The sequence below is a fragment of the Lepidochelys kempii genome, chromosome 9, assembly GCF_965140285.1.
Source record: "Lepidochelys kempii isolate rLepKem1 chromosome 9, rLepKem1.hap1, whole genome shotgun sequence".
Classification (NCBI taxonomy): domain Eukaryota; kingdom Metazoa; phylum Chordata; order Testudines; family Cheloniidae; genus Lepidochelys; species Lepidochelys kempii.
Genome location: NC_136388.1, coordinates 93,919,890 through 93,991,978, shown reverse-complemented (window position 1 = coordinate 93,991,978; position 72,089 = coordinate 93,919,890). Strand labels below are relative to the sequence as shown.

The 72,089-nt window shown below is 42.6% G+C and overlaps 1 protein-coding gene and 1 long non-coding RNA gene across 12 annotated transcripts; one reads left to right on the top strand and one right to left on the bottom strand.

Moving 5' to 3' along the window:
* Positions 1-20,891: 20,891 nt before the first annotated feature.
* Positions 20,892-49,236, bottom strand: LOC140916727 (uncharacterized). Of its 9 annotated transcripts, none has more exons than XR_012160628.2 (5): positions 47,767-48,773; positions 40,300-41,461; positions 34,756-35,036; positions 24,402-24,511; positions 20,892-21,057 (listed from the first exon to the last, which is right to left on the bottom strand). It is a non-coding gene; the product is annotated as an uncharacterized LOC140916727 (long non-coding RNA). The 9 variants fall into 9 exon arrangements; XR_012160622.2 differs by lacking the exon at positions 20,892-21,057 and adding an exon at positions 48,797-49,236 and having other exon boundaries at positions 22,941-24,511; positions 47,767-47,788; XR_012160627.2 differs by lacking the exon at positions 20,892-21,057 and adding an exon at positions 22,941-23,572.
* Positions 46,670-55,752, top strand: SLITRK2 (SLIT and NTRK like family member 2). 3 transcript variants are annotated; one of them, XM_073358399.2, is made up of 2 exons: positions 46,670-46,963; positions 50,291-55,752. In XM_073358399.2, exons 1-2 carry the CDS (start codon positions 46,913-46,915, stop codon positions 52,910-52,912), a joined length of 2,673 nt encoding a protein of 890 aa, XP_073214500.2. In that variant the 5' UTR covers positions 46,670-46,912; the 3' UTR covers positions 52,913-55,752. The 3 variants fall into 3 exon arrangements, with proteins under 3 accessions (XP_073214500.2, XP_073214503.2, XP_073214501.2); XM_073358402.2 differs by lacking the exon at positions 46,670-46,963 and adding an exon at positions 49,006-49,148; XM_073358400.2 differs by lacking the exon at positions 46,670-46,963 and adding an exon at positions 49,590-49,877.
* Positions 55,753-72,089: the final 16,337 nt, after the last annotated feature.

Sequence of the window (72,089 nt, the reverse complement as noted above, 5' to 3'; positions counted from 1 at the left end):
TTTACAGACTTTCTACTGAAATATTGTGAGTTTTGTAAAATGTAAAATATAAAGAATTTGACAGACAGAAATCTTTTCCAATAAATACAGTTTTTGACTGCTGGTCTATGCTGCTGTAGATAGTTAATAATATCAAATCCAACCATACCGTCAAGGATTTTAGGGACATTGGGAACATGACTTTAAAGCTGATGCATGTGTACTTAGTAATATTCACTTTTATAAAAAAAGGAAAATGTTATGAAATGACTGAGGCACATAATGATTTCTTTAGAAATATTTGAAACCTTTTGAACCTGGTTAACTATGCCATGGACCATTAAGGCCTTGATTCAGCAAACTACTTAAGCATCTGCCTCACTTTACTCACCTGAGCAATCCCACTGAAGTTAATAGGACTTCTGGGTTCAAACCAGGCATGGGCTTGAATATCTTGCTGAATAATCTAAAGCACACGGAAATCAATGGAAAGACTGCCTTTGACGTCAAGGTGTGCTCATGGGTGGTGCCTTTGCTTTAATTCTTTTATAATCTGAGCATTATAGATTGCAGACTCGTGATCCTTAACACACACACAAGTTGTTGGGCTGTTCAGAGTTGCAGGTGTGCAACTGCATAAAGTGAAGTATTGTCACAGAAAAAATAGAACTAGTGGGATCATGGAAATACCGTTTGTTATGGCAACAAGATTTGGTCATTGAAAATCTGCAGCTTAAAGACCAAACTACAAATCTTCAACTGAAATGTGATTTCTATCTTAACATATGGATGTGAAAGCTGAAAATCCACAGAAGATACAAATGTCTAAATGCCTTTGAAAGCAAATGCCTGAGAAAAATACCAGGTATTAAATGCAATGAAATTATAACAAATGCTCAGACCTGACCAAGAGTTCAACAACCCCTTATCTCTATAGTTATCCAGAAAAGAAGATGGAATATCTGGGCCATATATTGAGGGGGAGAAGTGAAATAGTGAAGGAAAACCTGCTTATTGGGCATTCACACCAATGGTTGAGAAACCAAGTAAACTGACTACTGCCAAAGTTACCATGGGGGAATATTTTACTTATCATTCTTCTGGATATATTGTTGATGCTGTGCTCACTTTTCCCCCAATAGTTTTCCCTGTTTCATCCATTGACTCAGTGCTCATGAGTGGGGAAGTATTTTCTATTCATGGCACCCAGAGACGGTATTTCGTTATCCCAGAAAATATGGGTGTGAGCCAGTGGTATTTGTTAGTTTGAAGAGACACCACTTGGAATTTGAACCCAGCCATTGCTGTTGCTGACAATATCCATTAGAAGGGTTCTATCCACAATTAGGGGAATGGTTCCAGCACTTTGACTTGGGATTGAGTCATGCAGCTTCTGTTAATATGAATTGGAGTTGAACGGTAACAACTGTGTCCCTCACTAAAAACTGACCTCTTGGATTTTCAATGTTCAAAGTAACTTTTTACTTGCAATTATGTAATGTTGAGGATTGTGATTAAACTGATTCCTGTCTAGGATGACCAGAAAGCAAGTGTGAAAAATTGGGATGGGGTGAGGGGTAACAGGATCCTATGTAAGAAAAAAACCCAAATATCAGGACTGTCCCTATAAAATCAGGACATCTGGTCACCCTATTCCTGTCTGAACATTGTCCTTTTGGAGTTTTAGTATGAGCCCTAATGCAGGATACTTATTGCTGAACAGAACATTATTCTGCAATTCTCAGGTGCTTAAGGGGTGTCTCCTGGTGCAACTTGGAGCATCCTCAAGGCTGCCTTAGAGCAGCCTTCGCATGTACCATTCCTGTCCTTGGCACATCCCATGTTCTGGTGGAGGGTGGCTGGGAATGTACAATGTAGTGTAGAGCCAGACGCTCTAGCTCAAGGCCAGTGAGGATTTCCTGATACTAAGGGAAGTTTTAGCTGTCTCTTTAGTGTTAAGTCCCCTTTCCACCATCAGAGTATACAAAGAGCACACAGGGTGGTCTAAGGTCAGGGTCATTGAGTTTAAGTGGAGTAAAGGTACTACTCAGCATATTGGTGACTGAATCAGTTAAAAACTAGAATATAGAACCTGCATTTCTTCCCTCAAACAGGGAACTAGCCCCTGCCCAGTGGGTGTTCGAGGAACGGGGTGCCTGGTAATTCCAGGTAGTCCTCTCAGGAAAGGTGTTTGAAGTTTCATTTACATAGGAGATGGAATTAAAGCCATCACCTGAACCTGATTCTACCTGCGCCTAATGAGAAAAGGCAGAAGAGATGAGTGGCAGAAGATGAGTTATTACCTTCCCTCTTGGTGTGGGTCTCCGAGGAGAAGAGAAATTTTATTTAGATGTCTTTTAGGATAATAAGATCTGCTATGGGGAGACAAATGGTATATACTTATTCTTCCCCTGCCCCCCGCCCCGCAAAAAAACCCAACAACCCACCCCCAAACAAAAACCACCTTTCCACCAGAACACGGAGACAACATTCTGGGGCATTTGGAAGAAGGCACTGTCTTAACGGATTTGCTGTAAAATAGTTATTTGGTTCATAAATCTTGAATGGGGGGTTGTAGCAGTTCAGTATCTAATAAAGCCACGCAATGCCTGCATTCCTCCCTGTGCACAAAAAAACCCTTCATGCTGGCTCAAATACAAATAAAAACAAAATGGGGGGGGGGCATATTACTATACTAGGTGAAATTATGAACAATCTTTTTAAATACATGAGACCAGAGACACTATGGTAATAACACTAGATAAGCCACATGCATCATACTAATAAAAAGACTATTGCCTTTAAAATTATGTAGATGATCCAGAGGAACCTGAAGTAGTAACTTACTTTCATTAATGTAACACAGTCAGATCAAAATGTCTGGTAGCTTTATTACATTTTCATTTAAAAAATATCTTGTCTCTGCTTATCAAAAAGATATGGGTTGCTCAATGCCTAGGAATACAAATCAGCTGGGGTTTTTTGTACATAAAGTTGTTTCCAATTTTGTAATAATAAAACACTGCTAAATGATTAGACATTTGGAAAGAAAAGCTACTCTTAAGAAGAAATGAAATGTGCTCCAGGAAAGCAAGTTTAATGTATGTAAAGGCCCGACATACAAAATTTGGGTGCCGAGGGGGATCTGGAGTTTGAAAGTGCCCCTCCTCCAAAATTTAGGACCATCTGGGGGCCAGATCCTCAGTTTTTGTAAATCACCATAGCCCTCATGGAGCTATACCAGTTTTCAACAGCTGATGATAGCATGGCCCATGATAGCAAAAGGGACCAGCCACAAAATTCAGACCCCAGCTCTGGGTTTCATTTTGAATCACAAGTTCAGGGACATTCAGGCCCAGATCCTGAAAGGTTTTTGGGCACTGAACTCCCATGGATTTTTCAGTGGAAATTAGGAGCCCAGAAACCTTTTGAGGATGTAGGCCTCAGACCCTTTTTATATTTTATGACTGTAGTTTACAGATTAGCCTGTCATGTAAGTTATGTTACTGAATCAGAGAGCTTTAAAATTTGGAGAATCATGTAGGATGCTGACAGCAAGGGTCAACCGTTGGGGTATTTGGAATGAGCATGTGCATCAGTCATGAAAATGGAAAGTCCATTCACAAGTATACTCATGGTCCATTTTTCTGATTTTAAAAAGTCCCTCCTGACCTCTGTGTTTAAAAGGACCACTGCCTGCTGAGGGCAAAGTTCTGTGCTCTTTGCTTGCACATTGGCATTGTTAATAATGCCCTTCCTTTCCAACATGAAAGGATGTGCTAACATTGGAATGCTTCTGCATCAAGTGAAATGAAATCCTAAAAGCATTCGATTTGTGAGTGAAAATCACTGATTAGAAACTCCCCATTTCTGCACCTTTCCCTTTCCACCTGGCACATTTTTCTTCTCAGATGGGACACTAAAAAATAACCACCTCTAAACCCTTTCTTGGCTAAGTTGGCATTTCACAACGATGATATATAGAGAAGCATATGAAATATTTATACTCCAGCATGGCCCTTACATGTTTGCATATGGAATTGCTTTGCCAGAACTGAAGTGCCTTGAAATAATATACCATATACTAGAACTGAGAAGGGAAAGGAGAGAGAGAGGATAAAGGGCAGGATTCTTTTAATAGTTACTACAAGTGATGGCACATGAGACTCCTGGTACTGAATCCTAGTCCTCCTCTATTCAGGTGGTGGCTGTGTGCTAAGCCCAAAGAGGTGGAAGCGCCTGTCTCAAGATTTACCTCTCCTTTGTACATGAGAACCGTGTGCTCTTTTGCAGCTGGCAGGTTGTGACTGTGTCAGAAGGCCTTCAAGGCAGAGGGCAGAGAAAACTCGGGTTCTGTGGGGAACACAGATAACTTATGAGGACCAAAAATATGAATAACAAAGACCTTTATCTGGGGGTGGATTGTTATTCTACGGTCTGTTGTTTGCTGCCCCAGGAGCTGGGCAGGAACTACATTGTGACTGTACGTCTACATTGGCGCTGGGCTTGTAATTTCCAGCTTGGGTAGACATATATGCGCTAGCTTTTATCAAGCTAGTGCTCTTAAAGATAGCAATGTAACTGCAGCAGCACCAGCAGTGTGATGGGCTAGCTGCCCAAGTACTACCCAAGTTCCCAGACAGGATCCTACTCAGGCAGCTGGCCTATGTCCCTGTCTGCACCACTGCAGCGATGCTGCTAATTTTAGAGCACAAACTCAATCAAAGCTTGTGCATGTATGTCCGCCCAAACGAGAAATTACACCTCCAGCTGCAGTGGAAGAGTCACAATTTGGTGCTTTCTGTTTGCTCCCAGTGGTGAGTAAATTGGACCAACCATTTTAGTGGTGTGGATTACTTCCCTGCTCTGTAATGGCTTCATGTCTTGGGCTGATCCATTGGGGGTGCAAAATCGAGGCGCCATCCAATTCCTGCCCACTTCTGCCAGAGTGGATGGAGCTAGGCAGCAGTGGCTGCTTTTCCCTCGACCCATGTAGGTTCTGGCCTATGCAGGAGTATAAGGGGGCTTCTAATTGCCCTGTGCGCATACACAACTGAGCCCTCAGCTTGCACTTCAAATGTCTTATTTAAATCTATTGGTTAAGAAACTGTGATGATTCACATCAAATTAAATAATAATCATTTGTACTAACATAGAGCCTAGGAGCCCCTATTATGGACCCATTACCCCATTGTCTGAGGCACTCTACAAACAGAACAAAAAGACAGTTGCTATTCCAAAGAGCTGACACTCTCTTCATTAGTGGTTTGAAATAGGCTTTAGGATCTGAGACACCTTTTTTGGAGTGGTTGGGGGTTTTGCAAAGCTTATAAGAGTGGCTAGAAATAACAGCTCAGACTTTCCTGCTACTAGGATCAGTTCTGTCAAAACTGAAGTTAACTTAAAACTAATTATTGCTACTTCAAACACAACGGAGTGTTCATTGGAATGTTCCCTATAATCCTATCAGAAGTGTTGTAGGAGCTGAGACACAAATGAGCTTCCCATTAATTAAATGCACCTCCCCATATGGCAAGATACTCTTAAAACCGTTCACTGTTCTTTTTTCCCCCTCTTAAGATCAGTTGTTAAAAATCAATAAGAAGCTACTCATTGGAGTTTAATACAAAACATAATGATTGCTGAATATTTCACCTAGGGTGAAATTTACCCTTAATGAATTAATAGTGAAGACTAACTAATGATGTGATTAATTACAATTTAGCACTAGAACTAAATTGAAGACTACAAATTTTTGCACATGAATTCTTCATATTTTTATTTAAACATTGTAAAATTCTTACTGTAAAATAAAACTTCTAACATTTTTATGGGATTTTTAATAGCTCGGTTCTCCAACGTTAGTGCTTGGCCAGGAAATGTGAAATGCGACAACATCCATTAGTTTTTTTTGTTTCTTTGCTAATATTAGAAAAGTTCTGTTTTCAAAAGTGACGTAGGAACTTCAGGACAGATTTAGATTACTAGAGATAAAATCAACAGGAAGTAGCCACCTAACTTGCTCAGGCACTTTTGACATTTCCTCTGGGGGCCCTTAGGGCCTAACTACCTATATTCTCTACTGTGTATCTAGCCTTCGAAACTAGGCTGCAGCACAATCCTGTGACAATGAGCTCCAGCAATCCGAGGCTTTCCTATAATTCCCATCATTGTAATATCAAAGCACTACACATGTAGATCAGAACTGTAGAGTGAAATCTAAAGTGGACTTTATGGAGTCTTGTGCTATTCAACCATCTCAGCTTCTAGAAAGATTTGTTTGGCATATATAAAAACAATCATAGTGGGAAAACCTTTACAGAAAAGACAAGCTTGCATCAGAAAAGGATTAATAGAGCATGCTGGGCTGAACTAGCCTAAGAAGTGCCTCTGACAACTTGTCAAGGTTCCTTCCCCACTCTGAACTCTAGGGTACAGATGTGGGGACCTGCATGAAAAACCCCCTAAGCTTATTTTTACCAGCTTAGGTTAAAACTTCCCCAAGGTACAAACTATTTTACCTTTTGCATTTGGACTTTATTGTTGCCACCACCAAGTGTCTAACAGATATATAACCGGGAAGCAGCCCACTTGGAAACGTCTTTTCCCCCAAAAATCCTCCCCAAACCCTACACCCCCTTTCCTGGGGAAGGCTTGATAAAAATCCTCACCAATTTGCATAGGTGAACACAGACCCAAACCCTTGGATCTTAAGAACAATGAAAAAGCAATCAGGTTCTTAAAAGAAGAATTTTAATAGAAGAAAAGGTAAAAGAATCACCTCTGTAAAATCAGGATGGTAAATACCTTACAGGGTAATTCAAAACATAGAGAATCCCTTAGGCAAAACCTTAAGTTACAAAAAGACACAGAAACAGGAATATCCATTCCATTCAGCACAGCTTATTTTCTCAGCCATTTAAACAAATAGAATCTAATGCATATCTAGCTAGATTACTTCCTAAGTTCTAAGACTCCATTCCTTTTTGTTTCTGGGAAAAGCATCACACAGACAGAGAGAGCCTTTGTTTCTCCCCCTCCTCCAGCTTTTGAAAGTATCTTGTCTCCTCATTGGTCATTTTGGTCAGGTGCCAGCGAGGTTATCCTAGCTTCTTAACCCTTTACAGGTGAAAGGGTTTTTCCTTTGGCCAGGAGGGATTTTAAAGGTGTTTACCCTTCCCTTTATATTTATGACACAACTGAACAGCACTTAAGAATCCTGGGAGGAATGGGGGAATCTATTCCTTTGCTGACGTAGAATCCTATTTTCGATGTCTCCAACTCAAGGAATATTTCCAACACACCTCTGAACAGCATACTAACCCACAGAGACCTTCCTACCGACACTACAAAAAGAAGGATTCTGGATGGACTCCTCCTGAAGGTCCAAACAACAGACTGGACTTCTACATAGAGTGCTTCTGCCGACGTGCACAGGCTGAAATTGTGGAAAAGCAGCATCACTTGCCCCATAACCTCAGCCGTGCAGAACACAATGCCATCCACAGCCTCAGAAACAACTCTGACATCATAATCAAAAAGGCTGACAAAGGAGGTGCTTTCGTCACCATGAATATGTCGGAATATGAACAAGAGGCTGCTAGGCAGCTCTCCAACACCTCATTCTATAAGCCATTACCCTCTGATCCCATTGAGGGTTACCAAAAGAAACTACACCATCTGCTCAATAAACTCCCTGAAAAAGCACAAGAACAAATTCACACAGACACATCCCTGGAACCCCGACCAGGGGCATTCTATCTGCTACCCAAGATCCATAAACCTGGAAATCTTGGATGCCCCATCATCTCAGGCATTGGCACCCTGACTGCAGGATTGTCCGGCTATGTAGACTCCCTCCCCAGGCCCTATGCCACCAGCACTCCCAGCTATCTTCGAGACACCACTGACTTCCTGAGGAAACTACAATCCATTGGTGATCTTCCTGAAAATACCATCCTGGCCACTATGGATGTAGAAGCCCTCTACACCAACATTCCACACAAAGATGGACTACAGGCCATCAGGAACAGTATCCCTAATAATGTCACTGCAAACCTGGTGGCTGAACTTTGTGACTTTGTCCTCACCCAAAACTATTTCACATTTGGGGACAATGTATACCTTCAAATCAGCAGCACTGCTATGGGTACCCGCATGGCCCCACAGTATGCCAACATTTTTATGGCTGACTTAGAACAATGCTTCTTCAGCTCTCGTCCCCTAATGCCCCTACTCTACTTCCGCTACATTGATGACATCTTCATCCTCTGGACCCATGGAAAAGGAGCCCTTGAGGAATTCCACCATGATTTCAACAATTTCCATCCCACCATCAACCTCAGCCTGGACCAGTCCACATAAGAGATCCACTTCCTGGACACTACAGTGCTAATAAGCGATGGTCACATAAATACCACCCTATACCAGAAACCTACTGACCGCTATGCCTACCTACATGCCTCCAGCTTTCATCCAAACCACACCACACAATCCATTGTCTACAGCCAAGCTCTACGATACAACCGCATTTGCTCCAACCCCTCAGACAGAGACAAACATCTACAAGATCTCTATCAAGCGTTCTTACAACTACAGTACCCACCTGCTGAAGTGAAGAAACAGATTGACAGAGCCAGAAGAGTACCCAGAAGTTACCTACTACAGGACAGGCCCAACAAAGAAAATAACAGAATGCCACTAGCCATCACCTTCAGCCCCCAACTAAAACCTCTCCAGCACATCATCAAGGATCTACAACCTATCCTGAAGGACAGTCCCTCACTCTCACAGACCTTGGGAGACAGGCCAGTCCTCGCTTACAGTAAGCCCCCCAACCTGAAGCAAATACTCACCAGCAACCATACACCACACAACGAAAACACTAACCCAGGAACCTATCGTTGCAACAAAGCCCATTGCCAACTGTGTCCACATATCTATTCAGGGGACACCATCATAGGGCCTAATCACATCAGCCACACTATCAGAGGCTCATTCACCTGCATATCTACCAATGTGATATGTGCCAGCAATGCCCCTCTGCCATGTACATTGGCCAAACCGGACAGTCTCTACATAAAAGAATAAATGGACACAAATCAGATGTCAAGAATTATAACATCCAAAAATCAGTTGGAGAACACTTCAATCTCTCTGGTCGCTCAATTACAGACCTAAAAGTCACAATTCCTCACACATTCCTGTCAACTGCTGGAAATGGCCCATCTTGATTATCACTACAAAAGGTTTTTTTTTCTCTCCTGCTGGTAATAGCTCACCTTACCTGATCACTCTCATTACAGTGTGTATGGTAACACCCATTGTTTCATGTTCTCTGTGTATATAAAATCTCCCCACTGTATTTTCCACTGCATGCATCCGATGAAGTGAGCTGTAGCTCATGAAAGCTTATGCTCAAATAAATGTGTTAGTCTCTAAGGTGTCATACGTACTCCTTTTCTTTTCACGGATACAGACTAACACGGCTGCTACTCTGAAAACTATTCACTCGGAGGGTGGTGAAGCACTGGAGTGCTTACTTAGGGAGGTGATGTAATCTCCATTCTTAGGGTTTTTTAAGACCCGGCTTGACAAAGCCATGGCTGGGATGATTTAGTTGGTGTTGGTCCTGCTTTGAGCAAGAGGTTGGACTAGATGACCTTCTGAGGTCTCTTCCAACCCCAATTGTCTATGATTCTAAGAAGAGAGGGGGCAGGGAATAGATATGACTTTGTTTCTTGAATCTGAGATACCAATTAAGAGACTGCTGGTGATCCTTTTTTCTGGGTGAGTCTCCCCTTCAGACTTTAGGATAATCCTACACATGATTTTGGACATAGGAGCACATAGAAAGCAAAAGATATTTTTTATAGTAAAATAGCATCACTGAAAAAATGAAAGATTGCATATGTAAGAAATATGTCCCTCTGGAGAACAAGGATCCAAAATGAGCAGGTCTACCAGTTGAGTTAAAAACTAGTCTCTGCTGGGTGATAGTACTACAGCCATATCACTGATGTGCTCTCACAAGCCTCCCACCACTAGAGGGAGCACCATCAGATCACAGTTAACCAAGTGACCATTTGGAATAATGTAACTAGGAAGAGTGGCCAAGAAATAACATTTAAAATATGATAAACATTTTGTTTCGTTCCAGGTTTGCTTTATTGTTAAATTCTCACTTGCAGCCTTTGCTGTTGGCCTATAGAAAAGGGATGGGAAAGGGCAGGGAGTAGACAGAATGATCACCCTACCCCTGTGTGCCAAGAGATTATGCAATATTATGTGATTGTTTCCTTGGACACAAACAGATGGGGTGCTACATCAGTTGTCTTTTGTCCTTTACTTCCATTGTGAGCTCTTTTTGTTCTGTGTTTACACAGTACCTAACATAATGGGGCCCTGGTCCATGACTAGACTCCTAGGCACTACGATAACACTAATGATTAATAACGATAATAATACAAGAAGTGGCTGACCACATGTTCAGAGGAGTAATGCTACACCACTAAGAGGCTGTCACAGATTGCTCTACCCAAACTTCATGCACACTCCAGGAGGCATTGTGCCATGGAGGCACACAACAGCCTCAGCACTGAGTGATGGCTACACGCCATGATCTGTCCCAAACTGACTAAGTGGGAGCTGCTTTCTTTGCAGTTATCTATGCTTGTCTTTTACTTTTTCAGCTGAAGTTACAATTTGGAAGCCACTATTAAAAGGTTTTCATCTTGGACCTGATACAGTGTGTGCTTTTGCTTGGAATGCTAGAAAAGATAACAGGACTGCTTTAAAACTTTTAGTTCATCAACCTTTGTTTCCACTCAAGCAACTCTACCCTGGATCTCAAGTCATAGGAGTAGTTAGATTTTGTTCTGTCAGAAAAGTGGCAGCTTCCCCACCTAAAACAGTTCCTTAGACCTGTGGTTCCCAAACTTGTTCTGCTGCTTGTGCAGGGAAAGCCCCTGCCGGGCCAGGCCAGTTTGTTTACCTGCCCTGTACGCAGGTTTGGCCGATCGCGGCTCCCAGTAGCCGCGGTTCGCTGCTCCAGGCCAATGGGAGCTGCTGGAAGCGGCGGCCAGTAGGTCCCTCAGCCCGTGCCACTTCTAGTAGCTCTCATTGGCCTGGCCTCCACTTCCAGCAGCTCCCATTGGCCTGATGTAGCAAATCGTGGCCACTGGGAGCCGCGATCGGCCGAACCTGTGGACGCGGCAGGTAAACAAACCAGCCCGGCCCGCCAGGGGCTTTCCCTGCACAAGCGGCGGAACAAGTTTGGGAACCACTCCCTTATATGTTTCTTTGAAACCTTCTCCTGGTAAGAAATGACTCAGATTGAAGTCTCCAACTGGGACATCAAGTTACCCCATCAACTGCTCCTCGTGATTGCTCTTTATTATTTTCCTTCCTCTAGACTTTAGAACATAATTGTGACCTAAAATTAAAAATTTCAGCAGCAGAACATATTGCTGAATTGATCCAGATTTTTAGTGACTCTACTTCCCGTGCTGTGTGAGTACATTCATGTCTGTGTCCTCACAGCCTACCTGTGTGGCTGGAAAATCTACTAATCATTTTAGAGAAGGGGAACTAGGGTACAGAGAGAATAAGTGACTTGTTTATCTACACACACATTGTCACAGCTGGATCACGGGTAGCCAGACCTAGTAGTCTGAGCCTGAATTCACAGTCACGAGATAGGAGTCAAGAATCAATTGGTCAGAATACTGGGAGGTCAGAAGCAGGAGACAAACAGGAGATGAGAACCATTAGTTGGGAGCCAGAGTCAGGCCAGGTCAGCACATCATGGGGATCAGAGGCTGGAGGCAAACTGGTGGTCAGGAACCACAAGTCAAATGCTGGGGTCAAGCCAGGTCTGGATGCCAGGAAATCTAGCCAGAGGAGCAGGAATCACAGGCACACAGTCTAAAGCAGGGTGGAGCCCAGCTGTTCAGATAGATAGCTTCCTGTTCCTGAGCCGGGCTTAAGTAGGGACAACGAGCCAATCAGCCACTCTGAGACTCTGCCAATCAGATCGCGGGAGCGGAGCCTTACACTGGGGCTGGGCTTTGAGTGTCCCAGGAAGATATTGTTAGCAGGCTGCCAGGTGGAGGGTTGGAGCATGGCTGCTTCCACGAACTTCGTAGGGCTTGGTTTGCTTGTGTTCCAAGTTGCTTGTGTGATTACGTGTAGAAGTTGAAATGTACCGTCATATGTACATGCATCTGTGCTGGGTACTCTAGTATGCTTGTGTAATAAGGGAGTTGGTGGAGTAATGCTGTGTGAGTTAGAGGAGGCTCAGGTACAGTAATCCTTTGAGCAACAGTTATCAAGATGTCAACTACGTCCTTCACTGAACATGGATGTCTCTGTGGATAAAAGTTTGATTATATTGTTGCCACAGCAGGTATTAGACAGACTTGTAGATCAAAAAGACCATACATTAAATCCACCATTACCTGGCTCCTAAAATGTCTGTCTGTTTTTAAGGTGACTATTATGTGGTAGATGGATTGCTCAATCGTGTTTGAGTTCATGTCACTTGGAACATAATGAAGAATAACATCTGGGCCAGAGATGAGGAACTGGTGTTACATTACTTGTTCATCCCTATGGATTTCCATTAAGTAGGTTCCAGTTTAGTGTCTATGTAAATTTCCCACATCTTTTTGATTTTGAACGCTCTATCTAGAAATTTAAAGACAAAAGGCAAACCATGTTAGGAAAAGATGACAGACTAAAAGTCAGATTCAGAGCAACATTGCTTATTTAAAGGCTAGGAAATAAGAGCTATTTTAAAGCAGGTGAAAGTCACTAACGTAACTTATAGTGCAGTAGAAACTGCTCTTTTGTAAAAATAAAGGCACATCACAGTGGGCACTTTGATCCCCTCTGTACATCAGTAAAGGTTGGGCTGTACATAAACAGGGTGTGCACGTGTGACAGTTTGGCCCGTCGTGTTTTGGCTGGTCTATCTGTAACCCTTACCATTCTTTTCACATAGTGTCTTGTGTTTAATATGTAGCATAAAATGACTAATAATGAGGGTTCTGATTATGAAATGAAATCACCGCTGAGCCGTGGGATGCTTCCGAGCAGAGTCCCTTTCTACCTGAAGAAATTGGCTGCTGTAATGTTTTCATTTTTGTGATGGCTTCATCCACTGTTACATGGGCCTCATCAAACAGATTTATGTCTCCAGACAGCAATTGTTGTTTCAAAGAGCCGTTTTGAAACTGAAAGATACAGTTCAGATGTTTGGCATTTTTTCCCTTCTAACATGGGGCAATTATGATGAATCAGAGGTTTTTCTGTGCTCCTATTGATCACCATAGTAACCTACACTTGCTGTATTTAATAGGAAGCATAAAAAGTTATTTAATTGGCAGAGATGGAGTTTGGGGAAGTATTGATTTATGAACACTAGGGAAATATTTTAATAAGAATATTTGCTTCGCAGGTTATCATGTGTGCCATTAATTTGATCTGCATCTGTCAAGCTGATTGCAGTGAATGAACAGGGAAAGAATATCAATTAGGCTTGAAGCTATTTCCTTCTGTTATCCATTGTCTTTTTAAAATATGGATAGGGCTCTTTTCAACCAAAATCGCCTGCATGGATGTAAAACACAATGATGCTCCATCAGCTTGTTAGCTGTTGCTGCTACTCTGTAGTTTCAGTGAACCCCAGGGTATGTTTAAATGCAAACAAAAAACAAACTGCATTGATTTTTTTTTCTAATCTAATGACATGATTGCTCTTGCTATTAGATTCCAAAATCTGTGTTTTAACAAACCAAAATTGTGAGCCTAAATGTCCCAGTTGTATTGCTTGAAATGGTGCTTCACAATATGGCTTTTTATTAATATTATTTTTGTGTTGCCGTAACAGGTAGGAGCCCTACTCATGGGCCAGAACCACATTGTGCTAGGTGCTCTACAAAAACAGAGCAAAATATGATCCCTGCCCCAAAGAGCTTACAATCTAAGCAGTCCGATGATGTTTCAGCTGCATTATTATATGAAAAAAGCATTGCATCCCTTTGTCATAAAAGTAATAGTTATACCATTTGGGAAGTTATTCTGTGCCAGGAAATTTTATCTCCTTGGAAGCTGGGATGCACAAAAATCTAACTTACTAGAAAACAATCCATGGAAAAATGGCACCTTACATTTTTTTCTCCCTTCAGGAAATCAGGTAATGAATTCTTTGTTCATTGGTACCTGTGAGGCACAGAGCTGGTTGAAAAATACCAATTATTCTTTGTGGAAAATTAAAGAAAAAGGTGTGTGTTGTTTTTGCGTGTGTTTTTTATTGTATTTTTTGGCAACATTTCCAATGAAAAATGTTCAGTTTTTCATTAAATTTCTGGTTTTCAAAAATCAATTTCAGCAAAATCATTTTGTTTTTTAAACCAAAATATGTATAAAAATAAAATAACAAAACATTGCTTTCTGTTTTTCATCAACAAACTGGAAAATGTAATTAAAAGTGATTTTTTTTGTGTGTGTGCAAAAACTTTCATTTTTAATGGAAAGCCTCTTTTTTGGGGGGAAATTATTTTTCAGGTTTTTTTTTTTTCTTCACAAACACTTCTGATTGGCGACCGCTGTTATTTCTCTTGATACTTTTGTTGCTTCCATTCTATTCCAGAAATAAAGCAAATAGGTTCCAGTTTAGAATTTAAAATATGCTTGGAGAATGATGATGGCAAAAAGAGACAAAGAAAAAATTAAGTGCAATGAGAGAGGAATTTCCAGTTGAGGGTGATGGACCCCATGCATCCTTCTTTGTTGCCTTGGTGCAGAGCCTCCTTCTGCAGCTTTCAAGGGAGGGGTGCAGAGCCACCCATACAGGAGTGCTCCTTCACCACTTAAGGTCTTAAGTGATGTGGAGCATCTCCCATGGGCTCTGCACACATCCGATGTGCATATTCTGCCTATCTGGATTACTGACTCATTAACTTGTTCTAACTCTACTGATGAAATGGGAGATTTTACGTTGATTTCAGTGAGGTTTGCATTAGCCCTATTGTGCCAGATCCTGCACCACTGACCTCAATAGAGGTGAAATGCTGGGCCCATTAAAATGCATGTTAAAATCTTCCGTTGACTTCAGTGTGGCTAGGATTTCACCCTAGGGGTTTTTCTATTGACTTCAGTGAACCATAAAGAAACTTATTTTGAGTATTCAAGCAACTGGTAGGCTAGGTTGTTCATTTTATCCCTCTATGTATAGTAAAATATTTCAGTGTCATGTAAATCCAAGCCTTTAACATTGGACTTCAGCTCAGAACTCATCAAACTTTTTACTTTTAAAAACAATGATTCATGTTCTGATGTGTTGTTTCTGTAATTAATAGTTCACAGCGAAACATGTCTAGGAACCACAATATTAAAGGATACAGTACACTTTGAATTATTTTCATTTAAACAGCTAAAACTGTGTTACACCTTGGCAGGGCTTTCAAGACCCTGAGGAATTTTCATTTACTAAAATTCATAGTCTCTCCAGTGTAAATGGATATAGCCCCATTGACTTTGGCATTTTACCCATTTACTCCTCAGAGAGTTTGGCCCAGAACTACATGTCTGAAATACTGAGCTGGATCCTGTTCCCAAGTTAAAACTCCAATTGTCTTCAATGGGAGCAGGATTGGCGTAATGGATCCTAAATATAAGCTTAAAAAGCTGGTTATGCTCTATATTAACCCTAATGCTTCTCTGGTTATCTGTTTTGTAAAACACCTAGTTTGCTTTTACCTCTGCAGCCCCTTCTCTAGAATCACCACTACAAGCATGCTTAATCTTGATATAGTCATCGGGTCCCTGCGTACTCTACGGACCATCTATTAAATGTTTTATCACATCACATTGCACTGTAAGATATAGTTAACTTAACACAAAGTCTGAGGAATTTTTCTCCTGTCAGGGTGAATTCCGTTGCATAATCTTCAGTACCTGTAGAAAGGGCACTGCTTTCCTCTAGGACTCTGTGATTCTGAAAAGGCTCTGGAAAAATTACCAAGAAATGTTTAGTGAAGTTTATTACAGAATCATTATTATAAATGGGATACCTGGATCTAGCCTTGTGTACTTACCTTTCATGAAGAAGCAGATGTGATCTGCATGGAGCATCAAACAGTAAACTGATATTATTAATGGTAAAAAAAAAAAACCCTTCATCAAATTAATATTGCCTGATGCATTTGCTAACCTATTCTTATGAATGTCGTTGCACACTAACATTGTGAAACTGAAACACATATGCCAAATAAGCTATCCTTATCTAAGTATACCATGTGTGTCTGTGGGTTGCTCCCACTTCCTAACAATTTTGTTAAAGTAATAATTTGGTCGTGTCAGGGGAGGGAAAACAGGATCTCCAAAGTCATAGTCAAAAGGAGTTACTGATTAAACTCATTGTGTTGCTTGTCTCCTGCTTGGCTCTTAAGCATTAATAGCTATCTCTTACTCAGATATTACATCACCATTCACCACTCACGGCTTGCAACAGATAGACAACTGGGACTGTAACACCTACTGAAATCTCAGACATTTAAATGAGGGAATGCTAGATGAGAGAGAGGCACTTCTCTTGCATAGTCATCTTTTTGGATCCAAGTGCTTATGTTAACTGAGGTTCTACTTGTTGCTATTTTTCATCTGAAATGAAACCTTTTATATCTGAAGGTATTCTTTTTTAAGATTCCAGAAATCTGAGTTTGTAAAGTGCAATCATGCCCTGGAGACAAGTAGCTAGAGTTAATCAAGTATCTATTATCAAACTGCCATCAAGTCATTTCTGTATAGGGGTGAATGAACAAAAAGGTACCATTTAAAAAAGCACATGAGGTTTAGAATCTCAAAGGAACGTAGGTGTTGTGATGCTCAGCACCCCCACACCTAACTCTTACGTGCCTAGAAAGTCAATGAGATTTACAAAGCCTGTGTTGGGTGTTCAGGCTTCCTATCCAACGAATGGAGGGAGCACCTAAGAACGGGATTCACAAAAAAGAGCATGCTAAGTGGCTCCCTGCCTAAGCTAGCCAATGGGAGATGACAAGGAGTGGGGTGTCTCCCCCGAACCCAGGGAGTTCAGCACCTATTCCTGCCTGAGATTCTCAGCTACAAACCCCTTCTTGGTGGTAAGCAGCTGTGCCATTTTTGCAAGAGGCTGAGGAATGATGAGCTGCTCCCTCATAACTTTTAGCCCAGGGGTTAGGATATTCGCTTGGGAAGTGGGAGACGCCCTCCTGCACACACATACACACACACACACAGTTCAAGCCCCCATCTGCCTGAGTGGAGAAGGGATTTGAACAGGGATCTGCCATGTCTAGTCTCTGGGCTGTGCGATATTCTCATGGGTGGAATCCCTCGATCTCTCCTGTTGAAGCTATTCCATTTTGGATTGAATACTTAGTCAATGGAGTACAGGGACTGGGTCCTGAGTCTCCCACATCCTAGGTGAGTGCTCCAACCACCAGGCTGTGGAGTCATGTCATTCTCATCCTTGCATAGATGTGCTCCCTCTCTTTCTTCCCCCCTTACCTCCCCCTCATGACACTGCTTATTTATCCAAAGTGCAAGAACTTCAACAAGCATGAAATCATTTTCCTCCTCTTCCTCCTGCCGCCTGTTCAGAGGCAGACACATAGGCGCCTAGGGAGCCTTTAGTGCAAAAACTTAAACGCTGAGTGAATTTAGGCACCTACAGCATTTGGCGGCAGCTGAGCGAAGGTTTTGTGAATCCCAGTGGGGCCTGATTCTGGGATTTACACACCTGAAGTGGCAGTTAGGTGCCCAAGTCTCTTTGAATCTTGGCCTAAGTGACTTAGAAGCTTAAGTTCCATTTCAAAAGTCATTTAGGTATTGATCTTCCCATGTGAGATCTAATATTGGGAGTGGGGGGGTGCTGGAGGGGAGGAAGCTTGTTTTGAACGGGGGGCGGAGGAATAGGAGAGGGAGTGAGGGGAGAGATTCAGATGTGGTGGGAGGGGAGAAGGAGTGCACCTGGCTCCAGGATGGGAAGGGGCATCCCAGCAGTCCCTTCTGCCCTTTCTATGGTAGTTTCTCCGTAGCTGGTATCCAGCATGCTCTGCTGCCCTCTCCACACCCTTGGCAGCTGGCACCCTGTGTGCCCTATGGCTCAGGTGCTGGTGCCCTGTCCCCTAGCCAAGCATTTGGTGTATGTGCTCCTGCTCCTTCCCCCTGAGCGGGGTGTCTCCAACGGGACCCAGGATGGCTGGAAGGCAGGAAGAGGAGAACCGTTCTTACTTGCTCCCGGCTGCTGGCTTGATCTCATGTGTCACGGTGGCTACTCCAACCCCTCCTCCAGGTTTCACTTTTTTTCATCCATGAGATATTGTGGAGGGGAGAAGAAACATCGATCACCCCCGAATGTTGCCATTGTGGGTGCAGTAGCTTTCCCTCCCCAACCCCCAAGTTCTGCTGTCCCTGTCTAATTAAGATGGTCTCATGATTAAAACATGGATTGTATGAATAGGGAGACTGTAACCCTAGTTCTGTCACAGGCTTCTTCGCTTAACCTCTCTGCATCTCAGTTTCCTCAGCTGTAAAATAGGTGTAAAATACTTTCCTCTCACAGAGGCGTTTGTGTGTTTTAAATTATCAAATCTCTGAATAGAATATTGAGCTCTGTGGATGAGAAACTCTGCGTAAACGTAAAGTGTTATGATTATTAACACATAGCGTATGTGGTTTCAGGTGTCGTTTCCACAATGTAAGTCTTATTCTTCAGTGAACATATACTGAAGTAGGTGCATATTTATAGTACAGAACAGTTTGTCCAGGACACACATTCTACTGCCATGTCACTAGTGTAAGCAGTGTCAGGATGAGCTCCACCCTGACATCTGGTGGTGAGGTGTGGCAAGTTGTGGAGGAGAACTTCAGGGGCCGATCTCATTTGCATGGGCACACCCACCACGCCTAGAATGAGACCATAGCTGCCCAAATGGTCACTGTGGCTGCTGTGGGATCCCCAGTGTCTCTGCTATTGGGGCAGGAAGAATAAATTGTTATTACCCTGATTATGGGAACTGTGCTTGGAACTGTACGTGGCCTTTTGTTATGATGGAGGGATTCACCATCAACTCAGTAGCACTCGCTAGGCAAGGGTCATGGGTTCCAAAACTGTGTGAATGGAGAGAGGCTGGGGACAAGTATTAATACTTGGTGGCATGGGCCCCCTGGTGAGGGCCTTACATGCTAATTGCACTTCCTCCTCTCTCCACTGTGGAATATCAGAGCTAATTTTGATTTCAGTAGAAGTCTAGTTATAGGCTGCTGAGCTCACTTTGGGCTGACAGTGCACCAGCACTGGGGCTCCCCTATTATAAGCTGAATTCACCTAAGAGCTGAAATCACTGAGTGTTGTGTTAAGTAGTGGGGGAGCCTGAAGATATATTGTGGAGCAGTTTGCGGGACGGCTGGTGAAGCAGTTCGATGCGGCGCAGTGTGTGGATGGCAGGAGCTGCTTGTGGGCCGTGGAGCTGAGCGAAGGAGTTCGTGGGGCGGCTGACGGAGCGGAGCGGAGCAGAGTGCAGCTGAGCGAAGGAGTTTGTGGGGCGGCTGGCGGAGTGGAGCGCCGCTATGGAGCTATGGGGCGGTCAGCTTCAGATCACGTAAGGTGCCTCTTACCCCTGTCCCATTTCCACCCAGGTTGGGAGGTAAAGCTCCGCAGATAAACTTTCGAACTCTGGGGCTGCCCTGACCAGGGACAGAGACTTTTGGGGCATTGGACTTTTGGGACTTTGGGTGATTTGGGGTTGCTGGACTCAAGAACCAAAGGGAAAAGGGCATGCCCCCAATTTGCCTGGGGTGGGTTTTTTGCTCATGGGTTGTGTTATGAATCCTGTTGGTGGTGTTTCCCAAACATAATGCCACATTGTTTCTCTCTGTTATTAAAAGGCTTTTGCTACACTCAGACTATGTGCTTGGGAGAGAGGAAGTATTGCCTCTTGGAGGCGCTCAGCGGGGGTGGTATATATTTGTCCCAGGTCACTGGGTGGGGGCTCGAGCCGGTTTGCATTGTGTTATTGGAATGGAACCCCTAGATATTGAACCCGGCCCTTGTTGCTGCCAACTCTGACGGGCAGAAGGGTTACACTAGCAATGGTCATTGTGAAAAGAACATGTGTACTCCACCAGTTGTTAATTTACACAGAGATACAAATACAAAAGCCGTATGTACTAGATAGACTACGTGTTTGGTTGAAGAAAAAAAGATGTAGGAAGCATTTGTACAACGTATTTGGTCATACAAACACTTCATGGGCAAATTCCTAATAAAGAGAGACAGTATAATAATGTTATATCAACTTCTATGTAGATTTCAATAAAAGACCTCAGCCAGGAATTACAGGGTCAATAGCCAAAGATATTTGGTTGACCATGGGTTCTAAATCAGTCAGTCTTGTAATGATTTGCCTGGTGCTCTTTTTTTTCAGTTAGAAATACTTTTGTTGATCTAAAATGTTAGCCTGCTCCATAAAATGAATGCCTAACATGAGAACAAAGAGCAATTATGTTCTTCACAAATCAGCTATTGACTATAATAATAAAAAAGAAGTAAATCCTGTCAGCTTGGCTCTGTGGCAGGACTTTCCAATGGTGCTTCATTCAAAACCACTTATGTAATCAACAATTAATGAGCTGCAAAATACTGCAGACCCCTTATTAACATACCTGCTAGAAAATAACCTTATACAACCATACTATTTTAAGAAATAAAAGACCTAATAACTATTACCAAGACAGCATCGCTTTGCTATTTTACTATTAGTTTTTCCCTGCCTGACAGTCTAAATGCCTGTAATTTTAGTCACCAGGACCACATACTAGTATAATTTTTTACAAGCAGAGAGCTGAAAGACCTTCTTATCTCTGACATTTATAGATAGCAGCTTCACCTGGCATCAGATTTTCAGCAACTTTTCTTAAGGTAGATGAAGTAGCACGAAGAGATGGCTGTCTTTCATAAGCTCCAACAAGTTAGCTTTGATTAAATTTTGTACAGTACAACTGAATTCCTTTGGGTAGGAATAGAAAGTCCTGTTGAGAGAAAACCAAGATGAAGGAAATCAACCCATGGTTATAAGATACTAAACAAGTCATAAAGTTTTCAAATAAAAGGAGCGCTTAGGAACTAGAAAATGACACTGTTTACTGGATGGAAGTGTAGGTATGTGCCCTGGAGAAAAAGGGGGTAGGAGGTCAGGGGGCAAATTCATCTCAGGTGTAACTCCAGTGAGGTCAGTATTGCTCAATATGGCTTTGATCCCACAAAGCAGTTAAGCGTGTGTTTAGTTTTCAAGCATGTGAGTAGTTCTGTTGAAATCAATGGCACTGCTCGGATGCAACTATATGGAAACCCAGTTAGCTGCTGTTACAGGCCCTGCTTCTGATCTCTGGTTTTTGACCTTGGTTTTATCTCCTGGCTCCAATAGCCAGTTTCTAACTTAGCTAACTGGTCTCCTGCTTCTAACTTCTGGTTCCTGATCTCAGCGTTAATTCCCAGCCCTGGCTCTTGACTTGGCCTCGACTCCTGCCTCTGACCCCCTGGTTCCTGATCCCAGATTGACCCATGCCACCGATTCCAGATGTCTGACTCTGACTCTGAGTCAATACACCGGCTGCCCGTGACCCGGCCCTGACACCCACCCATGTAACAGATCTACATAGGTTCTGCTGAGTTTAAGGCTATTTGGATCCATTGAGGAAAGCAGGATGTTGCCCTTTTTGTCATTGAAGTAAGCAGGATTCTGGACCTGATAACTTTGTTGTTAAACCATGAGGCAGAATGTGACTGATGCTATTTGCTCTTCAATAGCCACCTCTCTGCAACATTGAATGTAGAAGAAAAAATGTGCTTTTTAACAGGAAATCAAGAACATCATTCGGCTTCAATCCTCAGAGATTTGATAGAGAAAAGACTGCAGGATTGGGTCTACCATATTTTTTTTCTCCTTGGCTTCTCCAAAGTCTACTCTGTTTCTTCACACATTCCAAATCTTCCTCTTTGTAGTAAAAATCAATCAGAAACGTAACTTTAGTTTTTTTCTACACTGCACTAAGTAAAAAGGAACAACATACACATATTTAAGTATTGCCAGTTCTCATGATATTTATTTTTCTTAAACCCAGTTCCTGAAGAAATATGAATATGTGTTAATCTCAGTTTCCAGTTTAAAAAGGTAAGTTTTTAGCCCTGATAGTTGTGGAGAAAAGCAAGAAAACATGAACTTCTGAGGTTCAAAAAACCAGAACGAATCACTCCAGCACACTTTTACTTTTACACCTATATGATCCCTATTGACTTTGACAGCACAATGATCCCACGATGCAAATATGATAACAGGAGTAGGGCCTATTTATCTACCTCTCAATGGTTTCCTTGTTGTGTTGAGAAAGACTCTTGATCAGTGCTGCGGGGAAAAATATACATTACAAGGCCAAAATTTTGATGGGACACTTAAAATACTCCAAAATTGTTTCATTTTATGTAAAAGTTACTAGTGAAAAAGTTTGCTTTTCTCACACTAAATAACTTTCAAGTTTAAATCCAGAACTGTTTCCCTTCAAACGCCACCTCCCGCGCCCCCCCTTCTCTCTCCCCATCTTTGTGCTTCATTTATTCTCCAAGAGTCTCAGTCAGCAAGGTGAGATTGCTGATAATTATTCAGAGCTGCCAATTAACCTACTTAAAAGATCAGATAGGTAACTGACACTAATCATGTATAATCTCATTATTGGGATAATAATTCAATCAGCCAGTGAATTGACTGAAGACCACAGAATCTAAAGAACAAATTAAACTAGAAAATAAAACCAATACCTTAGCAGACAATATGCTTGAAAAACATAAAACTACAACTTTTCATCCAAAACTATAAAGCACACTATTTACAAGTAGAGAGCTGGTAAAATCCAGTCCAATTTTTTTATTTTGTTTTATTTTATTTACAGTTAAATGCCAATATCCATCATGAGTGATTGAATAATTCTAAAATGTATTCAATTGCAATGAAAAAAAAAGAGATTTAAAAGGACAATGGGTCTAAGAAGTCATGGGTTTGGCCATTATTTTTCTTAATGTAGAGGCACAGATCTGGAAAAACAAAGCAAAATTCTGCTTTGCGATTTACAAGGCAGGTTTTCTGTCCACAGTCTTTAATTCTTGTATAATCTGCCCTTGTCCCATGCTCAGAATTCCTATTAACATCAATGAGACTGTTATTTGATTGCAACAGTACACCAAATATATAGGTATTTCCAGGCCTGTAGAAAGACCTGGTTCCTGTGATATTAAAATGTGTCAAAAGTGGGGAAAAAGGGATACCGATTTATAGACTGTATGGCTAGGAAGGGCCATTTGATCATCTAGCCTGACATCCTGCATAATGCAGGCCAGAAAACCTCATCCATTGATTCCTGCATCAAACCCATAACTTCTGTCTGAGCTATTGCATATATCTGAGAAAGATATACAGCCTTAATGGAAAGGCTTCAAGTAGTCGAGGATCCATCACACTCTCAGGGAAGTTGTTCCAACGGTTAGTTATCCTCACTGTTTAAAAAAAAAAACATTTTATTTCTAGTCTGAGTTTATCTAGCTTCATCTTCCAGCTGGAACTCACTGGATCTTGTGATGCCTTTTTCTGCTAGACTAAAAATCCATTTACTATCAGAAATATCTTCTCCATGAAGATATTCATCGTCCATAACCAAGTCACCTCTTACCCTTCTCTTGAATAAACTAAATGAAATGGGCTTCTTAAGTCTCTCACTATAAGCCATGTTGTGTAGACCTTGAATCACCTTGTAGCTCTTTCCTGAAGCCTTCCCAGCGTATTCAAATCCTTTCTGAAGGGTGGACACCAGAACTGGATATGATAAGGGTATCTAAGATAACAGTAGGTGGGTCATGGCAAAGGTTGGCAACTATTGTGTCAGTTCTGGGTATAATTTTTAACAAGAAAAATGGTATTTCGAGTGCTAGCATTTGGTGTGCTTTGTTCGTGGGGAGGCAGATAAGTAAAAGGGTAAAAACAGGATGAGGACAGTCAATAAGGAGAGACTGGGAAGGATGGAGCGGGGGATAGTAGGCAAGCAGGGATGACTGAAGCAAGACTGAAGGGATTGCTGTGGAAGAGTGAGGCATATGACTGGACTAAAGTTTGTACTTCAAAATTTGAAATGTCCAAGTGTAGATATCAGTTACGGTATCAGGAGGCAAATGGTTTGAAAGCTGCTCCTGAGAAGGTGAATCTTTCACAGGCTGACTTTAAATCATCCTCTGAGCTGGTCCTGGCCATGTGTGTGGAGGATGTTAAGTCCCAGAGTGGATGTGCTGGTTCTAGTGAAGGAGAGGTAGGGAAGGGCTGAGGTGTGCTCACCCTCACATCTGCTGCTGGAGCTGCTGGTTCTGTTGTGAAAGGTTCTTCTGGTTGCTGGGACATTTGTAGGCTTCCCATGATATCTTCTCCCCATGGTCCTGGACCCATACCTGTGCAGAGAATAAGTGCAGATCCAAGAAACACACATCTGCATTGCCCATAAAAGATCTGGGGAAAGTATCTCAAACCACAGTGCGATTAGAACAAGCCATGGCTCTGCCTTTTCATAATCTAGCCATGATTTCCATATCTTTGAGCACTGTGAAGAGAGTTAGAAAGGAGGCTCCCTTCCACCCACAGTGAAGGGCCATTTCGATTAAATAGATCACATATGCCCTATAGCAAAGCACCATCGCTTACCCAGCACTAATCCTGACTCCCCAGTTTACTCGCTTGGTTAAAAAAAGACCGCTGTAAGTACTGTATCTAACTATGCTAGGGCTATTAGTATAAAAGCAGCCAGCGCAGGAGTGAATGCTGATCACAAGAATGAAGGCAGTTAGGTGTAGCAATAAGGAAGAACACATCATTTATGTTACTGCAGGTGACACAGCCATCAAGCTTACATTGTCAAATTTATCAGTTTTGACCATAAGTTGCCTTGCAACTGGGACAACATACAAATGCTCATTTGCTATAGCACTTGGCAAGCCTGGACCTATAAACACAAGCATCAGCTCTTAAATGCCCATTTAAATTATTTGTATAGAATCTAAATGCTGTATGTGCCAATGAAGCAGATAAGAAGGTAACACCTTGCATGGATGCTACATGGTAGCTGACCAGTGCAAGATAAAGAAAACCCATTGCAAAAGAAAAACACTTCCCCTAATTTGTAGAAAAATAGACATGCATCTGCTAAGTTTTCTCATTAAAACTTTCTCTGATAAAAAGCAGAGCTAAAAGATAATAGCAACTTTTTAAAAACCATATTGTAAGAGTCAAAAAGAAAAGGAGTCCTTGTGGCACCTTAGAGACTAACAAATATTAAAACAAAAAGACTTCAAAACCAGACTCCAAGGAGAGACTGCTGAATTGGAATTAATTTGCAAACTGGATGCAATTAATTTAGGCTTAAATAGAGACTGGGGGTGGATGGGTCATTACACAAAGTAAAACTATTTCCCCATGTTTATTCCCCCTCCCCCCCACTGTTCCTCAGATGTTCTTGTTAACTGCTGGAAATGGCCCACCTTGATTATCACTACAAAAGGTTCCCCCGCCCCCGCTCTCCTGCTGGTACAGTGTGTATGATAACACCTATTGTTCTCTGTGTGTACAAATCTCCCCACTGTATTTTCCACTGAATGCATCCGATGAAGTGAGCTGTAGCTCACGAAAGCTTATGCTCAAATAAATTGGTTAGTCTCTAAGGTGCCACAAGTCCTGCTTTTCTTTTTGCGAATGCAGACTGACACGGCTGCTACTCTGAAACCCGTGAGAGTCAAGAGACACTGGACCAAATACAGTGTTGGATTAATTCACTACGACAAACACTGGCATTGATAGGAAAGGTCTACTCATGTGAGTAACTTTTACTCACTTGCGTGAGTGTTTTGACTCCGAGGCCCTTTATCACTGCTTTAAATTACTGATTTTTGGATGGTACAGTCCCAACTAAGTGTAGATCTCTTGATCCATTTTTCTCCTCCTTGTGATTTCAGATCAGCAATATTTTTTTCATGGGTTAAGTATGAAAGTTGCACACTGATAATTAAATATCGAAGGCTCAGATCACATTAAATAGTGGCAGTAGTTTAAAAACCCTAAGTGAATGGAACATATTGCACTGAATAGCTCAATATCAGATACATCTGATTGTATGCACTCGTCTCTAAGATGGGTATCAGTAAAGTCTTTGGTGAGACTTAAATGCAAGTTAGTGGGTTACAGGTTGTTGTAATGAAACATAAAACCAGCGTCTCTACTGAGTTTCTGATTTTTTGGTGTCTAGCAGAGAAAGGAATTTAAGCTCCCAAGCTCATCTTTTCAAGGTATTGTGCAAGTTTTCTTTGAATATGAGCATTGAGGTGTCCGACAGGGTGTGATCATGTGAAAAGTGTTCAACCATGGATGACAAGGGTGTTTTTGTGTTTTATCCTCTTTCTGCATGAGAAAGTAGGGATTGTCTAATATGGGCCACATGGCTGTTGTTGGGGCATTTGATGCACTGATGGGGCATACCGCATATTGTGAGAGGCATGTGCAGTACCCAGGGATCTTGAAAGGTGTGGGGGTGCAGGAGGGGTGTTGATTATAGTAGCAGTGGAGAAATGCACCAGGTTTTGCGTCTTCTGTTTTCGCTTCTGTGAAAGGTTAACTTGCTAATTTCCATCAGAGAACAAAAGAAAGTTGGGACTCCATAGAGGGGAAAGATACAAGACAGAAAAACAGAATAGTCCATCCACCAAAGATGCTAGAGCTGGACAGCAGGCCATTGGCCCTCTACTCCAGGGACACAGCACTGAGTAGAGAAGGATTGCGTGGCCTAGTGGGGTTTGTTAAGCACTGAAACTCTGAACCTTGTGAGTTCCTATGACCCTTGATTTGTATATATTTGGGCTCCATTGGAGCTGGCTTGCAGCAAGCATGCTTGGCTATGGTGAGGCTGGTTTATAACCAATTGTCAGACTTGGCCATGAATTCAGTCCATCCACTTAGAAATGTGGGTGCTGGTGAGGGTGGCAGTTTTTTCTCCTCAGCTGCACAACCTCTTCAAATCACGCACATGGAGCCAATTGCCATTGTTAAATATGACAAACAAGGCAGTGCCGCCAACTCTGCGAGTCTCACCGTATTTGATGTTTCTCTTCAAGCCCCCGCTGCTGGAGTTATGGGATTATGTGAGATTCTCAGTTGTCATTTAAAAAAAAAAAAAGTTTCCAGCCCTCCTGTTTGCAGAGCAAAGCTTGAACATGTGACCCCCGAAGGCTTAAAACTAAAAGGCAAATGAAAAGAACCCAAAATGTTTCAGGTTTCATTATTTTAATCTTATGATTTTTAAACTAATCACATGTTTTTTCGGGGGCCTGACTCATAATTTAGGAATGCTTGGGGTTGCCGTACTGAAAAAAGATACAGCAATCTGTGACTTTCAGGTCCATACATGCCCCAAAAGAGCTTTCCTCTGCCCATCTCTAAAGCAGAGAAATCAAGACCCAGGTTCTTTCAGCCAGGCCCAAAAGAAAAGTTGATGACTTGCAGCTTTGTACAGCCAGCACAACTCCCTGGAGCCTGGCGGTCACTTCCTCATCCTCTGGTCTGCATTCCAGGTGCCCTCAACCACATACTGCGGTTCCTCCCTGTGCAAGCTCTCTCCAGGAACCCCTAGCCTGCCCTCCTGTTTTTCTCCACATACTCATGATTTCTAGGTGGTGGAGTCTTCTTTCCTAACTCACAGGTTAGGCAATTTCTCCAGAGAGGGCAGGTCCCACTCCTGGTTTCTCCAGCAAGCTGTTAGCACCGTCCCTGGCTTCCTCACTGATGCATCCTACCACACTGTGTGCAATGCACTGCGCTGTACTGGGGCTAGAATTACCCACCTAATGAATCACGAGTATATGCAGAGGAGGTGTGTGGGCTAGGGACTGGGAGTTCTTTGAAAGACCTTACATGACAACAACTTCTAGGCTGAGCTTGGTCACTTCTTGATAAAAGCCTGGAAGAGGTTTGCTTTTGTGAGTAAGCACAAGCTGCCTCTTCATTTTTCTTGATGTGTTTTTTCAACTGTGGTTTGCGCATTGGCCTGCTAAACCCAGGGTTGTGAGTTCAATCCTTGAGGGGGCCATTTAGGGATCTGGGGCAAAAATTGGGGACTGGTCCTGCTTTGAGCAGGGGGTTGGACTAGATGACCTCCTGAGGTCCCTTCCAACCCTGATATTCTATGATTAACTGTACTCCATCTGAATATGTTGTAGGCAGGAATGGCAGGGGTTGATGGGGATTCAATGTAGGCCCCAAGATGGGTTTTTGTGATTGTCACATCCAAAAAGATTCATCATCACCCTCCAACAGCTGGACCCTGCCCTGGAGCATCTTTTGGCTTAAGGGATCCAGCGTGCAGCCACTTCTGTTCACCGTGCAGCTTTTCCACTGCGTGCCAGCGGAAGTTACTACCCTTCACATGAGTATATGACTGGTTCCTATAAAAGTCTCTCTGGTTGTTTCTGAAAGGACAGTTGGTAGTATTAGATCATACTTTCAAACACACACAAGCTGAAAAGTCTGAGATAAAATAAGGAAATTAATCTGAAGTGGTTTAGGATGAATAACCACGGGCTTTCCATAATAACCATAATTTAGAGATTGTACAAATAGAATGAAAACAACAGTGAAGCAAACAAATGACCTCTGACAAATAAAACCACATGCATTTCCTATAGCTTTTCTTAAACACCACTAAACAGAAGGCTTTTTGTTAAAATGTGTTCTGATAATGTACCCTGTAGACTAAAAGAATGTGCAACTCTGGAAAAGACTGAATTATGGGATCTATTTGTAGGAGGAGGAGTTGCATGCAATAGTTTAATGAACTGGAAGTATATTAGTTGTTAAAGGGAGAGCTAATGGAATGTGTTGTTTATTAAGACTTTATTTTACTCAAGTACTGGTGTTTAGGCTGTGCTCATTATGTGTGTCATTATTTTATTAATACACATACTGCAAAGCTCATAACAGAATCTTAGTTCCACAAAACTACATCGCAGCTTCTAATTTAATGCACATTTTATTAGTCACTTTTGCAGTCTTCATGCTAAACCTATACAGTTTAGACTTTCTGGACAGATCCTCAGTGGGTGTAAATTGACATAGCTCATTTGCTTTCATTAGAGCCATGCCAGCTGAGCATCTGGCCCTTTTACCTTTTTTACACACAGTAATCATCCTAGTGGGAAGTGAAATAAATGCACACAGACATCCCGACTCAGCTTCATTCTAATGTCCATTTATTGCACTATAGATATGTTTTAAATGCAAAGAGAAACACACATAAAAATAAAAGGAATACTTGTGGCACCTTAGAGACTAACCAATTTATTTGAGCATAAGCTTTCGTGAGCTACAGCTCACTTCATTGGATGCATACTGTGGAAAATACAGAAGATGTTTTTATACACACACACCATGAAAAAATGGGTGTTTATCACTACAAAAGGTTTTCTCTCCCCCCACCCCACCCCACTCTCCTGCTGGTAATAGCTTATCTAAAGTGATCGCTCTCCTTACAATGTGTATGATAATCAAGGTGGGCCATTTCCAGCACAAAGCCAGGTTTTCTCCACCCCCCCCCCCCCCACCCCCAAACCCACTCTCCTGTTGGTAATAGCTTAGCTATTAAAACCTGGATTTGTGGAGAAAACCTGGATTTGTGCTGGAAATGGCCCACCTTGATTATCATACACATTGTAAGGAGAGCGATCACTTTAGATAAGCTATTACCAGCAGGAGAGTGGGGTGGGGTGGGGGGAGAGAAAACCTTTTGTAGTGATAAACACCCATTTTTTCATGGTCTGTGTATATAAAAACATCTTCTGTATTTTCCACAGTATGCATCCGATGAAGTGAGCTGTAGCTCACAAAAGCTTATGCTCAAAGAAATTGGTTAGTCTCTAAGGTGCCACAAGTCCTCCTTTTCTTTTTGCGAATACAGACTAACACGGCTGTTACTCTGATACATAAAAATGTTTCCCTAGAAATGAAATCTTCCTGCACAGAATCCAGTCTACAGCTTCATAAAAACTAGGGATGGATCCTCAGCTGGTTTAAATAAGAGTAGCTCCACGGACTGACGTAAAGCTGTGCTGATGTACACCTGCTAAGGATCTCACCCTATCTATTTATTTGCATTGACTGAGTGGCTATCCCCAAAGTAGCTCCATCAAACTAGTATATATCTGAATACCCAGAGTAAAAATAATAAAGTTGGCTTAAATGTATTGGAGTGCTACTCCCAATTTTAGTAAGAATGATTTCTCATAAAACACCTTGCTGTCAGGCAAGGTTGGAATTTAGCCTTAAATAAATACATAACTGTTATGTTCAGATAACAAATATTGACAAACAAATGACAGGAAATTCAGACCTCAAGCTGATCCACATGAAACCAGACAAAATGGTCTTAGTTAGAACTGTACAAATTCCCTCTATCATGTATTTCTTCATGTAAATTACATTTTGAGCTCTGGGCGGTTGGTTTGTTTGCTTTAATTTTGTTTCACAGAGGAAAATGAAAAACGTGTGGTCTGTCTTATGTGTCTGTTTTGCATTTGGACAGTTTGTCGTGAAGCGGGCTGTCTACTCAGCAGACTAGACCAGTGGCTCTCAACCTTTCCAAACTAATGCTTGGACTTTCAGGAGTCTGATTTGTGTTTCATATCCCAAGTTTCACTGCATTTAAAAACTACTTGCTTACAAAATCAGACCTAAAAATACAAAAGTGTCACAGCACACTAGTACTGAAAAATTAGTTACTTTCTCATTTTTACCTTATAATTATAAAATAAATCAATTGGAATGTAAATATAGTACTTGCATGTCAGTGGATAGTATATAGAGCAGTATAAAGTCATTATCAATATGAAATTTTAGTTTGTACTGACTTCACTAGTGCATTTTATGTAGTTTGTTCTTTTTGGATGCTACAATACTAATTAAAGGGACAGGAAATTTTATACCAAGGGTCCCTCATCATTTTGATTTGTGCATTACATGGGAAAATGACGCGCCACCACTTTCCATTGAGCACAAAACAGTTACTTGTACAGATCTGATTATTTGTCAGTCGGCGGCCAAAGTCAACAGAAATCTTTGCGCTGGTCTCTGTTGACTTTGGATCAGGATCCTAGTGTACAAACTGAAATTAGGTGAGAAATCACAAACAAATGTTGAAAGCAACATGAAAAGTCAAATGCACAAGCTAAATCTTCTCCTTAGAAGTGTAAATGTATCTGATTGGCATTTATATGGCAGATAGACCCTGCAGACATTGACATTTGCAGCATTACACTTGTCCAGGGATGAACATGATGAATTTCTTCAACACAAGGCACAAACACAATTTATTTTTTTTTTTGCTCATCCTACATAATCATTACCCAATATATTTTATGCATGGAAAAGGAACTCCCATTCCGGCCTTTTTCTAGAATTTGAATGCTCCATGTCACTTGTATATCATAATAGCACCAATTCTTATTTACATAGGCTCATTTGTTTCCAAATCCAAAGATTCTGGACAAATTTATCCCTTAGATACTTATAGGGTCTCCATTACTGAGATCTTCACAACCTGTAGTGTATCGGATCTTTAATGTAATCTAAAATATCAGTGTACAACATCCCACAGCACCTGTTTACAGTTTTAGAGATGGAAAATTGAGGCACGGGGGGACTAAGTGGCTTGCCCAAGATCACACAGGAAGTGCATGGTAGAACACAGGATTTGAACCCAGGTCTTCCACATAGTAGGCTACTGTCATCCTCTGGATTAGCCTCCCTATAGATTATAAACTCTGTAATCCCTCTCAAATCAATTGTAAACTATGCAGCACAGTTTCTGAAGAAGTCTCCAAATTTGCACACCTAAGAGTGCTCGGGTTTTTTGGTTGTTTTTTTTTGGTAACATGTGGTAAACCACTCTAGGTGCACAAAATGCACTAGTTCATTTGTACATACAAATACGGTTTCTGATATTGCTTGCCTAAAGCAATGTCTCCACTACCACTTATGTCAATAGGTCACTCGGGGGCTTGAAAAAACACCCCTCTGAGTGACATAAATTACACTGACAAAGGCATTGGTGTGGACAGTGCTATGTCGGTGGGAAAGCTTCTCCCACAGACATAGCTACCGTCACTCTTTTGGGGGGTGGTTTAATTATGCTAAAGGGAGAGCTCTCTCCCATTCGCATAGAGCAGCGACGCGAGAGATCTTACAGTGGCACAGCTGCATTCGTACAGCCATGCCGCTATAAGCTCTCTAGTGTATCATAGAATATAGAATATCAGGGTTGGAAAGGACCCCAGAAGGTCATCTAGTCCAACCCCCTGCTTGAAGCAGGACCAATTCCCAGTTAAATCATCCCAGCCAGGGCTTTGTCAAGCCTGACCTTAAAAACCTCTAAGGAAGGAGATTCTACCACCTCCCTAGGTGGTGTAGATATAGCCTTACTCATGCAAGTAGTACCCTTGACTTCAAGGAGCGAGCAGGATTTGGCCCAGTTTTCACATCCAGAGTTCAGTCGATTTGTATGCAAAAACATGGCCCTCAAAAGCAAGTGTGCAAAAATGTAGGTGTCAACTTTTAGATCTAGAGACTTGATTGAAAATCTTTTGAACATTTAGACATATGCATACAGGGGACACTTCACTCACCACTGCAACACAGCCATTTCTGAAGTAAAATGAAGTAAGCTTTTTAAAGCGGTCATAGCAACATCATAAAATATTCTAGGACAGAAGGTGAAGGGGGAATTTTCAGGAGGCAGAATGTAATTACCTAATTGGAATTTTGCCAGGATACCAGAACTAACCCACCATTATTGAGAAAAAGAAGTCTGGAGTCTTTTATGTCTGATCTGAAATACAGCACTTGTAGTAACAAAATTCACCCTAACACCCTGCTGGGATATCATTAAGCCCTGGGTCAAAAGGAAGTGTATCACCTTCTGGATTGCTGGCACCACTTCCTAGGACATGTTAAGTGTCCTAAGAGGTCTCTCATCTATTACGTCCTAGAGAATATAAAATAATTGATTTTGTCTACAAGTATGTGTTAGGGAGAAGCAGGTCCCTGACCCTAACAATGTACAGGCTTAAGTAGAAAACACAGAGTGTTTATATTAAGAGAAGAACACAAGCTTGGGTCAGGGGTGAAAGTAAGTTAGAGAACTTACCGGTATGCCGGAGTCCTGAGCAGGGGGCATGGCCTCAACCGGAAGAGGCGTGGCCTTAAATCTCGATTTAAAGGGCCAGGGCTCCAGCTGCGGTAGTGGTGGCTGGGAGCCCGGGGCCCTTTAAATCACCCCCGAGCTACCAGCTGCAGAGGCGGCTGGGAGCCCTGGGGCTCGGGGGTGATTTAAAGGGCCCAGGGCTCCAGCTGCCGCTACCGCAGCAGAGCCCCAGGCCCTTTAAATCACTGAGGAGCCCTGGGGGCTCCCAGCTGCCACCGCTACCCTGGGGCTCTGGGCTCTGGCAGAGCTTTAAAGGGCCTGGGGCTCTGCTGTGGTAGCAGCTGCTGGAGCCCCGAACCCTTTAAATCCCGGCCTGAGCCCTGCTGCCCGAGCCCTGGGGTAGCGGCGGCCAGGCTCCATCGGGGATTTAAAGAGCCCCGGGGCTCCAGCTGCCGCTACCCGCCCCGGCCCTTTAAATGCTACCCCAGGGCTTGGGCAGCAGGGCTCCGGCGGGGATTTAAAGGGCCGGGCAGTAGCGGTGGCTGGAGCTCCGGGGCTCTTTAAATCCCCTCCGGAGCCCCGCCGCCGCTACCCCAGGGCTTGGGCAGCGGGGCTCAGGTGGGGATTTAAAGGGCCCCAGGGCAGTAGCGGCGGTTGGAGCGTCGGGGCCCTTTAAATCCCTGCCAGAGCCCCGCCGCCGCTATACCAGTGCTCGGGCAGCAGGGCTCAGGCCGGGATTTAAAGGGTCCCGGGGGGGTGGGGGGGAGGTAGCAGCGGCTGGAGCTCTGGGGCCCTTTAGATCTCCACCGCAGCCCCTCCGGCACTACCCCAGGGCTTTAAATTGCCCTCTTGGAAAGCCAGTCCTGGTACGGCGCACCGGCTCTTACCGGTACGCTGTACCGGGGCGTACCGGCTTACTTTCACCCCTGGTCAGGGTTCATTAATGCATATTAGTGGATCCTGACTTAACTACAACCTTTTCCCTAGTAAAGGCTCAGGTTCACCTCTTTTATTTTGATTTACTGGTCAAGATTGACCCTTGACCTCAACCAGATAAACTGAATTAATAGGGGATAACCTGCATTTATATTAGGACTAAAAACTATAGGCAAAAGGCAGGCAGAGGAAGGGAGAAGGGGTCTGAGATGTAATGTGAGATCTATTTATTTTGAGGGGGGGATATTTTCTCTTCTTGGCTATTTGCACGCCTGTGTGTGAGAGAGAGAGAGAAAGAGCAGATATTGCATAGCTGCAGGTCTATAATATCCTGTTAGTGAAAGGGAAGTGACTCCCCCCACCCCAAACTTCAAGGCAGCAGTCAGAAAAAAAGTACTTTTACCCAAAGAAAAATCTGATTTGTGTGTGTCTGCCACTTCTGCTCCATGTACAAAATCACTTGAATTTCACAACTAGCATCTCAATCCAAAGTTATATTTTTAGATAAGTGCACTTGATGTAACCCACCTCAACATGTGCAAATCCCGCGTGTGCCACTGAGTAGCCAAATGCACCAGTAGAGACTGTGCAGAGTGGAACTGTTCAATGCAGAATGCTGGGTTCCAAATGCTGAGCTGGGAGGAACATGAGCATAAGTAGAGTAGGTTGAGGCAATTCCCATGCCCTAGAACTATGGAAACATCTAGTTAGTATGCACCACACAACAATGTAGGCTGATCCCTTTGCTAATGAATACTGTGTGCAGAGTTCAGTGTGTGGTTTAGTTGAAATCTGTGCAGCCAGTCCACCTGTAAGAAAACATTGATATGTTTGTGCATAGTCAAATATCGACGAGCTGTTCTCTAGTAGCCAGAGAGATATTAAAGAACTATTTCCTTACTGATACAAAGTGATGTAGTTTACTACTGATTGAAAACATCCTGAGGATTGCAATTTCTGTCACCAGTTTAACAAATTTAGAAGGCTCCTTTTGTGCCTTTGGCCGCAGAATTGTGCAAAGATATTTTTGTACAGCACCTTGCACAATGGCACCCTGGTTCTTGATGGGTGTTCCAAGGCATTGCCACAATACAAGTGATAACTAATAAGGTAGAGACCCTAAGGAGAATTACCCCACCCCTCTTGCTTCCTTGCACAGGGGTCCAGATTGGTTCCAGCACTTGCTATACTTCAGGCTTCGTGACACTGGCAGCATTAGCTTCCCAAAAAGATTACACCTTCCCTCCACACTGCTCCATTTACAAGGGTTGCATTAACTGCCTGTATAGCATGTGTCTCCTAACAGTCTCCACGAGGAATTCTGGCTTTGCCATCCGGAATCCCTCCAGTGTGTCCTACTGCAGCAAGGTCTGTATTTGGCCCCCGTAATGGGGGTAATAGGTTAAAGCCCTGAACATGTAACATAATGGAGACTCTTGTGATGCTTGAATGCAAATTTGAATGAAGCTTTTCATCCTCCTCTCACATGGACAAAAGAAGGCTATGCATCCCTCTTTTCCAAATGAGATTCCATTGTCCTTCCATATATGATTGCACCAGTGACCTGACTTGCAATATATCCTGATTTGTTTTTGAGTGATGGTAGAAGGGATTGCAATACAATCATTGATTATTGCAATGGGAAAAATACTGCAGTGTAGGCGTTTTACTGACAGGTGCAAGATATATTTCCACGGCTTTGTTGATGTTAACATCCCTGAAAAAATGGAAATCCTTGCACTTAGCCGTAATAGGGCAGATTCTCATTCATGCAAACATCCTGAGTAGGGCTGATGTTTACTGGGGAGGGATCCTCCCACAAGGCTATTTGCCTCCCATCCTGCCTACAAGGCAGAAATGTATTGGGTTCTGCTGGATGCAGAGTTCTCCACACACAGGGTAGCAGCGGGGCACGATTTGCCTCCAAATATTAAGCGACTGTGTGTTTCTGTGCTGACTTGTTAATTCCATAGGGCTCTCATCAGTAAAGATGTCAGCATTTCTAACTAGCTTTTCAAAAATGACCCAGCACACACAACCTTTAAAAAAGAGCGTTTTGGCACTGGCTGTCTATTTCTGAAGAGGTCAAAGGACGTGGAGGGAAGAATTTTGATATGCATGTGCACCAATACAGAGAGTGGAGTTTATATGGAGAAGTCTTGGGACTCCTTTCCCTCTACTCCCCCTGCTTGCTACCATCCCTAATTTCAAACAACGTATTTCCCTTGTGTTACCATGATGTTTCCTTTACATTTCTGTGCATCAAGACTTCTCATCTTCTCCAATCCTATCCCACCACACAAACATACACCAGCACTCGTCCTTCGCGTTCGTCATTCCCTTAGTCAGTTGCTGTTAACTACACAGTGACTCCCCTGGTGTTAACAGAAGAGCTGTGTGAACTATTTTTTTATTTTTGACATTCATTCAGATCAGAGCTGGAGTGGTTATGGTCAACCCAGTAAACCTATGGGAGGCACAGAACCCAAGACAGGCTGCCCTTGTCATTTGGCTTTCCAGGAGCCCTGACCTTAACAAACACACTTGATGATCCGACATGATATCTTGGCTGCCTACTTGGGCTCATCTGTTGGGATGGCATTCTGCCTGTTCACAAGATAATATGCTGGTTCCAGGAGTTCGTAGATGCTAAGCAAGGACGGGTTTACATTAGCAGCGTGCACAGAACTATGAGTGTAGCGTTTCTATTGTATTGGTTACCCAGATAGAGTGCGGTAGCTTTCTCTTGAAAAAGGCTCTTCCTTTATGAGGTTATCCCTGATATACAACTTCCGTCTTTCAACATCATCAGAATCTATTATACGTTTCATGGCACATTTTCTCTTTGACTTGATTGGGACCTTTGGGAGTTACCATAACGACGATGGTAAACAAGAACACACATCTCACTAAATACAAAATAAACTACTCGGGCTGGGATTTACAAAGGCACCTAATGGAAACGGGTGTCCAACTACTATTAAAATTCACCTGTGACAATAGTAAAGGATCTACAGAAAGTTGCTTTCATTTGACACTGAACAAGGAACTGTATTAGAATGGAGAAAACAGCATGCGTCTTGAAGTTACTCTATCTTTGCCTCTGCCTAGAGCTTTCCCCAGCTTCCTCTGGCCTGGGTTCTCGCTATAGATTTATAGAAACAGTACATATACGCCTTGGTCCCTTCCCCCCTCCCCCATGTGCGCGTACGCCCACACACACACAGGGATGTGGGAGGAAATTGGGAGGTGCTGCAGTGGGGTGGGGAGATCTAGGAATTTAATTCCTATCTATCCCCCTCCAAAAAACTATCAATTCAGCTTTAAGCTGAAAGAAAAAGATGATTTTCCCAATCTGCAGGCTATTTTCTTCTCTATGTGTGCTGCACATAAGCAAGGGTAGGCAGCGAAAACAGATAACAGCATCCTCAACCCTATGCCGATGGAAGAAATTTGGGAAGGTGTGTAATGGGGAATCATAAGGCAGACTCCTGAAAAGGCAGTCATCAGCCGTGATCTAAATCTATTATCACAAACTGCATGTTCCCATCAAGTGATCCGGCTGTGCCGGCAGGGTTAGACAGGTTCTGAGAGCTCTCTCTGGTGTGTGGAAGTGATTTTTCTCTTGACAGGGAGTCAGGTCACTTGTCTACTTTCCATACATGGATACAAGGACTCATGTTTTCATGTAGCCGACGACAAACATCCAAGCTCAGTGGAAAGGAAGCAGATTATTTATATTCCTGAATCAAGAGTAGAGTTCCACAGCGGGTAAGCAATGGGAGCTTGAAAAAGCTGGTTGGCTAGAACTTCAACCTCCCCCCAGTAGTTGTTGAATAGCAGTGCCTTAGGCTATTATTTTCCAAACAAGAGGTAAGCATCTGAAAATCAAATTCTCCTTTAACACCGGAGAAGCAAATAACATTAGCACATAGTAAAACATAACTAAAGATTAATAGTCAAGCTCATATGCATGCCTATGAAGATCTGGTGTATAAATCATCATGCAATGAGACTATAGTATGTACATTATAGATAAATCAAAATCTGTACATTACTTGTTAAAACCATTTTGTTCAAAAAACCCATTAAAATGTGAAAAATATCCTGTATTTTGGTTGCCCTGTGTGGAAATAAAGTAGAGATTACAATAACTATAAAGGTTCTTTTACAAAGAGAGAAAACAGCTCAGTTAATTCTTCTTTGTGGGATCCAATTAACCCTTAAAACTTAGGCTCCAGCCTTTCCAATGCATTTTAATGCAGCACAGAATGTCTTTTGCTACAAACTATGGGTCTCATTTAATGGAGTTTTGATTAAGGAGCAAGACCTGGGGGGTCAGACTGTGATATTGAGTAGTACCTTATTCCACTAGGTGGCCCTATTGGCACTAATCAATGCATCAGGTACGATTCAACATGAGCAAAGGTATCCCAAGGAATCAGTGATTTACTCATTTTTAGTAAGAGAACCTCGTTTCTTTTAACTAAACTGAAGTTTTCCTTTGCTATCCTGAGTGGATTATTTTGAATCCTATGTCTGTCCCCCCAGCTGTATGAAAACCTAAAGCAACATCTTAGAAATACAGCAACTGGGAATTCCAACAATATATTCTTGATGAAAGTTAAAGCAACTACAGTAACTAAAGCTTTGTAGTCTCATTCACTTTTCTCTTTACTCTTATTAGCATTAAAGAGAGGTAAGCACACGCCAAGGGGAGACCCTGATTTCACACTGATTGTATCTTGATGTAATTCCTTTGCCTTCAGTGAAGCTGCTTTGGAAACTGAGAGCAGAACCAGACCCTCTGCCTTTAGGCCTATATCCCGCAATGGTGCCATGCACAGAGCTTCCATCGACATCAGTGGGAGGGCATGAATGTTAATGGCAGTTCATTACATTCAGGGCAAATTACCTGAAATGCCTCTGCTTTTGTCTTCCAAGCGCCTACCACTTACTATGCTTTGTCTGTGAGAGAGTTCCCTGCCGAAGGTTATCTCCAAGCTGATACCGTGTGCCCTCACAGTGCCAGATTTAATAAATCATCTTGTCTTCTACACTGAGCAGGCTCCTAGAGATCTATTTTGTGGAGCCAGCCCAGCTTCTGTGCAGATTTTTTGCAATGTAGAGGACAAAGCCATTTTTGTTTTTTGTTATCTAGCACTTTCTTACTGGCACTGCAGGAAATGTGTTCTTCGGTGCTGGTGACCTGCTAAAGGTTAACTCTGTCTCTGAATTGGTATAGTTTTGAACAAACAACAACAAACAAAAGGTGTTCCCAGAAAGAGTGACATCCACCCAGTGCACAGAGAGCGTACAAAGCCTCTGCGGTGGGCTGTGTGGTACATGGGGAGAGTGCCGCACAGGCTGGCTGCTCAGATGATTCTCTGGACCCCCTGGGCACCACTGAGAGGGGATCCAGGTGGGCCCTAAAAAGTCTCGGGCACAGGGAAGATCTGAAGGCAGAGACAAGGAATCTGTGATTAGGTGGATCCAGTGGTCCTACTGTGACACCCCAGGTGGAAGGTACTTTGCAACAGACACTCTTTCAGGCTATGAGGTAGCCTATAGGCTGAGGGGCTGCATTGCAGCATGGTGCCCTGCCTATAGGTTGCCTGCTGTCCTTGCCTGCTGTCACTCAGGGTGAGAGAAAGCCAGCATAAGGCCCACGCACCAATTAAGCTATCAAAGCCCTCTCTGGCATGAACTATTAGGGCTTACGGTAAATGGGAATTAAATGACTGTGAATTTCACCAATGCTCCAATTTGCAAAAGCCAGAATATGGTGGGCTACCTGCATGCTGGGTGAACAATTACCACCCTAACTGCATGACTATTTTGTGGCTTGCCTTCTATTTATTTTGTGTAGTACTGACGTTCATGACAATCCCCCGAGCAGACTGATTAAAACCCAAACACAGACATGAAACCGTGGGAAAGTTGTTTAGCTGTCATCCTAAGGAAATGCTCTTCTCCAAGTACATAGCAATATCAAACAGCTTATTACTGATTAAACTTTGAAAATAAAATTGCAACACTGTTTGCAGCAATGCCAGCCATTCTAATACTCACATAAGCATCCTGTGTTTTCATGCATTCATTAAATGGTATTACCGAGCCTGTGCCCTGGGCTGCCTACAGGTGGGAAAAGAAAACTCTTCAGATAACCAATTAACATTCATAACAAGCTTTTAAAGCGGTGCACAGTGCCATCTCCAAAGACAGGTGTCTTGTCAGCATTTCCATTATAAATCTCATTGCAAGAGGGGTGGTTGATATACCATCTCAGCTGTCTCAAACTGCATCAAGTAAAACCCTGGCATGCAAGTTGTCAATCTAGTTGTACTTTTTTTGTTTAAAATAAAAACAAACCAACATTTTCTCCATTTAAGATCCAGCCAAAGGGGGAAAAAAAGTCAAATTTTCAGCATATCATTGTAAACTATTTGAGGCAGACACCATCTCTGTGTTCTGTTTGTATAATGCCCAGCATGATGGGTGCCTGGCCCACGACTGAAGCTCCTAGGTGCTCCTGCAATACAAGAATAAATAACACTAATATCAAAAATCAACAAGAAAATGAGCAAAATTAACACCAAACATATTTTGTTAATTACAATCAGATTGTTCCTGGAGTTAACTTCGAGCCAAATTTTGCCACCTCTACTCCTGTTGAGGAGTAGCCCATTCAAACTAGTCACAGAATAAGGTATTATTCAACAAGCGCATGGGTGGCAAAATTAGGCCCCATGGCATGTTGATGATGTAAATGTATTTTTAAAAGATAGATAGTTACATTGGTAAAACAGCTAATTCAGATGAGCACACAGCAAGCTTTCATAATGTAGGTGAGACTGAAGAAGCATATAAAGTGCGGTGATTCTTGCATTTGAGATCTCTCGGTATCTTCCCCCTAGAGGCATAAAGGTCCCAGGTCATCCTGGTGAAACTCTATTGATGTCACCAGTGATAAATTTGATCCCGATTGACTTCTACTTGAATAGCTAGAAAGACCAGATGTCAATCAGCATAGTAGCTTGGAAGCAAAGACATTCGGGGAAAATTTATAACATTCTGTTTTTTGTCAAATTTTCCGGACTCCCCTTTTAATCATTGCTGGTTACCAAAGATGAATGTATTCTATTTTCCTTCTCTCATCCTGGCTTCTCTCGCTGCTTCATCATGAAGTCATAATCTTGGGTTTATGACATCAGAGTCTCCTTCAGTGATCCATCTGCAGGGGGGAAAATGTTGAAAGGTAGAGAGGGAAGGTGAAATATGAGAAGATGGGGAGTCATTTAAACACACATGCCCTTGATAGATGGTATGAAATGCCAAGAGTATCATGGGATACATATATATTATAGATCGGAGCAGAGACCAGGGATGAAATCCTGGCCCTACTGAAATCTATAGGAGGTTAGCCATTGACTTCAATAGTGCCAGGCTTTCACCCCTATCTTTATATGTGTTTGTCCAGTGCCTAGCACAATGGGACCTCTGAGTGCTCCTTTCATACAAATATATATATCCGGGGTTTTTTCACCATTTTCCATTGAGTTCTTCACACACTATCAATGCAACTGCCATTCTGATAAGCTTTATATGCCTCATCCATTTTCCTTTTGCCACTCTGAATTATACATCCTCGGATGTCAAACTCAATATCTGCACCAGCCTGTCCTCTACAAAGAGAAATACTGTAGGGTATTCTTTAGCTAGGTGAATATTGTTCAAAGGCAGCAGGGTTTGTACTAAAGGAGGCTGCAGCTTAAACTGAAACTGTCTGCAGTGGCCAGGGGAGAGGGGAAAATCTTTATGTGTTCTTAGAGATGGCTTTTCTGTCCAGTGAAAACCAGAACAGAGATGAGCACTAATTTTTTTTCTTCTTTAGCTGTTACTGTGCCCCCTTTTCAGAGATATATTGCTTGCCTTTTCAGCATAGCTTCCTCATTACTACTGATTCTAGGTGGCCTCTTGGTCAGCACTGTGTTTTATGATTACTACCACCAAAAAGCTCCACAGAAACCAGCAACACCAAGACCTCAATCTTGCACAAATAATTTACACAGATGAGTAGTCCCACTGTCTTCATGCATGTGTTTGAAGAAACAGGGCCTTAGAAATAGCCTTAGAAATAATGATGAAAGTCTGATTTGAAACCACAACATTCACAAATTGCAGAGCTAAAATGTAATGCTCCCTATTTAACCCATCCCATTGTGACTTGATATTGCAGGGGATTGCGAACACAGGGTAGTTTTAGAAAGGGGCAAATATTTTAAAATAAATAAAACCTCAACCCTGCAAATATTTGCTCAAGTTAACCATACTGAATTTGCTTTGGCCATTTGCACCCCTTTTTCTGTTTGCTTTCTACAAATATTGTTGTGAGTGAGTTTAATTGAAGAAATGTGCATGTGTTGGAAATATCAGCGTGGATCGTTTCTACAGGCCAAAGTCAGACTTATGCTAGGCTAACTGACTTTGGCCTAGTCTTTGTTTGACATGAGTGTTGCTCCATGTGGACTTGCTTAAATGATGCTTCTAGCTATGTAGGATAAATGTGGTGTTTTCTACTGTGTTGGAGGACACAGATAAGGAAGTTAATCATACTCTCTTAATACACAAAATATAATGCCAAAAAGTCCCTATAATTAGGAAAAGCAGGAAAATCCCAATATGGCGTATGGTGACATGATGAAATGAAAATAGCGTGGACAGCAAAAGGTATGTAAACTGAAGTCTGCACAGGCGTATTATACAAATTATGATGGTCAGATAATGTTGAAAGGTATAAATATGCTAGAGTGGAAGGGCATAGTCAGAAACTTGTAGGAGAAATCCATCATAACCAGTCTAAGCCCCAAGAGAAGCCACTGATCAATATTTTTTCTATACATCTGTCATTCATTGCTTTTTATAGCAATTGCAAACACAAGACCATACTTTTGGTTCAAATAAGGGTTTGAATTAATGAATCTGAGTGTGTGGTAATCCTCACCCAACACCTAGACATATTGAATTGTAAATGAATAGTCATTTCTATTTGCAGAAAGCACATTCTGAATTTGCATGTCCAAGTACTCATGCTGGAAACCTTAATCTGGATAATTTTTGTACTAACCGTGGTGCAAAAGCAGTAACACGTGACCTTCGTGTGTACTGAGAACTAAATGACAACGCTCACATTTGGCATATTGAATACAAATGCTCACAGTAAAGTGCTGAAATATAATCCACAGGCCATGATTATTCATAGAAATTATCTGGTGAGTAATTTCAATTAAATAAATTCAAGAAAACAAGACAAAAAGGCTAACTTAGCGGAATACATTATTTACTCTGAATTAGTCACTCCAAGTGAGAGTCACCTTTGTGTGGAAAGCCAGCACAAAGACTAAGGTCCAGTGAAGTCCAACTTAAGCTGTGTTTTGAGGACTGAATTGGGAACTTTGGTGGGGTATAATTGTTGGGCTGGCTCTCTGTACAGGGTGAATTTCACCCTTTGCTCTTGTTGTTTCACATGTCATTCTATATATGCCATTGGGACATAAGGATTTGAATCCTGATTGTGGTTGTTTCAGCATTACTGCCATACAAATAACAAGGGAACATATTTAGCTATGGTGTTTACTGTATAATAAAGTAAGACATATCTCACAGTCAGATTTGGACCAATGAATATTAACAGTACCTGCATAACATACTGCATATTTGACCTTAAATGTTAAGGTGAAGCATGCAAATATGAGTGCTGAGGTACCAAAGTACATACCATGCAAGAAGATCATTGTGTTCAGTGGGACTCTTTGCATGATTAAAGATACTCACATTGTAAGTGTCTGCAGAACTGGACACTCACATTTAAAAATATGTTTACAATATATTCAACATAGATTATACATAAAAGGAACCCTATTATTAATGTATTTTAAGTAGTTGCATTAGCTGTTTAATAGTTACCCTCTCACAATGAAAGAAACAATAAATCCATTGATGTGTATCATGGGAATATCTGTCATTAGAAAAACCTGTCCTGCTGTCCCTATCAGGGTAAAACTCCCATTTAAGGGATTCAGCAAAGCATCTAAGCAGATACTTAGCCTGTTTAACTCAATGAGACTTCAAGTTAAGCATTTGTTTAAAGAAATAATCCCAGACCCATTGAAGTCTATTGGATTCTTTCCATTGACTTCAATAGTCTTTGGATCAGGCCTAAGTGCTTTGCTGAATATGGATGGACATATGAACTTGCATACATTTAAGCACGTGTTGTGCTGAATTGGGCCTCACATCAATGGGTGGGGACGGAGGAGGAGGTTTTTTCAAGTAAAGATTGAAGGGAGTGGGCTCAAACTAAGGAAATATGTGTTGGTAATAACATGGTACTGAATGTATCGATGTACCCAGTGCATTAGCAGACTGGAGAGTTGTTGTTTTTCCCCCCAAGTGCTTGTATATCCAGTTTCATACTGAAGCAGATTTTGTTGTTTTAACTCAGAAAATATATGATTTTTATTTTTAAAAAAATCAGTATTCTACAAAAATGATGCAAAACAATGGTGATGATGGGAGGGACCTCTTCAGCTCTAGAGAGGACAGAGTGGCCCTTAAAACAATGTAAATTCCTGGTTAGGATTTCAGTTCCTGCAGGAGCCTGGAGCTGGGAATAGGAGTTGATAGCAGGTTTGTTTTAAGTTGTATCATTGAGTTATTTTGTTTACATAGTAAATGGTCATGAAATATTAATAAACACAATCCCAATACAGCACAGAGATTTTAGGGTATTGGGGAGGGCGGGGGAACTGAATTAAATAAATGCATCACAGGGTTTAAGAAATTCTAGTCAATAGCCTTGCCAGTTAAACATTTCAGCCTACTGGGCAAACTCCAACCCAGCAGCCCACATTGCAGGTAGCTACTGGGCTGTGTGGTAAGTTGTCCACCACCTCAGCTGGGGTGTCTGGTGGCTCTTTGGTGGAGGCAACATCTCTGCCTCTCGCAGTTGCACACACTCCCCGGTTTGCTGCTGAGCATCAGTTGTGAGGAAGAAAAGAAATCAAGGCACCCAGGTTGTGGGCAGAGTCTGCCTGTTCTCTCCCCTCTCTGCCCTTCACATTGACTGTCGCATTCCCATCCCTTTTCCTCCATTCCCCAAAGGAAGCTGGTGCAGCAGGATCCTCCTCTTTCTCCCTCGTCTTTACAACATGCTTTTTATTGCTGCTGGCTGAGATAAAGCCTCATACTACAAGACACAATTATTTTGCCTGTTTACTGCTAAATACAGTAACTGTTTATTTTCTTAATAATCACTGTTAGTAAAGAATAAAAATATCTCACAATGTAACAATAACTACACACACACACACACACTCACAGAGTGACAATGTCTCAAGCCGTCCACCCACCCGGACATATCTAGGAAAACACACACAGGCAGATGACTCTGAGAGCACACACACAGAGAGGTAATGAAGTCTATGAGCTTATCTCAGGACCCTAAGCACTAGCTCCATTTGGGGACAGAAGTAGTGTGAAAAATTGCCACTTTCCCTCATTGAGACTTAGTGGATTGGTTTGTGTCCGTGAGATGATTACAGTCCTCAGATTATGTAGCTCAAGGAGAGATGGGCTGGAATACCAAGAGCTACTGAAATAGATGTTAAAACTTCAGCAACAAGGAGAATGCAAGGATGCAAATGCTTTGCAGACATCATTTCACTTCTCAAGTCTTAACCCCTTGTTTAACTAACAGGACGGTGAAGCATTTCATGTACCCATTCCTGACAAATGCATTCAGACCACCTAGCCATTCCAGCACACATTCACCTTGGGGCAATGGTTTCCAACTGATGAGTAAAGGTAGCTATTGCTCACCTAACAGAAATTCAGCTGAGTTTCTACCTTTCTAGAAAAAAGATAAGGAGTACTTGTGGCACCTTAGAGACTAATATATTTATTTGAGCATAAGCTTTCTAGAGATTTCCCATTCTCGTCTTGCATCTCACACCACAGGACCTTAGAGAAGGTCTCTCCCTTTTTTCATTCCTCTTTTACTGGATGATGAGATTTTTTGCCAGAAATTTTTACCACCTGTATATGGAAAGGTGTTTGACCCTCACCAACTTTTCCTCCTTCAGAAAATCTGATATTATGACTGAAGAAAGTCTCCCCCAGTCCATGTTTCTATGGAGTTAGAAAACCTGCCCCATGATATCCACACATATGAAGGGGAAGACAGTATGGTTAGCGGAGTTCTGTAAGGGCACTGATCTGTGCAGCACTTTGTATCCCTATGTTGTATTCAATTCTTTTTAATAGCCAAGGGATACCATGCAGGCTCTAAGACCATGCAGGAGCTTCCATCTGCTGTAGCATATTTAACCTGCATAAGGTGCTCTCACACTATTTGAAGCTGTCTAGGCTTGGATCAAGCGAGTCCTGCATTCATTCCTATCCTTCTACACTTGAAAAATATCTACATGGAGAACAGAGATTCGATAAGAGAGGGGACGTCAATGTCGCAGACAAAGATATAAAAAGATCCTGTAGCTGGAAACTGAAGCTAGAACAATTTAAACTTGAAATAAGGTGCAGATTTTTAACAGTGAAGGTAATTCACAATTGGAATAACTTACCAAGGTAGATTCTTCATCACACAAAATTGTTAAATCAAGACTGAATGTTTTTTTTTCTAAAAGATGTGCTCTACTTCCAACAGGAATTAATTCAGGTAAGTCCTATTGTTTGTGTTAGGCAGGAGATCAGACTAGATGATCACAAATGACCTGATCTATGAGTCTTTTCCTCCAAGTGTGTGTGTGTGGGGGGGGGGGAGGTATGGGGGATAACAAAAATTGTCTGGAAAGCCAGCATTTTTGGGCAGAAACCAGCATCTCCCTAAACCACTACAGCCTCTCTGCCTGTTGACTCCTTTGACAACCGAGAATGTAAGTATAAAATTGAAGTTTGTTGAAGGCCACCATCAGATTGAGGCTCCCACACAATCCTAATGCCTGGAATTGATCTGGATTTAATTAAATGAAGTCAAGGGGGGGAGGGGCAAAACAGGCAGAAAAGCAAATGCTTTTACCATTCACTTGTTAAGTAAAGGGATTATAAAACATTTATGGTGTACTGAGAAAATCATAACTTTGCTCCTAAATATCCCCTTTACTCCTCCTACTACCGTGATCATTGTACATATGCACTTGTAGTGTAATGGCATCAGCATCTTCTCTGTGCTTATTACTCCTGCCATCCCCTGACACGCTGTTCCTTCCATCCCACATACAGCTGGCAATTACTGCTGAGATGCGCAGTGTCTGAATACTCTTTCCACAGACATCATTAGCAAGTGACATAAATGCACCTTGGTTCTAAGGCACACGTATGCAAGCCCAGCATATACAGTTCCACAAACCAAGTCCAGGACAGGACACTTTAACACTAGTACACACTACATGTCAAAATAGTTCATGCACAAAACCGCACATGCATACATAAAGCCATCAGAAAGAAATGCAGTGGACTTACTGTTGCCTTCTGCTTTTGCAGTCTGTTGGAGAGAGTTGTGCATTTCTCAAGAGAGTGTCAAGGATGTTACAGTGTTGTGTATACGTGTGGTGCATGGAAGGAGGCCAGGAGAGGGTGGGTGGATGCCTGTGTGTGTGGACACTGACACTCCAAAGTATTACCCCCCCCCCCCCCAGGGAAAAAGTGGGTCCTGCATATCTTTAGTCCCAAAGTCTCCAAATTGTATCCTCAAAATAGAGAACAATCTAAACACGCCTACTGAAAAAAAAAAATCATCCAAAGCAGGAGCACTACAAAAACCTGGACCCAGCATATAGATGCTTCTGAATCCAGCCAAATTTTGCCCTCAACTTCTAACGTCGAATGAGAAAACAAGCAAAAAGCGGCTGCAAAAAATTCTGGACGTTGATGCATCCCACTGCAAAACTCTGGATCCTGTACATGGATCTTGGCAAATTTTGGCCCCACGCTGTACTCTATGTGTGTGTGGGGAAACATAGGGCACCCAAAAATTCAGACCCTGTTGCAGGTTGGAGCAGCAGTATTGCAAAAATGTGACTCCAACACCCTGATTCTTTTTTTCAGGCTCCCCCTCCCCATTTCCTAAAATTCCTAAATAGAGAATAAGTGCAGCTGCTCAGATTGCAACGCCAAGCCAGTGCATCCCTGCTCAGCACCATCTCAGAGACGTCTATCCAGTGCTGGAAGCCTGATGGCTCTTACCTTTTTTTTGACACCCCCCCTCCCCCCAAGTCCCCAGCAGAATAGGCAACACATGTTGCTGTTCCTAAAATCCGAGCTCCCACACATCCTGGTTAAACAGCCACACAACCTCGTACAGCAGACACCTAGGTGTTGCCAGGTCCAGCAAATTTTTGGCCAGAAAATCTCTACGTTTAACTTCATAAATAGAGATCTCCCGCTATAAAACTCTGGTAATACTGCATCTTGGCACAGGAGCACTGGAAAACAATCGTCATGAATGATCTTGTCCTTCCCCCCGATAGACCCCCCTCCCCCAAAGTTTTACCTTCTCAATAGACGGCAAGTTCAGCCCTCCTTTTACATCAGATAAAACTGTATCCAATGCATTGTGCTTAAGTGAAGCCCCAGCAACCCGGCTCTGACATCTCGTTCTTTTCTAGCGGCAGCCAAATCTCATGCCGTAACCCTGGCAGTTTGGCAGCCCAGATAGTCTAGCCGGTGTGAATGATCACATTATATGTTGTTTGAGCCTGGTCAGCTCTTGGCTGAGCTACTCCAAGCAACGTAAGGGATTTCGAAACACCTCTCCCATTCACTGTCAACCCCCGCGGAGGGGGAGGCGGGCGTGTTCAGACCCCCTTAGTGGGTTTGCAGCTCTCCCAGCGTTGGGTACGGAGGTAGGCGCTAGGGACGTTGGGGGGCGAGGGTCGGGGCCAAAATTGGGCTGGATCCGGATGCCGGCTCCGGGTTTTTTGCGGAACCCTCTGCTCCGGCCGCCAGATTTTGGTGCGCAGCCGAAGCTGCTGGACGCCTCTTGGCTTTGGACCGTGCGACTGCGGTGGGGGGGTGGAAAGGGGTGTGGGGGGGGGGACTCGGGGGCCAAACCCTGGCAGGATCCAGGTGAAGCCGGCTTTTGCCTCCCCCTCCCCCGGCTGCTGGGGAGGGCCACGCTGCCGGTGTAGCGGCGAGCTCAGCGCTCCCGAGGCAGCGGCGCGGGTTTGGGGGGCGCGGGTGGGGGGGGGACCCCGCAAGAAGAGGCTGCGGGGCGGGAGTGGGGCGGGGAGGGAAGGGGGGGGGGGAGAGACGTGCGTCCCCCGGCAGCCCCATCCCCGGGCGTGACGTCAGCCCCGGCTCCGTCCAAGGGCATCCTGCAAAAGCCTCGGGATTCAAAGCGCTCGGCGCAGCGGCGGGGCGCGGGCTGCAGCCGGGACGGGAGCGGCGGGCGGCGGGCGGCGGCGTCTCTCCCCCTGCCCAGCCCGCGGGGCGAAACTTCCATGCGGAGCGGCCGCCTCTTGCTGCCGCCGGGACCGGAGCGCGGCGCGGGGCGGCCGGTCTCCCCGGCGGCCGGCGGGATGCGGAGCGCGTGGGTCGGTGCGCGGGCGGGGAGCCGGGTGCGGTCCTGATGCGTGAGTACCGCGGCCCGGGGTCGGGGGGGGGGGGTCCGGGGCGCCCCGCTGGCGCTGCCCGGCCGGGGGAGCGCTCGGAGTCGGGGCGCAAGGAGCCGCCCGGGAGCGGGGCCGCTCGGGGCTGAGCAGAGGCTCTGCAGCGGGAAGGGCTCTGCTGGGGGTGTGTGTGGGGGGGGTCCCCTGCAGCTGTTTGGAGGCGGGGGGGGTCTGAGCCAGTTTTGGGGTAACTCGGGGGGCAGGGGGTTAGCAGGACTGCTCTGGGCTGGGGCAGGGCGAGCTGCCCCCAGGGCCAGTGGGAGGAGGGTGTGTGTGTGTGGGGGGGGGGGGGGCTTTTGCCCTAGTCTGCCTTGTTGCTCCCCCCTTTCCTGGCTTCCTTAACTGGGGTTCTCCTTCCCCTCCCCACCTGCTTGCAGGTTTGTCTGCAGGTACCGGAGCTGGGACCCGCGCGGCGCCTAAAGATGCTGAAGGGGGTCTGGTTGCTCAGTGTGTTGACAGTGGCTGGGATCTCGCCCACGACGGAGAGCCGCAAGCCCGCCAAAGACATTTGCAGCCGGAGCCGCTGCCCCTGCGAGGAGAAGGAGAACGTGCTGAACATCAACTGCGAGAACAAAGGCTTCACCACCGTCAGCCTCCTGCAGCCGCCCCCCTCCAAGATCTACCAGCTGTTCCTCAGCGGCAACGCCCTCACCCGCCTGCACCCCAATGAGTTTGTCAACTATTCCAACGCCGTGACCCTGCACCTGGGCAACAACGACATGCAGGAGATCCGCACCGGGGCCTTCAGTGGCCTGCGGACCCTCAAGAGGCTGCACCTCAACAACAACAGGCTGGAGGTGCTACGGGAGGACACCTTCCTGGGCCTGGAGAGCCTGGAATACCTGCAGGCCGATTACAACTATATCAGCGCCATCGAGGCCGGAGCCTTCAGCCAGCTCAACAAGCTGAAAGTCCTCATCCTCAACGACAACCTCCTGCTCTCCCTGCCCAGCAACGTCTTCCGCTTCGTCCTGCTCACCCACCTGGACCTGAGGGGGAACAGGCTGAAGATGTTGCCCTTCGCCGGCGTCTTGGAGCACATTGGTGGGATCATGGAGATCCAGCTGGAGGAGAACCCTTGGAATTGCACCTGTGACCTGCTCCCCCTCAAAGCCTGGCTGGACACCATCACCGTCTTTGTCGGGGAGATCGTCTGTGAGACGCCCTTCCGGCTGCATGGGAAGGACGTGACCCAGCTCACCCGGCAAGACCTCTGCCCTCGGAAAAGTTCCAGTGACTCTCACCAGAGGGAAAAGCACCCTTCCCACTCAGACACACACATCCAGAGGCTCTCACCCACAGCCAACCCTGCCATCAGCCCCACCAGAGCCCCAAAAGCCAGCCGGCCACCCAAAACGAGGAACCGTCCAACGCCTCGGGTCACGGTGTCAAAAGACCGGCAAATTTTCGGACCTATCATGGTTTACCAGACCAAGTCCCCTGTGCCCATCACCTGCCCCAGTGGCTGTGTCTGCACTTCGCAAAGCTCTGACAATGGTCTAAATGTGAACTGCCAAGAGAAAAAGATCAGTAACATCTCAGATCTCCACCCCAAACCCACCAGTCCAAAGAAACTTTACCTTACAAGTAACTATCTACAGGTTGTTTATAAAACTGATCTCCTTGAATACAGTTCTCTGGATTTGTTACATTTAGGAAACAACAGGATTGCAGTGATACAGGAAGGTGCCTTTACAAACCTCACCAGTTTACGCAGACTTTATCTCAATGGCAATTACCTTGAAATCTTGTACCCTTCTATGTTCAATGGACTGCAGAGCTTGCAGTATCTCTACTTAGAGTATAATGTCATTAAGGAAATCCTGCCACGCACTTTTGATGCTCTGAGCAACCTTCATCTATTATTTCTGAACAACAACTTGCTGAGGTCTTTGCCTGATAATGTGTTTGGTGGTACTTCCCTCACGAGGCTCAATCTGAGGAACAACCACTTCTCACACTTGCCTGTGAGAGGCATCCTTGACCAGCTCTCGGCTTTAATTCAGATAGACCTCCAAGAAAATCCTTGGGATTGCACGTGTGACATAATGGGGCTCAGGAACTGGATAGAGCATGTCATTGAGCAGAACAATCAACAGTCAAGTCCCCCTGTAGTTATCAATGAGGTCATATGTGAGTCTCCAGCTAAGCACTCAGGAGAACATCTGAAATTCCTGAGCAAAGAGGCCATCTGTCCAGAGAACCCTAACTTGTCAGATTCTACTCTCTTCTCTATGAGTCATAACACAGACACACCACAGTCCCTTAGCGTCTCGCCCAGCTCCTATCCAGAAATACACACAGAAGTTCCACTCTCTGTCTTAATTTTAGGCTTGCTGGTTGTGTTTATCTTGTCTGTCTGTTTTGGGGCAGGCTTGTTTGTCTTTGTTCTGAAACGCCGAAAGGGAGTGCCAAGCGTGCCCAACAGTGCAAACAACTTAGACATAAGTTCATTTCAGCTGCAGTATGGGTCTTACAACATGGAGAGCCACGATAAAACTGAAGGGCATGTTTATAACTACATCCCCCCTCCTGTCGGGCAGATGTGCCAAAACCCAATCTACATGCAAAAGGAAGGGGATCCAGTTGCATACTACAGGAATCTCCATGAGTTTAGCTATAGCAATCTTGACCACAAAAAGGAAGACTCCGCCAGCCTTGCATTTACAATCAGTGCCGCTGAATTGTTGGAAAAGCAGTCCTCGCCAAGGGAGCCAGAGCTGCTGTATCAAAACATTGCAGAGAGGGTCAAGGAACTCCCCAGTGGAGGGGTTGTTCATTATAACTTTTGCACCTTACCCAAAAGGCAGTTTGCTCCTTCCTATGAATCCAGACGCCAAAACCAGGACAGGATAAATAAGACTGTTTTGTATGGAACACCCAGGAAATATTTTGCAGAACAGTCTAAACCCGAGCATCCTTTGCTGCAAGGAAAGCTACAAACGGAACCAGACTACCTCGAAGTTCTGGAAAAACAAACTGCAATTAGTCAGCTGTGAGGGTGGATGGGGGGGGGAGGAGGAGGCATTTTAAAAGGGTCTTAAAGTCAAACTTGATTGGTATTGAGTTCTGAATCAGTGTGACTTGTCACATTCTCAATATTTCCACTTTTTAAATTCTGAAAACAAGCAAACACAGCCCTCTTATACTGTGCTGAGGGTGTAGTGTTGCTTTTGCAAAGGTCCCTTTAAGTTATTTCTACATCTTTCTTCTTTTTCCCCTCCCCTTAGGAACTGTCTCTGCAAATGAATGTTTCGACAATAGATTTTTGCATAATTCTCTTTTTTTTTTTTGAGTTGGGAGGAAGGGGGACTTTTTATTTCTCTTCAATTTAAAGTGGAAAGGTAATGTATTATGTAGAAGATCTCCAAAGATCTTTTTCCTGGACTATAACTTTTTTTTGTAAATAATAATATACAATACTGCTGTTTCAATTACAAGTATAGCCACTGGGTATCACTTTCTTGTGTTAAAGTGCCTTTGCACTTTAAGTACATTATTACTTAATTGTTGCTCTTAGCTTTGATAAATTGAACCTATTTTAATGTGTTGTATTTTTGAAATTAAAAAAAATGTAAAATAGATCTATATGTCAGCTGCATTAAATCAAACCATCTTGCTTGAGTTATAGGAAGCCAGACCTTCTTTAAGGGAATGTAGTTCTAGGACTTTATAGATTGAACTGTAAATTATTTGGATTTTTCCCCCCCTTTGGGTTTGGTTTAAGTGATACATTGAAATCAACTAAGAGGACTTAGCAATGGATTAGAGGTAATCAGCTGCCTCAGATGGGAGTAACAGTTCATTAATAAAAGACATTTAACATGACATCATAGTGAACTGTACAATTAATGTCCCTTCTCAATTCATTACACTGCAGCTCTAACACAGCCAATAATGTTCAGTGGTTTAAGATTTTTTCATACTAAATAAAACATTACTCTTCTTGTAATATATATTTTCTGCATTAAATTAGATATTTTTATACATTTAACAACAGAGTTTATTTTTCTAACTTAATTGGAATTACCAGTTTGTTTTCTTGCCAGGTGTAGTACTTTTAAAATAAGCATGCACACCAGCAGGGGCCGCCACACAACCTCATTAAACACACAGCCATACACTTAAATGAATAAACAAACTTGCAAAGAAACTTCAGAAGTGAGATTAGAACCTGGGTCCCCTCAGTCTGCTAGAGATTGATAGATACATCATACTAACTTTCAGCAACGTGAACAATTTCATGTTTTCCCTATCTAAATAGAAAGTAACAGCACAGCCATCCTAACCCAGTTGATAAACAACTCCTACTAAATACAGTAGTTTAAATTTTTAGAGGGGTTTATTAATCAATTACCTTTTAATCTCAATATGGGTTTTAATAAGAACATCAGTAAACATAGTCAATATGTTTTCTGTTCTGCCTTTGACTTGGGCTTGTGTTACTTGAATCTTTACCTTCACAATCTAAAATGTACATTTCTTTCCTTCCTGAAGAATATTGAAAACATTTTAATTAACAAGTGAGATACACAAACTTTATAGAGCCTTAGTAGCCTGTAAATAATTTTTAGATCCAAACATTGTGTGATTTCAACAAACATCCCTTATTTACAACAAAAAGTTTTGTTTTGTCTATTGTAAATCCTTATGCAACTGGGATGGTGATCTGCATATAAAGTAGGCCAGGCTTTTCAATTCCTTATTAAAGCAATTGATGGGGTCTGAAAGAAGCACACTGTTTCCTTTTCATAAATAGGTTACTCCACATAATAATCCTTTATTATCATGCAGAGATTGAAGTGGACTCTGCTGACTGATTTTTAAAGCTTTACTCTAACTAATGATATATTATCTGCAACTTTGAAGAATTTTAAGCAATAGATTTTCGTTATAAATTACTACAATCTGTGTTATTTTAATCAGGACTTTTGCCAGCAGGTAGTAGCTTTATATTTAAGAAGTAAACAAGGTTTGCATGTATAGGGTCAAATATATGGGTCATGCTGCAAACTGTTTTCTAGTGAGTTATGTGACATATAAGTACATTAATATGCTAACATGTCAATTGCTTATCTTTAGAGGCCGTAACTTCTATTGCTGCTCATTAGATCAGGTTTAAAACTGAAGTGCTGCAATGAACCACTGAAGAATCAGTCTTCAAAATGGTCTCATTTCAAGAAGGAGAAGTATTATCATATTAGTTGAAGTTGGAATATTTGCCTGGAATAGCATCCATCTTTGGGTGAGGTACTTATTTGAGAGCTTCCAATACTATTGTCTTATGTCTGGGACACGGGATACAGCTAAATGTATCTATTGCTGAGAAAACTAGGAAAATCAGGTGTAGGGATTACTTAGAGTGACCGTTTTGTGACAGGGTTTGCTGCATTAACTCTTTCTAAATTCCCTTTTAGTACCGTTTGCAAAGACTGGCACTTTTCTGTATCTGGAGTACTTTAGTAAATCGTCTTCCTCCCTTCTCCAAACAGAGCAGAACCAATGCTAAATTTCCTTCTGCAAATTTGGGTTTTCAATTCTATAATGTTTAAGAACAACATGGTAGCATGCAGATTATGAATTCATTTAGTAGCTATTTATGGTTCAATTTTTATGTTTGTTTTGCTTCCCTGAGTTTTGCACATGGTTCACCTCAGTGGCAAAGAGAGATTTTTCAGGTATTGTTTTCCTTTACATTTTTTTTTTTTAGATCTATTAATGTATTTTATTTAGTAAATGCATTTTGATTTGCCTTATCAGTGCAAACGTTTCAAAACAATTTTTATTCTAGGATCTTGTTTGTTGTATATTATTAAACTTTAATTTTATTCACAGCTTGCATAGGTTTGAGAGATTTCTTTTTCTTTAACAGTTAAAATGCTGCCTCTGATAGAGCAAGTTGTGTCTCTCAGCTGCTGTCCTGTGGAAGATCTGTCGGCCTCCCTTGCTAGGCAGCAGTGGCGGCTGCTTCTTGCTCCTAGGAGATGATGCCTGCCTTGGTAGCAGCCTCATAGTTAGCAGCAATCTGAAAAGATCTCCCTGGTTGATGGCTCCTTTCCAGAGCTCACCTGTGAAAAAAAGAGTGACCAAATCAGTGGAAGACTGTCTCTGTATAAAATAAGATGAACAGCATTTCTTTTCCTGGTAAATTGATGTATTTATGACGCATGACAGAATGGCCCCCAGATTAAAGATGATGGGTGAGATAGGGTGGCACAGTACTAAAACTATGTAGCTATTTGCAGTGCAAAAAAAAAGACTGCCTATGTTTGTCTCTCTGGATATAGAGCATTAAATCAATAGGGCTACTGGTAAAGTAAGATCTAAATAAGGTTATCAGAAGTTGACCCACCATGAACACCTGATGAGATGAGGCCGAACGCTACCCTGATTTACACCCCTGTGCATGGGGGGATGGGTATAAGGAAAGGTGTAACTGAGGATAGAATTTGGTCTATGGTTCCTAGGCGGGCATCTCCTAGGAGAAATTCTATTGCATGTGTGACACACCTGTCTTTCCTGTCTGCTTATTTGTAAATGCTCGTTTTTTCGATAGGGAGATTGAGAGAGAGAGCTGCAGTCAGTGGTGTCCATGGCACTTTTCACTAGAGCAGGGCTGCTAGTGCTCCTATTCTGGCCGGCTTCTAGTTTGGGTAATTGCTAGAGGTTGACATTGTAAACCCCCCTCTCCCCTCAAAAAGAAAAGATTGGTAGAAGGGCCACGGGTATGCTATCTCTCAATGTGCCACCCTCTGCTGCTTGTGACTTTCTGAAGCCTCCCGGTTGTCTGCTTCCTTCCCCCCTGAAGATTCTATTCTCCTCGCAGTTTTCTTCACCGCCTCGACTCTCTTTGCCTTCCAAGCTGCCTAATCACCTTCTGCAAGCTCTTTCCCTGCACTGATTCAAGTGCTCCCCTCAGATGTATCCTTCTCTGCTGTCCCCCTTTCCTCACAGACAAGCTCTTCCTGTGCCCTATTTCCCTGACGCTGAATTTCAGCACCGAAGGGAGTGATTCAGCCTGAGCAGTCAAGTTCCCCTTCTTTCTGCCTCCTTTGACAGCAGCAGTGTGTGTCTTTCTTGGATGCTGCTGCCTAACCGTCATAGTAAACATGGGCCTTAGCACTAGAGGGAGCTGCACGTAGCAGTTCCCTTCCCCTGCCACTGTGTGGTCCTCTTCAGCTGGAAGAAGAGGCTAGCTGGCCGGCTTCTAAAACAGAGCAGTGCTCTTGCGTCCACAGTGGATTTAACGTGTGCTACCCAATCTAAGCACGGCTCTGCCTTTGCTGAGGGACGTTCTGCATGAGGCTTGGCAGATTAGTAATCTTAAACCATAGTAACTACATTCTGCCTCCCTAATGCCCTCTGGATGTTGAATTCTTCGTTTCTGTCCCTAAACTGTTGCGTGTTGTTGCTGTGCACTGTTAAACATCTGCCTTATTCCACCCCTGAGGTGGATGCATATTGTTGGTGGCTGAAGTGATCCCTGTCGAATGTGGGTGATTTGGGATGAAAAGCACCTACAAATGCTTTTCGTATCTACAGAGAATTGCACATCAATCTTTTGTCTTTGTTTTTAGTTTATAAAAAAAAGCAACCAAGAAACCCATTTTTTCTTAGTTTTAAGTTGTAACCATTTGTGTCAAGATAATGGTGTAAACAACTTGAATTGCAAAAATAAAACACTTTCAAAAAGAAGATTGACCTTGCATCAGAATACAAATGCCATAATTTTAAACTGCTCATGAGTGAAATGAGATACTGGAAACGTTAATGAAATGTTTTAGGCTCTTTCAGGCTAATCACTGATACAGTTTGTGATTTCACATATTACCACTATAGCAGATGGCAAATGTCAATTAACATAGTGGAAGCATTCCTATTTACCAAAAAATACAGAGTAATAAACTTTTCTGGGAGATGTGACGTTTCTCGGTTTTTTTTTTTGTTTGTTTTCAATTCTTTTTTCAAAGCATTCTGTAGAAGAAGTAGAAAAATGATTCTTTAGGAAGGGGATTATTAAGTCTGTATTATCGATCACATCTTTTTTTCTGGGCATGGGGCCAATCATTTTGACTAAGTTTTTTGTTTTTAATCCTGGATAATAAGAGAGGTGGATTAATGAGAGGGTTTTTTTTTTTCCTTTTTGGAAGTGGACTATTGACATGTTTGTGAATATACTGAGTAGATCATTTTGAATGGAAGAAATTATGGAGGAGCGGTTGGCTTTTAATCATATTACAGAGAAGTTCAAGAATATTAGTAATGTTTGAAATATGAGAAATCATGAAGTCTAATTTTATTGTTGATATTATGAACAAAGTCACCCATTTGACTATAGTAATGGCTTTCATTACATAGTGTTTGGTATCTGGATAGATGAAATTAGAGGTCAGATACACTTCATTTATCCTAAAGTACATTCACGTAATTGAAGTGTTTGGGATTAGCAAGATTTTTATCGCTTTCTTGTTTATTACCCTATGTCTGTACGTGTCTACGAATATAGCACTATTGTTACAGCTTGGCTGTAGATGTCTAATAACCATAATACAGTTACCAAGAATAAACCTAGTTAGAATATTTCCTTGTCACTCATTAATATACTTTTTTAAAAATGCCCTGGATTAACTATGTAATAGATCCTGTAGTCCATTCACTTCTAAGGGCCTTAGTTGAAACCAGATTTTCATAAGGGCATATAAAGTACATGTTTCTCCCCTGCTGTGATCAAATTAATATGTGTTACTCGTTAGGAAACGAGACCAATCTGTACTTTGCTGACCTTGAAAGTAAAGATCATGAGCATAAGATGGCGTTACCATTTTGAAATGGAGGTGATTAACTTGTGTCTTTGCAAGCAGTAGCAATAACTATTATACAAAAATTATTCTGAAATGTCTGCAATGCCAGATGCAGGTTTCTCTCAGGCTATGACTTGTGCTTCAGCAGCATTGATTCCCTGTGACTTCTCCATTCACCATGCCTCTTGCTCTTGAGTGCAGAAGTGCCGGGTGCTAATTAGCCTCTAAGTAGCAGGCAGTGGGACCATTTGAGGAATGCTGGTTTTGTTCGAGCTGGTACAGTGATTGCGTATGGACCTGGTGTAGCTATCTCCTTTTGAGATTGTTGTTTCCGTGAGAAGGCTGTAAAATATTTTCTCTCGAGACCACTGATATTATGTCAGACACTTTTTTTTTAAATTGTTTTGATTTCCATTTTGAGTGTCACTTCGCTGAGGTGGCTTGCATGAACTAGCTTGTTTCTCTTGCTTCCTCCATTTCAATAATAAATCTTATGTCAGTTCATTAGTTGGGCATCTTAAATTAATAGAAAAGAGTCTGTGAGAACTGTGAAGATTAATGATGAATATGTAAATTTTCTAATACCCACAAATGAAAAAAAAAAACCACCAATGTTATTCAGAGACAAGATCATAGCGTTTTTTGGTATTGGGCCCTGTTCTGACCTCAGTTATACAGGTGTAAATCCAGAGTAAGTCCGTTAGCTATGAGTCTGAATGATGTCAGTGGAGTTACCTTTAATTCATTCCTGGTGGAAATATGATCAGAATCTGGCCAATAACAGGCAGTCATGTCACCATATCAGAACCTCGTAGGGGGAGGGAGAAGGGAAAAGCAATGTTAATGGGTTTTGTCCCAAATATTTTAAACCTGAAAGGCTCTGAAGACTGCCCATGTCAGTTTGACTCATGTGACTTAAAACAATGCTCTGTGGCTGAAATTCACCCTTGTGTAAACAGCTAGCACCATAGACTATGCTGTAGTGTAATTTGGCCCTCTGTAGAGGGTGAATTCCATCATTATGCATAGTACTTCAAGTAAGCACTTGCAAAGGACAGCAGGCTCCTTCCCTCCCTTTTTCAGGAGCGAATGTTCATCCAGAAGTGCTGAAAACCTCATTATTATGCCACAGAGAAGGCATCTTAAAATGGCATTTATGGTTAAGCATTGGTCTCCTATCATTTGATCCATTCCTTTTTTTTTTTTCCTTTGAATTGCTGGGTTCTGTGTGGGCGGGATGAAGAATTTGCTTACTGTTTGACGTCAGCCACCTCCCCTCAATGTAGAGAGAAACTTTTGACTACCGTTGTTAGCTTTTTCTTTTAATTTCAGCCCATCGTACGCTGCTTTGTGGGTCCTCCAGTTTGTTGAATTAATACTTATCAGCTGAAATTCTTAGGTTTGATGAGGATATTTGGGTTGTGCATTAAGCCAGCTTTGTATTTCTCCTTGTCAGGAGCTTTGACTGCAATGGCTCAAACTCATGCAAATAAAAATAAATCTGGACTGTGTCTGTTCCTGCTCCAGTTTAAATTGATGTTAAAACTCTAATTGACTTCAAGGGAAGCTCAATCGGGCTCCAAACTGAAATATATTTATATTACTGCTCTAAAATGCATCGCTTAAAAACCCACATGCATGTTTCAAGCTAACAAACAATTGAACTCCGCTTCAATTTATGTAAATCTAGACTCAATACAGGTACTCCAGATTTAGACAGGAGTCAATGAGACCAGATTCTCACTACGTTTTTGTTACCAGATGTTGTAGCCTGTTTACTTCTCTATTTATTTCTATCCGTTTCTCTGATCCTTAACGCTCCCATCACCGTTCTGTAAGGGGCAGATTTTGCATGTGAGCTCAAGATCATTATCTCTTTCAGTAAAAGTTAAACAAACCTGATCAATAAGGTTGCATTCTTGCAATTCAGGACAAGTGTAATCTATCCTCTCTCTTGTCTTTTCTTCTCCCTCACAAGTGGCCAAGTTCCTCATCACCAGGGAAACTGACCCTTGGCCAACTCAGATGAGTTTCTGAAACTCATTGATCCACTCCAGTGAACAAAGCTCTCAACTGACAAGCTCTGCTAAGCTTTGCCATTCTCATCAGATCTAACTGTTGTGTTCTGCTGAGCTTTTGCATCCACTCAAACGTGTTTTGACTTGAAGCATAAACACACTGATAAATACCTAGAAGAATCTTGTAATATTCAGTTGATGTGGCTCTTTACAATAGCGGGGGGTGCGGAGGGGAATGTAGTTGGGGAAGGGGGGTTGAACTATTTCAAATGTTCTCTGCTTTTCCAAAGGTTTTCTAGGGGCTGATTAAGAGCATTAGTGAATCAAAAGAAAATCCAGCAACTCTTTTTCAGATGCTTTTAGGAAAGGCTGTAAATAGACTCTGTTTGCCTGAACTACCAAGGTGCTAGAAAATGAGGTTAGCAGGAAGCTAAGCACTTTAGCGTTGAATGCTAAAACAGCCAGCTTCAATGTCTGTTTGTTTGAGAACATTTTTTAAAGGCAAAGAATAAATTTAGGCTGGTATTTTGAAAGGGCTTTGGACACTCAATTCTCTTAAGTGGCTTAGAAATCTAAGCCTTAAAGTTACGATACTCGATTTACAGCATGGAACCACAGCACATGTGAATAGACAATAACAGTGGGGAAATGCCTAATGCTACAGTTTACACTTTAATTAATGGTGTAGTTTTTCTTGTTTATGTATTCCTAGACCATATTTACTGTACAGTCTAACTTCTAAGCTACTTACTAGAGCTGAATGGATAATTCTCATTTAGTAATGTAGCCTCTTTTCCTGCAATGCCATGTTTACACATTGTTCATGGGCAGCTTATAATTTTCGTAGCTTTCTATTGTTCACCAGATAATGTTTATGAATAATTCTTGGTCTGTAGAGTCATCCTCATGAGCAGTTCACAGTAAGTGTTCACTATTTGAAGCGTCAGCTATCTTGCTCAACTGGTAGAAAGTGTATTATTATTGATGCACTTCAGGTGACTTATGCCTTTATCCGCTATACACCCTTAGCCTATTAATTCATACCCTAGTGTGTCTTATATCGGCATTAGAATGTGGTGGATTAATTTCACATTTAGTTCTTTTTTTAAAATTAAGAAGAGTGTGGGGGGGGCTATCTCTTCATGGAGACAAGTAGCTCCTGCTGGAAGGAGAGAAAAAATATGGGGGAAAGTAATAGAGTAATTTTTGCAGCTTATTTTTAATGCTAATTTTTTTTATCCTTTCTCTTTCTGTTTTAGGTGCCCTAGACTAGACCCTGATCCTTCCCATTCCTGCCTTAAAGCAGTGTTTCCCAATGGTGGGTCCTGACCCAGCAGCGTGTCACAAGAAAGTACTAGATTGGTTGCAGGCCCGGTGTGGAAGAGAGACCTCGGGGGGAGGGTTGGAGAGTGAGCCTGACCTACCAACCCCACAGTGGTGGCTTCTGTCCTTTGGGGCCCAGCTTTCCATTCCAGGTGTTGCCACTTGATGCAGGGGATCAAGTGCCCCTCAGGTTTGGACCAGTGACATTTCCACCATGACAGGGAGAGGAGCTGTCACTGTTGGGTGAGTCTGGGATGGGCTTGCTGTCCCATTCTTCCTGCCCATCCCCTGCGGCTTTTCCTACACACCAGCCTGGACTAGGGTTGTTGGGCTGGAGGGTGCAGTTGTGGGTTGTTGGGGCGAGGAGGAGGAGAAGGGTGCTCGCCTATGATTTTAGGTGCATGTCCCACTCCCATTAATTTTGACCTTGGATGGGTTGCAAAAAAAGGACAAAATGCTGTAGGTGGGTCACCTGAGTGAAAAGCTTGGGAACCCCTGCCCTATGGAGTCCTTTCAGCAGCAAATAGCCTAACTGTTGTTCTCAACTAATTTTCTTCTGTATAAAGAAACGTCCCCTGTCGAACACAATTGTCACACTGGAAAGTGAGTTAAAAGTAGCTCAGCATGAGAGAGACTTTTGCTGAAATGGCAGCTTGACTCTTTGAGGACAGAGTTTGGCCTCTTACTTCCTCCTCATCCCCATCCACAATAACCTCTTCTCTCTTCCTGGCCCCAAAGGGTGCTTTATTTTTGTATCCCAACCCCCTTACCCATTGTTCTGTCATCCCTGAATACAAGGACTACAGAGGGGGCTGTGTGTGTTTTAGTGATGAGGTCCCAGCTGCACACTGTTGGAGATTTGTACACTGCTGTCAAGTAATCAAAAAGGCCCAACCAAAATCTATCTTTGGACAATCAGTATCCCCAGACAGACTTCAATCATATTTGAAGAAGACACATAAATTGTGAAACACTTCTTGATCAGAAGTTCTGCACTAACAATAGTTTCCATGTGTACATGCATGTATAGACACAGTGGTGCAAATTATATGTTAATAGCAAAGTTAAGGTAGTGCTGGGGTGAGAGACAATCCAAGCCACAAAATTCAGATCCAGACTTTGATTTTTCGAAAAAGAGCAAGGCTAAGTGGATCTAGAGTTTTGGGGTGGTCTCTTTATGTAAGGTCTGATTCAGGGATCCACTGAATTCAATGGGATTCATTCATCTCAGTGAGGCCAGGATTTCACCCACAGTAATGTCAGTGGACTTTGGATCAAGCCCATGAAGTTATTGGCCAGCCATGCAGTTCTGCTCCAGGTTCAGTTCCAAGGCCCTCCAAAGTTTCAGGGTGCTTGGTACGTGGTTTTGGTTTGGGCCCATCTCTAGGTGAAATAGGAGATTTTAGGCCCATGTATGTGTGAGATTGTTAGGTAGTGTAAATGATGTGATTTTTCTGCTGATTGCAACGAGCTAAATACTATTATATTCACATTTCTTTCCAGCTAAGATGAAGCTATTTAGAGGCAGATTGTATAAAATACATATGATACATTTTGCACCACAAGATATTTCTAACACTGCAAGGTGTCCTGGTAAGTAGCTCTTCTGTACTGGCAGAAATGTTTAGAATACAAAGGCTCATATAAACACTCAAATTGTTTATTCAAATACTCACTCTGTCTAAGCTCTTAGAAAACACTTGATCAAGTATTGAAAATAGTTAGGGATTATTTTGATGTCTATTTTACATTTCATTATAAAGAGTTAATGTGAGAGATTATTGTTATCTATGGGTTTGTTTGCTTCCTCCCCACCCCACCTAATCTCTAGGGTGGTGACAAAAGAAATAGGGAATTTGAATTTACGAGGTAAACCACTATTTGTGGTGAAGTTGTTGTTCTGTGTTTGTAAAATATTTTTGTAGTGTGCAGTGCATAGGTGTTTGACATTTGTGTCTAATCCTGCTGTCATGGGAGTTAAGGGTAAAAGACCCCTTTACTTTAATGTGAACAGGATTGAGCCCTTAAAATAACAAGTGTGGATGACTTGTTTGAGAACGTCAACTCTGTATTTGCAGTGCTGGTAAAAAATTATTTCAATGAAGGGACTTTCAGTTTCTCTCTCTCCCCCCCCTTTACAAGAGGGAAGTGTATGTGTGTGTGTGTGTGAAATAAATAGATCCTCATATGGTGTAAAATGGTGTAGCTCAGTCTGTCTTCAGTTGTGCTGACTTCGTTCGCCCCCTGCCAGTTTACAACATCTCAAGATCTGGCTTACTTTCTACATGCAATTTATACTTTGACTTCCAGTCTCTTACTTCTAAGTAAATAAACATTTATTTAAATGACTTACCAACATTCTTATCAATGCAGTAAAATATCATTCATTTGTACTTTGGTCATTTGTACACCTGAAAGTTTACAAGGGCTTTTGGATCTTTGAGCCTCTGAAATCTACTGTAGAAATCCTGGGATCCTCAGCAGCTAGTCCTCATTAAGATGCAAATGAGCGGTTTATAGCAATAAAATTGCCTCTTGTCAATACATTTTGTCATGCAGTTATTTACAAAAATCATTAATTCTCAAAGGGCCTTGCAGTCATTAATGTGCATTAGTGAGATAGCAGGGTATATCTTTTTGTTGTATATTTGGGGCTTGTAATTCGCATTTAGAGAGTTGAGGTATTTAACACACACCCTCTACTTTTGGGTCTGATTCTTTAGTCAGATATCAGCACCTCCAGTAATATTAAAGATGCATTCAGCGCAAACACTGTGGAATCTAAGCGCAGCTTGTGGCATGGGTGAAGTCATGTTCAGCGTGTCATGTTTTTCCATGCTTAGTTACAACTGTCTTATTGTTTTGTGACCAACGATAGGGTTGTCTTTAGCACCTAACATATAACCTTGTTATCATTCAGCTAGCTGTGCCGTGTTCTAGAATCAGGCTTGCTCTGTTCACAGTAAATAGTGTTCCTATATCACTACAGATAACAAAAGTCCAATTTCAGCTAACGTTCTGTATATTTTTCTCCCCTTTTTTTAGTGAAAAACTGGCTGACTTTTTTTGGCCCTATTCAGTACTTTCTACAGCGAAAACTGAAGGTCTGCTTCCCCACACGTTGAGATGCTGATCATTGAAATCAGCTTCTTTCTTTTTATTTCCTTTAAATAAAGGAAAGTGCTAGGGGGAAAAAAGACTTTGCTCATTCTGGAATGATACAAGAAGTGCAAATCAGGAATAATTGAAAATAGTTTTGATCATTCCTTGAAATCCTAGATGAAGTAGTTTTGCTAACACTCAAAGACTTTCATTCGAACCTTTTGATTTATTCCACAATGCTTAGAAAGCTTCTTTTCTTCCTTTTTAGGCTCTTACCCTTCCAATAGATGTTTATTCTCTAAGTAGCATTGAAATGAAAGTTTGAAGTTCTCCACTTTTTCCCCTTTAACCAGCATTCACTTGGTAAACACAGAGCATCATGACTAGAGCTGTGTTAATCCTCTGAGTTTAGCGTAGTGAAAAAGCCACAGAAAAAGTGGAGAAAGTTTTAAACATTGCAAAATTAGCAGAACTTTGCACAGAGACTGCTAAATATCACTAATTTCCCACCACTGTGAGATTTCAGAATAACATTACTGGCCTGTTCGCTATTGTTTGAGATTTCAATTCAATAATGTCCTTGGCAAATTGTATCCATTCATAAAATATGAACTCGTAAATACTGAAAAAAACACAGGGCCAGATTCTCAACTGCTTGTAAGGCAGTATGTCTTCAATGGAATTAGGCTGATTTATGCCTTCTGATGATCTATCTCACATTTTTCAGTCTTTGCTAATCTCATTGGAGATCTGATAGCTTGGTAAAAAGAATGGGGCTAAGGACCTCATCCTAAGTGGCAAGTATTGTAGCAAAGAAAAAAGGTTCAAACAGCACTCTTAAGAGTGCAAGATATCCCACCCAGAGGGAGTACTAAGAGGCTGTCCACATCTTCCTGATTTCATTTATTACACAGCGTAGACAATCAACAGGACGGAAGGAAAGGTAAAATATAAGAGGCCCTTCTGCAGGGGCCAGCCCTAAGATAACTGATGAAACTGTCAAGAGAGAAGAGGTGCCTGGTGTTAGGCACACTAAGCAGGAGTCCAAAGGTGGATCCTCTGAGATAAGGACAAGCCGCCTGTTTACAATACTTTGAATGCCGGTGCTGCTGTTTTGCTTGAGCGTGCAAGATGCTGCCGCTGTTGCCACAGTAGAAATAGCGGTAAGATTACAGTCTGTGCTGCAATGTGTTCTGCCACTATTTCTCATGTTGAGTCGGATTTTGCTCTGTGAGTAGCCCCCCGAAAATCAGTGTGACTACTCATAGAATCAAGTACTACTTAGCAAGAGTAAAGGTTGCAAACTCTGGCCCTGTGTCTATTGTAAGGGCTAGATTGCTACTTGGATTGCATGTCTGAGAGGGGAGTAAAGGAAGGAAGAATGTCACTCCATTTCTGCAGGTGGGGTCGGTTAGGTTCAGGCATGCAGAAGAATTCACCTGGAGGAATGGAGATTAGAGTTTAACAGAGACGCAGTATCTAGTTTATGACTTATTCACACACATGATATGTCCTAGACCAAAGTGGTTTTATTTCCCCAAATCACCCTCAATATCATGCAAAACCTATGTAAAAAAAAAAAAATGCCAAACTGAAAAAAATCTAGTCTCTGGAACTCAGTATGGGAATGCTCAAAGAACCGGCATTTCTAATGTAAGATAAAGTCTAATTTGTCCCAAATATATGAACAGGAAATTCCTATAGATCTGAGTCTTAGATGGGACTCCCCAGTGACCACAAGATTCAAAGAACAGATGAGTTCTGTCTTCTTTACTCTCTGGCTCCTGAAGTGCATCCTGATGATGGAGAGAGCTCTGGACTATTTCTGTTCCTGGAATAAAGTGGGTCTTATTGCACCATCAATTTTTAAGCAGAGCTTCCCCACTGGAATCAATGCTTGACTTGTGCTTGATAACTCTAATATAATATGGTCCGTTTAGCCTCCAGCAGAGAATTGGAGCTCTCTAGGCCAAATGGGGCAGTGTTTGACACTGTTTGGAACAGAACAGGAAGAAAATTAGACTATTGCAATTACAGTGAAGGGTTATTTGGCAGATAAAATTGAAGGACTACCTGCCTATACAGACGTTCACAGACAATGGATGTTATGTTTCTTTCTTCCTTTTTTTTTTTTTTGTCATTCAGCGACTTATTTTAATAGTCTCTGCCACCAATCTATGTCTGACTGTATGTAGTTAGATTGTCAGTGGTGTGGCTGTGTTGGTCCCAGGGTATTTGAGAGGCAAGGTGGGTGATCACTCCATATCTGACCTCTTATTCCCTATCCTCAAAGGAAACCTGCACACCGTCTTCAAAAGATGATTCTGGGAACTTGAATTCATTTTTGCTGGACACTAAAAAACATGGACTTAGTAAAGGCACAGGGTTTATGGCTCATTACAACACTAACTTGCTATCCACAATTGCAGAAGTGTTAACTTTGAATGGTCTCTTGCAACATGTTGTTAGCTCCTTATGCTTAACAATCTGTTCCACCTTGTATTTAGACCTGAAGAAGAGCTCTGTGTAAGCTTGAAAGTTGGTCCATTATGTCACCCACCTGTTTCTCAATATGTAGTTAGACTCATTTGCCTGGCAAATTAAACAAAGAATTTAAAACAAGAGAGAGGGACTTATATTTGGGCCATTGAACTGGAAACAGGCTTGCCTTCCCCTCTATTAGGGGAAGATGCTACTTCATATAGTACTGTAGGAAAGTAAGTGGGGTCCATATAGGTCTTAAAGCCTCATGCAGAAATGGCTGAATTTCCTGGCGTTTCCTCCAATGTGTATATGCATTAGTGGTGGGGTTTTCAAAGGCACCTAAGCAAGGTGGGTAACTAAATCCATTTGGACTCCATCGTTAATTCCAGTGGTATGTCATTGTGGCATACTATGCCTCCTAAAACTGTTTATTAAGAGGAGGCTGCACTCTTTGACTTCTTTCTTTGTTCCCTCATCTTACTAGTTTATCCCTTTCTCTTCTCATTCCTCCTCTTTTCATCTGTTTTTTTTAAGTCCCTCTGGCAAACACAATAGTTCTTAAGATAACTAGATAACTAGTAAGAGAAGGTTATTCTATTAAAAGGACGAGGCAGATTTAGGGTTTGCTTTACCTAACCAACTTCAAATGCAATAATGCCTCAACCTGCCATCTTCTAAGATAAGCGCAGGTTGAGCTGAGCACATATTTGGCTGGGCTATTTCTAGAGAAAAGGTAAGTGCTACAGGAAATGATGCCCTTGATTTAGTTAGTGACCTTTGCCTGTCCTGTCTGTTTAGATTGTAAGCTCTTTGGGGCAGGGATTGTCTCATATGTTAGCACAGTGCCTAGCATCATGCAATTGGTTGGCCCTTACACGCTGTCATAATGCTGACTAAAAGATGTTGCCGGTTGTTTGACTACACTCGCATTTCATTCTTTAAAATGTTCAAGAGATCAAATAACTGAACTTAGTCAACTGTATTGTCTAAAGACAAAGTAGTGTACTACGAAAAGGAGACATAAGTACCCTCTTCTGGAAGGCAGATTCTCACCATGTGTTCATCTTATGCAGAAGGTGTGCTTCAAAGACACACATTTCAGTTAGTAGTATTTATAATATGATTTTACAACATACAAAACTCTTTGTGTATCTAAAATCCAACCCACCAGTTTGTAACAGTTCCTTAACTTTTTGTTTTGTTCTCTGCTTTTCTTATCTCTGTTTTGGATACTACATTCCAAACCAGTTGGGCGTAGAGGTACATCCCAACTTGTAGTAGGACACATCATTCATATATCTTGACTTTGACAGGCTTTCTATTCTCTAATGCTAAAGCTGAGTACAGGTTTGCAAAGCGTTGTGGGATACTTGACATGGGTGAACTGAATTGCGTGGAGAGCATAGTACATTCAGGTAGCATAACTTCACAACACTTTATAATAGCCAAAAATGTTTAACAGTAGCAAACATGATAAAAAAAATAACTGTTCGTCGCCTCCTGTCATAAAGTGTTGTATGGTGTTGCTATGTACTGTTAAATATTTGTTAATATATTACATAAAAGTGGCTGCACTTCAGTTTGGGGCCAAATAATTCTTTACTCACACACAGATATATACGCATACAAAGATCGTGCAAGCAGTAACGTTTTTAAAGCTCTTTTCAAGCCTTTTGCATGAAAGGTGATCTACAAACACATGAGCGTTAGCCTCATAGCATATATCTAGAATGCAAAAAAAAGGTGTGTTAATGGAGTTAGTTAACTTGGCATAAAATAGCAGTGAAGACACAGCAACTTGGCTCTCAACTCTAGTTAGCAGCTCAAGTTGAAACCCAAGTTCCCTATAGGCTTTAATGCAAAGGACTAATCTGAGGCAAAAGCTGAGCTGCTGTGTCTTCGCTGCTATTTTATGACCCAAGTTAGCTCACATGGATTAGCTCACCCACGTTAAGAACACGCCTTTTTTGTAATGTAGACGTGACTTCATTGGGTATGTCTACACTGCAGAAAAAGAGCCATGGGAGCACGTCGCAGAGCCTGGAGCAACTGGCTTGGGCTTGCGGATCTTGCACTATGGGGCTAAAACTAGTGTTCAGTCTCAGGCTGGAGCCCACCTTTGAGCCTCACCCACCTTGCCAGGTTTCAGAGCCCAGGCCTCCAGCCCCAGCCCCGATGTCTACACTGCTATTTTTAGTCCCATAGTGTCAGCCCAAGTCAGTTGACCCAGGCTCCCAGACTTGCTGTCATGGGTCTTGTTTTGCAGTGTAGACATATCCAGTGGCACTTTTTCTTTGTCCGTTTGTCCTTTTCCAGTGCCCCCCATCCCCTTCTCCTAAAGGCAGCAGGATGATTGCTTGTGTCCTGTAGAGAGTCTGAATACAGCTGATCTCAAAATCCACTTATCCTCCCAGCCTCCTTCCTCTTCTGTGATGCAGGGGTTCTGTGCATTGCTTGGCCCAAATATTACAGCTTTACAAAGTGGCTACCCAGAGAAGGTGCAAGAGGTACATGTTTGAAGGTGTGCTTCAAAGACACGCATTTCAGCTAATTGTATGTAGACGGTGTTCTTACAAATGACAAAACTCTTTACGTGTCACATTTTTGGCTGTTTCTATGTATATGTGCACATGCTTGGTTTGTGGAGCTGGGGCTTTGGTCTTTGAGAATGCTCTTAAGCCTATTTGGGATTGGAGCCTGCAGACTGATATAGCATTATGTACTCTGAGTAACCTGCTGTCTTTAACAGGGCTGCTCCCAATGTGTAACATGTGGGAGTAAGTCTTTGCAGGATCAAGGTCTTAGAAAGTAATATTTACTGATTTTCTCCCTCCCCGACCCCCCTCATTTTTATTAAAAATGTCTCCCCGCCTCTGATAATTACAGGGGGTGGAGCAAACTGCAGAACAATTTCTGAAATTGTATCCCTCAAAGAGCTTCCAAACTATCCAATGTGCTTTGGTTCAGGAAATAGATCAGGTTTTGGAATTCATTGTGTTTGTGAAATGAGTTCTGTGGCTGCGAGGCACAGGTGCAGCTGTGGATGGCAGAAACCTGACCTTAGCCTCAGAAATAAAGGATGACTATTGCCACTGCTGTACAGTATGACAGCTCTGTGCCTTGACAGGACCTGGACAGATTTTATGGGTCTATTGTGGAGAGACCCATCATCTCCTCATAGCTGGGCTTGTGGCAAGCCTTCCTTATGTTAATCTACCAATAGCTTACACATTGCTAACCATTATGGGCAAGATTCTGGGTCCCTTTGTGCAGCTCCAAAGGCATAAAGAGGCCATAAAGCCAGCTCACGCAGGCAACAGAGGGTCCACCCTGCAGCCTTGACTCCAAAGCTAGTGTCGGTGAGGAGCTCTTAAGTTATGATTCTTAGTTGCTGCTGCCACCCCATTGTGGAGGAGGGATGAGAAGAAGCCTGTCAGGGGAGCAAGACATTGGCAGCAGGGTGTGTTCCTGTTCTGCAATTGTTGCATGATTCTTGGGGAAGAGCACAAATAAGTTGAGATCCCCAAGAAATGAGATTGTCCTTTCCTTCATTTCTCTGTCCCTGGCTGTTCTGCTTTCTCACTAGCCCTTCCTCCTGCAAGTGACAGGGAGCCAAGAGCCACTGCAGTTTCCCTGCAGTAGATATCCTTCTTCCTCATCTTTGAAGACTCCCAAGGGCAGATACTGTCCCATGGAGCTTGCTGTCCATTTACACCACATGCCTTCACCCCAACTTGTTTCTCTGTGTTTGGAGATTGTTTTTTTTCTTTTTCAGATTAGGGTTGGCAGAAAGAAGATGGAAATAACCTTATTTATATGTAATCCTTTTCTGAGCAGGGAATTTGGGGATGATAGAATGGAACCTGCGCTCCACAGATCACCAGCAGTGTAAAAGGGCCACTCCTACTCCCATGCGCCCTGAGTTTCCTCCATATACACACATCCAGCTTGAAGACACCTGTCCCCAGATACACCTTTCCCAACCACAGTATGCACTTTACTCCCTCTGCTCAGCCCTCTTCTCAACATGGGCCACCTTTCTAGTGAAGGTTCTGAACCCCTCATAGATCACTAGGACTGGGGCCATCACCTGCTCCATCAGCATGGAAGGCAACTCAGGATTCTTTCGGGCCCATGGGCTGAGCTTTGCAGTCCCCTCAATAAACCCAGCATGCCCCCCCCCCAATAATTTTATGTACCAGATACAGTTCAGTGACACAGGATGCCCCGGTAGCAGCAACAGATCCACATGCCCTTCAGCTGTTAAAGATGGTGCTGGGAACAGTCTTGCACAAAGTGAAAGATCCAGAGAGCTTAGAGTGGCATTGATGATTGTGTCTCCTCTATTTTCAACTTGCTGAATGAGATGGATGACAGAGGGAGAAAGTCATTTGGAAGAGGCCCTGTGAGTTGCTATCACAAAGGGACTGAACTTGCTTCCACCCTGC

What these genes read in the sequence shown, in the direction of transcription:
- SLITRK2 (XM_073358399.2), top strand. Translation starts at nt 46,913, where the DNA reads ATGTTTTTTTTTCTAAAAGATGTGCTCTACTTCCAACAGGAATTAATT. An exon ending in TCCAACAGGAATTAATTCAG is followed by an intron (nt 46,964 to 50,290) that starts GTAAGTCCTATT and finishes ACCTGCTTGCAG; the next exon opens with GTTTGTCTGCAGGTACCGGA.